Source organism: Saimiri boliviensis, chromosome 6 (genome assembly GCF_048565385.1).
Source record: "Saimiri boliviensis isolate mSaiBol1 chromosome 6, mSaiBol1.pri, whole genome shotgun sequence".
Classification (NCBI taxonomy): domain Eukaryota; kingdom Metazoa; phylum Chordata; class Mammalia; order Primates; family Cebidae; genus Saimiri; species Saimiri boliviensis.
Window position 1 is genome coordinate 58,113,297 of NC_133454.1, and position 71,569 is coordinate 58,184,865.

The 71,569-nt window shown below is 44.6% G+C and overlaps 6 non-coding genes and 2 pseudogenes across 6 annotated transcripts; 6 read left to right on the top strand and 2 right to left on the bottom strand.

The window, feature by feature from the left end:
* Nucleotides 1–9,674: 9,674 nt before the first annotated feature.
* LOC120364874 (U2 spliceosomal RNA) lies at nucleotides 9,675–9,865 on the top strand. Its single transcript, XR_005580004.1, has one exon. It is a non-coding gene; the product is annotated as a U2 spliceosomal RNA (small nuclear RNA).
* Nucleotides 9,866–12,157: 2,292 nt separating this feature from the next.
* On the top strand, nucleotides 12,158–12,788 carry LOC101035647 (prefoldin subunit 3-like; annotated as a pseudogene).
* Nucleotides 12,789–24,209: 11,421 nt separating this feature from the next.
* LOC120364882 (U2 spliceosomal RNA) lies at nucleotides 24,210–24,384 on the top strand (annotated as a pseudogene).
* A 5,387-nt stretch (nucleotides 24,385–29,771) lies between these two features.
* On the bottom strand, nucleotides 29,772–29,962 carry LOC120364877 (U2 spliceosomal RNA). The gene has a single exon (XR_005580006.2). It is a non-coding gene; the product is annotated as a U2 spliceosomal RNA (small nuclear RNA).
* Nucleotides 29,963–37,289: 7,327 nt separating this feature from the next.
* Nucleotides 37,290–37,480, top strand: LOC120364878 (U2 spliceosomal RNA). The gene has a single exon (XR_005580007.2). It is a non-coding gene; the product is annotated as a U2 spliceosomal RNA (small nuclear RNA).
* A 6,728-nt stretch (nucleotides 37,481–44,208) lies between these two features.
* LOC120364873 (U2 spliceosomal RNA) lies at nucleotides 44,209–44,399 on the top strand. Its single transcript, XR_005580003.1, has one exon. It is a non-coding gene; the product is annotated as a U2 spliceosomal RNA (small nuclear RNA).
* A 6,411-nt stretch (nucleotides 44,400–50,810) lies between these two features.
* LOC120364876 (U2 spliceosomal RNA) lies at nucleotides 50,811–51,001 on the top strand. Its single transcript, XR_005580005.2, has one exon. It is a non-coding gene; the product is annotated as a U2 spliceosomal RNA (small nuclear RNA).
* Nucleotides 51,002–65,227: 14,226 nt separating this feature from the next.
* On the bottom strand, nucleotides 65,228–65,368 carry LOC120364710 (U4 spliceosomal RNA). The gene has a single exon (XR_005579866.1). It is a non-coding gene; the product is annotated as a U4 spliceosomal RNA (small nuclear RNA).
* Nucleotides 65,369–71,569: the final 6,201 nt, after the last annotated feature.

The following is a 71,569-nucleotide window of genomic DNA, read 5'->3' on the forward strand; positions in this document are numbered from 1 at the left end:
TCCCAAAGTGCTCGGATTATAGGTCCGAGCTACCTCACCAGGCCCATGTATTATCTTTATTTATGGATTTGGGGTCCTTATCCATCAGTCCTTCTGAAGCAGGAACAGCCTCTTGAAGGAAGTGGCTTTTTATTCAGTTGGGAACTGCGGGGGGGCACAGCTTCATCCACCAAGCTCTTTAAGAAGCAGCTTCTCTCCCCTTTTATAGGCTTACAACACTAAAGGGGAAACTGAGGCAAAACTATGTCATTGTCCATTTGCTGGACATCAGACCTTACAATCTTTTGGCTTCGTTGATTTGCTAACTCATATGCAGCACTAGCGGGAACAGGCAGGGGAGAGGACTTACAGAGACAAGACAAAGGCAGTAAACTATTAGCTGGCAGAGGTGTTTCCAGGAGGGAGCCTGGGCCATGCAGACATGCGGGTATGACCCAGTGCCCAGCTCTAGCTGGTAGGGATAACAGTCATTTGCAACTCTTTCAAGGCTTACAGACAGCAGAGATGCTGGGAACCAAAAAGGGAGTCATCTTCCCAGCTCTTTGGTATTTTTTTTTCTATTTTTCACCATCCTTCCCATCAGGAGGAGAGGGAGAGGTGGAGGCCAGGAAGCAGGAGGGGAGGGGTCTCCCCTCTCACTTCGAGATAAGTGGTATGGCATATTGCCCTATCTTACAGATGATAAAACTGAGGCTCGGGGGTTTAAATATTTTACTAGTAACTATCAGCACCTCTGCTGATTCAACTCTATCTTCCAACTTCATTTCTTGTTCATTTTTAGTTCAAAGCAATAAACTTAGAGTTGAAACTGATTTGCGTTTACAATAGAAACTGATTTGGAGTTTACCACTTGATTTGGGGTCTGGGATTTGTCAGTTATGAAATAGGCTTACTTGACCCAGTGTGGTGGCTCACTACTGTAATCCCAGATCTTTGGAAGGCCGAGGTGGGCAGATTGCTTGAGGTAGCCTGGCCAACATGGTGAAACCCCATCTCTACTAAAAAAAAATACAAAAATTAGCTTGGTGTGGTGGCATGCTCCTGTAATCCCAGCCACTCAGGAAGCTGAGGCAGGAGAATCACTTGAACCTGGGAGGCAGAGGCTGCAGTAAGCCAAGATCTCACCAATGCGCTCCAGCCTGGGAGACAAAGTGAGACTCCATCTGAGATAATTAATATTAAAAAAAGAAACGGTCTTACTAGTATGAAACAAGGATCAATATTGGTTCATGGTCAAAGTTGATGTCTACAGACTATGCTGGAAGGCTCAGAATCAGAATCTGAATTGGGAAAGCAGGCTCAATGCACAAATGAGCCCTGGGCCCACAGATGCTGACCTTTATGAACCTCTAACACTTTATGAAACAACTAAACATCCCTATCAATAAAAGAAGACAGCATCATGTTGGAAGCAGTAAGTAGTGTTTGAGACTGACTGAAAATGGCATTAGCCTACATTCTTACTACCCAACTGTGATACAGCAGCATAACTGTCACCTGAGAGCTTGTTAACATGCAGAATCAAAGTCAACTGCAGTGGCTCATGCCTATAATTCTAGTACTTTGGGAGGCCAAAGCAGGAGGATCACCTGAAGCCAGGAGTTTAAGACCAGCCTGGGCAACATACTGAGACCCCTGTCTCTATAAAACAATGAAAATAAAAATTAGTCTAGCATGGTGGTGTGCACCTGCAGTCCTAGTTACTCAGGAGGCTGAGGCAGGAGGATCACCTGAGCCCAGTTCAAGGCTGCAGTGAGCTATGATGGCGCCACTGCACTCAAGCCTGGGTAATAGTGCAAGACTCTGTCTCAAATAAATAAAAACATAAATAAGTAAAATGCAGAATCTCCACTCCGTCAGATGCACTGAATCAGAATCTGCATTTTAACAAAGGCACCAGGTGGTTCATGTACACATTATGGCTGAGAAGAACTTCTCTGAACTTCCTGCATTCTTGTGGTTCCAAAGGCAATGATTTGATAAGCACAACTTCCTGTTCATGCTGGCAAGTGGGGTAGTTAGAGCAAACCCATGGCTGGCATCCTGGACACTAAGTGTTCACATATATGGGTCAACAAAAGCAATTATAACAACTGCAGAGGCTGGGCACGGTGGTTCACACCTGTAATCCCACACTTTGGGAGGCCGAGGTGGGTGGATCACTTGAGGTCAGGAGTTCAAGACCAGCCTGACCCACACAGTATAACCCCAACTCCACTAAAAATACAAAAATTGGCCAGGCACAGTGCCGGGCACCTGTAGTCCCATATATCAGGAGGCTGAGGCAGGAGAATTGCTTAAACCCAGGAGGCAGAAGTTGCAGTGAGCCACGACTGCACCACTGCACTCTAGCCTGGGCAAAAAGGGCAAAACACTGTCTCAAAAATAAAAATAAGAGGCCGGGCATGGTGGCTCACGCCTATAATCCCAGCACTTTGAGAGGCCGAGGCAGGTGGATCACCTGATGTCAGGGGTTCAAAACCAGCCTGGTCAACATGGTGAAATACCGTCTCTACTAAAAATACCAAAAATTAGCCAGGCATGGTGATGCATGCCTGTAATCAATCCCAGCTACTCAGGAGGCTAAGGCAGGAGAATTGCTTGAACCTGGGAGCTGGAGGTTGCAGTGAGCTGAGATCGTGCCATCACACTCCACCCTGGGCAACTCCATCTCAAAATAAATAAATAAAAATAAAAAATAACAATTGCAGAGCATTTAGCATCATGCAAGGTGCATAGGAGCCACTTAGAAAGTCGCTTCTTGGTCCATTTTATGGGAAGAATCATGAGATTACCAGGCCTCCTCACTTTCCTCAATTTGAGTTTAAGAAGGTAAGAGTTGAGATTTCAAAAACTGCTGTCGCTGACTTTCCCTCTCACCACCTGGTACAGAGAAGAAAGCTGGTTTTCTCCCTCTGCCCTCTCATTTGGCTTTTCTCTGGCTCTCCTCCTTGTTTCTCTTTCTTCCTCAATGCACTCACCTCCCCCAGTACCCCCCAACACACAAACAGTTATATCTTCAAAGTTGAAGAAATGTGAAGATCCATCTCTTTTGATTAGGGCCCAGGAGAGAAGTTTCTGCAAAGCCATTTGCGTTAATCGCCACATTAATTTCTTGTCCCAGGGCAAGCTCAGCAAACCCGAAAGTCTTCCTGCAGGCAAACACCAGCAAGAACCGGCAATGGGCTGGAGGTTCAGGGTTAGTGAAGTGGCAATGACAGTGCTGGAAAGGAGCCTGCTAATGGCTTCCGCACAGGTGTTCAGCATTATAGGATGTTAATTGGGTAACAGGTGGAGGCACAGAGGGTGGAGTGAGCAGCAGCGTGAATAGGGCAGAAACTGACTGCCATAGCCTAATTTCAAACAGAGTGGAATTTTCCTTCTCCTTACTGCAGGTTAGAATTAGGAAGCTCAGTCCCAATAGAATTGAACAGAACATCATCATGTACAACAGCTAATATTTATTGCTGCTTTCTAAGTGTCCAACAATGAGCTAAGTACATTGCATGTTTTATCCCTAATCTGCAAAGCAATTCTACACAACAGGTATGAGATCTTGGCTGTAAGAATGCGGAAGCCAAGGCTCACAAGATGAATAATTGCTCAAAGGCACACAGCCAGTACGTTGCAGAGCCAGCATTCTCTTCTGCTAAATCGTCTGTGTACCATCTTCTATATCTTTGTTCTTCTTATGAGAGGCAACAAGCCTGTTAGATGCATATTGGTCACCCTCATTTAGAGTGTTGTCCTCCAGATCAATCCTCTCAACTGATGAAAGCCTAGAAACCATGTGAGAACTAACTAAATCTGAGATGGTCAAACTACCACCCAAATCCAAGCCTACCCTGTTTTTGTAAATAAAGTTCTATTGAGGCTGGGCGGTGGCTCACACCTGTAATCTCAGCACTTTGGGAGGCCAAGGCAGGCAGATCATGAGGTCAGGAGTTCGAGACCTGCCTGGGCAACATGGTGAAACCATGTCTCTACTAAAATACAAAAATTTAGCCGAGCTTGGTGGTGGGCACCTGTAATCTCAGCTACTTGGAAGGCTGAGGTGGGAGCATTGCTTGAACCCAGGAGGTACAGGTTGCCGTAAGCTGAGATTGTGCCACTGCACTCCAGCCTGGGAGACAGAGCAAGATTCCATCTCCAAAAATAAATAAATAAATAAATAAATAAATAAAGCTTTATTGCAAAAACAGCTATATATTTAAATGCTGTCTGTGGTTCCTTTCATGCAACAATTGCAGAATTGAGTGGTTGCAGCACAGACTGGAAGGCCCACAAAGCCTCAAATATTTTGTATTATCTGCACATTTACAGAAGAAGACTGCCCACCCTTGGGCTACATAAATCATTGCCCTTGAGCATAATTGCAGAGACTCTGAATCACTACTATTGTGAATCACTACTCACCACTGCTGAAGAAATTGGAAGTGTTTGGCCTGAAACAATGAAAACTCAAGGGCACTTACTTGACATCATGTAGAAGTGGATTTGTTTGCAGGTCAATGGGTGGAAATTTCCAAGATGTCTTTTCTGGCCCAGTCTAAAGAATTGTGTTTCGAAGCCGGGGACGGTGGCTCAAGCCTGTAATCCCAGCACTTTGGGAGGCCGAGGCAGGTGGATCACGAGGTCGAGAGATCGAGACCATCCTGGTCAACATGGTGAAACCCCGTCTCTACTAAAAAAAAAAAAATACAAAAAAATCAGCTGGGCATGGTGGCATGTGCCTGTAATCCCAGCTACTCCGGAGGCTGAGGCAGGAGAATTGCCTGAACCCAGGAGGCGGAGGTTGCGGTGAGCCGAGATCGTGCCATTGCACTCCAGCCTGGGTAACAAGAGCGAAACTCCGTCTCAAAAAAAAAAAAAAAAAATTGTCTGTTTCTAATGTTTAGGAATTAACTTATAGGACAATGAGTTCTTCATTGCTGTAACTATTTAAATAGCCAAATGAGCATCCATCAGAAATGTCATAGAAGTTGTCTTTCATGACCTCTATGATCCTTTACAACTCCTGTGATCTTTTGATTTTGCGAAGCTCAGTATTACTAATGAGCCATGGAAACTTTTTTTTCCTGAGTCCCTGTGCCCTAGTCTACTAGATTAGCTCATCATTCCTCTCTCCCTTCACACCATAAGTATAATAACACTTAAGTCATCAAGTGTCAGTAACGACTAAGCTACTGGGCCAAGTGCGGGGGCTCACTCATGCCTGTAATCCCAACAATTTGGGAGGCCAAGGCAGAAGGATGGCTTGAGGCCAGGAATTCAAGACCAGCCTGGGCAACATAGTAAGACTTCACCTCTATAAAAATGTATTTTAAAGTAGCCAGGCATGGTGGTGCATGCCTGTAGTCACAGCTACTCGGGAGGCTGAGACAGGAGAATCACTTGAGCCCAGAAATTCAAGGCTGTATTGAGTGACTGCCTGCACACCAGCCTGGGTAACAGAGTGAAATCCTGCCTCAAAAAAAAGAAGGAGAAGAATAAGCTAGTGCACTCACCTTGGCCAGGCATGGTGGCTCTCACCTGTAATCTCAGCACTTTAGGAAGCCAAGGCAGGCAGATCATCTGAGCCCAGAGTTTTGAGACCAGCCAGGGCAACATAGGGAGGCCCAGTCCCTAGAAAAAAATTTAAAAATTAGTCAGGTGTGGTGGTATGTGTCTGTAGTCCCAGCTACTTGGGAGGCTGAAGTGGGAGGTTCACTTAAGCTTGGGAGGTTGAGTGTGCAGTGAGCCACGATTGTACCACTGCACTCGCACCTGGATGACCAGAGCGAGGCCCTGTCTCAAAAAAAAAAAAAAAAAAAAAAAAAAGTATCCACCTGTAAATGCCCCTCTTTTTTTTCCAAATTCAACAATAAAAAATTTTTTAAACCAGAAAGACACAATTGCAATCAAAAACAAGATTAATGTATTCATTCAATTAATATCTATTGAGTGCTACTATATGCAGTATGTCAAATGCAGGGGCTGAAGCCGCAGGTTTTTGACTCCTGGTCTGGAAACAGAGGTGGCTGAGAATCCAAGCCCTGTAGAATAACAAGGAGGAGGGAGAACTAGAGTCAAGCTCAGAGGGAAAGGGAGTTGGAGAAGCTGTGACCAAGAGCCAAAGCTATAGTTTACATAAAACTTATCTACGCACAGGAAAAAGAAGAGAGGCTGAGAAAGAGGCACACGTGGAACCTGGACCCAGGCATTGCTGGATCCAAGATAAATCCCCATTATCACTGACAGAGAGGAACCCTGATCTGTGAGCACAGGACCTAATGTCCAAACTGAAGGTTCTGTTATCTACCCAAAGTGAGACTCCATAATTAAAAAAAAAAAAAGAAATCATGTATTTTGCAACAACATGCATGGAACTGGAGAACACCATCTTAAGTGAAACAAATCAGACACACAAAGACAAATATTGCATGTTCTCACTCATAAAAAATGTGTACACAGGTCATAGAGAGTGGAATCATAGGATCAGATATGGTGCTTCACACTGATAATGCCAGCATTTCAGGAAGCTGAGGTAGGAGGATTACTTGAGCCCAGGAGTTTGAGACCAGCCTTGGCAATATGTCGAGATCCCGTTTCTATGAATTTTTTTTTTTCAATTAGCCAGGACTTGATGACACATGTCTGTGGTCCCAGCTACTTGGGAGGTTGAGGCAGGAGGTTGAGCCCAGGAGGTCAAGGTTGCAGGGAGCTGTAATCATGCCACCACACTCCAGCCTGGGTGACAGAATGAGACTCTATCTCAAAAAAAAAAAAAAAAAAGAGTGGAATGATAGATATTGGAAACAGGGAAAGGTCGGGAGTGGGAGGCGGTGGATGATGAGAAATTACTTAATGGGTACAGTGTACATTACTCAGGTGAACTAAAAGCCTTGACTTGACCACTGCACAATCTATGCATGTAAGAAAATTGCATTTGTACCCCATAAATTTATACAAATAAAATAAAAACTAAACTGGAGGTTTCAAGTAGAGCCCATCACGAAATGACAATCTGGGATGAATATCAGCAGAAAGGAGGGAACTCTCATTCAGAAACCTAACTTTACACTTCACATCACTCTAAGATTGTTCTGTCATTTACACTTTGTGGAACGTGAATTCAGTTTCCAAATGTTGAATTTGTTGGCTGCTTTTCAAATCATGAGAAAAAAATAAGAAGAGACAAGAAAATAAATCCTGGCCGGGCGCGGTGGCTCAAGCTTGTAATCCCAGCACTTTGGGAGGCCGAGGCGGGAGGATCACGAGGTCGAGAGATCTAGACCATCCTGGTCAGCATGGTGAAACCCCGTCTCTACTAAAAATACAAAAAATTAGCTGGGCATGGTGGCGCGTGCCTGTAATCCCAGCTACTCAGGAGGCTGAGGCAGGAGAATTGCCTGAACCCAGGAGGCGGAGGTTGCGGTGAGCCGAGATCGCGCCATTGCACTCCAGCCTGGGTAACAAGAGCGAAACTCCGTCTCAAAAAAAAAAATAAAATAAAATAAAATAAAGTAAATAAAAATAAATAAATTCTAATAAAATGTAAGTAATAGAAAAAACTTAACACGATTTTTAAGTAATTATACTTAATGCCTCAAAAAGACAATAGAGTCAGGCACGGTGGCTCACACCTGCAATCCCAGCACTTTGGGAGGCCAAGGCGGCAGATCATTCGAGGTCAGGAATTTGAAACCAGCCTGGTCAACATGGTGAAACCCTGTCTCTACTAAAAATACAAAAATTAGCTAGGCATGGTGGCATGCGCCTGTAGTCCCAGCTACTCGAGAGGCTGAAGCAGGAGAATCACTTAAATCCGGAAGGTGGAGGTTGCAGTGAGCACTCTAGCCTGGGCAACAAGAACAAAACTCTGTCTCAAAAAAAAAAAAAAAAAAAAAAAGACAATAGAAAGAATAATATTAAGAAAAAATAAACAATAAATTATGAAACAACATAAATGAATCTCATCCTGTTGTGGTAGAGAATAAAAGAGACAAAGCTCATGTCTGTTTCTTGGGTGCTTCCTTCCTTTACTTGCTGAGGTCTTTGGCTCAGTTCAGTTGCATTTCCATCTTTATAGGAGGATCGTAGCTGGCCAGACCCACTAAATATTGTTATGCCAAATCAGAACAGAGTGAATAAGGGAGAAAAGAAGAAAAGAATGAGAACGGGGCAGATGCATGGCTTATATCTATAATCCTAGCACTTTGGGAGGCCGAGGTGAGAGGATTACCTGAGGTCAGGAGTTCAAGACCAGCCTGGCCAACATGGTGAAACCCTGTCTCTAATAAAAATACAAAAAATTAGCCAAGTGCAGTGGCACACACCTGTAATCCCAGCTACTCAGGAGGCTGAGGTGAGAGAATCCCTTGAGCCCCGGAGGCAGAGGTTGCCCACTGCACTCCAGCCTGGATGACAGAGCAAGAATCCATTTAAAAAGAAAGAAAGAAAAAGGAAGGAAGGGAGGGAGAATGGTAGGGGCCAAAGCTGTGGGTGGGAAGTCTGTCTAAAGAAGGCTGTAAGGCATTTGAAGTGTTGCTACCATCTACAAATTCCCTATCACGTGCGAGTAAACTACTTTAGTTGCTGCAGTGTACAGAACTTCCCTGATACTGGAGAAAAAGGATTGTGGCATAATATGCATAACTTTAACTTAGTTATTTTTAAATTCATTTGGTGAACCTCTTTCTAAAATGTATTACATATATTTCTATTTTCTGGCCAGGCACTTTGGGAGGCCAAGGCAGGTGGATCACATGAGATCCCAGCTACTCAAGAGGCTGAGGCAGGAGAATCGCTTGAACCCGGGAGGCGAAGTTTGTGGTGAGCCCAGATGCACTCCAGTCTGGGCAACAAGAGTGAAACTCAGTCTAAAAAAAAAAAAAAAATCCAAACATAAATGTTTATAGTAGCTTTATTTATAATTGCCAAAAATTAGAAGCAACCAAGGTGTTCTTCAATAGCTGAGTGGGTAAACTGTGGTGCATTCATATAACGACATACTATTCAGTAATGAAAAGAAATGAGCCATCAAGCCACAAAGACACGGCAGATAACTAAATGCAAACTGCTACGTGAGAGAGGCCAGGATGCAAAGGCCATGTGCTGTATGATTCTAACCACATGACATTCTAGGAAAGGCAGAACTGTAAAAATTGTAGTAAGATCAACTGTTGTCAGGGATTCCGCGGAGGATCAGGAAGAGCGGGATGAATAGGTGAGCCATGGGATTACCAGGGCAGTGAAACTGCTTATTCTGTATGACATTGCAATGATAGACACATGGCAGGTATCTTCCGCAGACCCTCTCGCCTTCGCCCCCAGTCTCTTTCGGTTCCGTCTTTTCCCTCGTTAGAGACAAAGAAGGAAGTTGTCCCCAGCGGAGTCCCAGCTCTCCACGCGGAGGCGGCCCCGGGGGCGGAGTCAACCGCAGAGGCCACGCCCTCGGGGAAAGGGAGGGGCATGCAAATTTGAAAATGAAAGCCCGGGAACGCCGCAACAATCTCGGGTGTAAGATTTCCCTTTTCAACGTGGAGAATAAGAAATCAGCCCGAGTGTATAATGGCATCAATAGTGGTGTGGAAGAGATCAAGGGACTGAGACGAGGAGCGAGGCTGGAGCTCTCACCGCGACTTGAATGTGGACGACAGTGGGACCGTGACTGCGGGGGCGAAGGCCACGGCATCGCTTCTCGGCCTTTTGGCTAAGATCAAGTGTAGTATCTGTTCTTATCAGTTTAATATCTGATACGTCCTCTATTCGAGGACAATATATTAAATGTATTTTTAGAGTCGGGAGATGGAATAGGAGCTTGCTCCATCCACTCCGCGCATCGACCTGGTATTGCAGTACTTCCAGGAACGGTGCACCCCCTCGGGGGACACAATCGATTAAGAAAGTTAGAAATCAAAGCGTTTCCAAGCGGTTTGCTTGTAGTTATTATGCAGTTCCCCTTGGTTAACAGTATTTTTATGTTTGTTACTTCCTAGGATCGTAACAAATTCTGGATCCTTTGAGGTACTTAGATTTTTTTTAGTTTGACATTTCAGGTGATAAGGTTCATTAAAAACCGAGTTTACCAGTTAACTAGTTTGGTTTTAACTTTTCTCTTTCCTTAAAACATGTAATTTCTGGGAAAAATGATTTTCCCAAAGGACAGGATGAGAGGATATTTTCAGGCAGCCTCTGAATGCCATGGAGGTCCTGTCTTCCTGCTTAGAGTAGAGGAAATAAAATTTTCAGAGAAAAAAGAAATTATCTCAATTCTAACATCCCGACACAAGGGCTATAAATTGGTGGAGAACTATCCTCTCCCAGCACATTGATTCTAGCTTGAGGCCTTGGATTCAGAGAGAGAAACAGAGATCTCTGTCTACTCTCAGGATCATACCTGACCTAAGCTAATGCTATCAAGCCCAGGTAGGAAAGAATGATGTTAGTCCAGTCCTCCCAGAAGCAGGTAGGACAGGGTTAAGCCTAGAAAGGCTGTTGTTTTTGTTTTAAGGGCAATACTTGTTCAAAAAAAAAACCAGCAGTGGGGAAAGGAAGGGCAGGAGGACAAGGCTAGAAACACACTAAGATAATGATTTAAGAAACAGAGAGGGCCAAGCATGGTGGCTCACGCCTGTAATCCCAGGACTTTGAGAGGCAGAGGCAGGTGAATCACCTGAAGCCAGGAGTTCAAAACCAGGCTGGCCAACATAGTGAAACCCCATCTCTACTAAAAATACAAAAGCTCGACCAAACTCCCAACTACTCCAGGAGGCTGAGGCAGAAGAATCACTTAAATCCGGGAGGCAGAGGTTGCAGTGAGCTGAGATCACGCCATTGCACTGTAGCCTGGGCAACAGAGTAAGATTCTGTCTCAAATATAGATAGATATAAATATAGATAGAGATAGAGAGATAGAGATATATACCTCATAATCTTACAATAAATTTTCTAAATCAGATAAATTAATGAAAACCACTAGAAGTCAACAACTACAAATGTTTGAAAAACAGAAACTTCCAGGTCAGTAAACTATTTCAGAACACTAAAAAAGAAAGTTTACAATTTCTTTCCATAGAATCATTATTTATTGATACCAGATTTAATGCATATATCACAATAACATCAAAATTTATGGAATAATTTATGAACATCAATGCAGAAGAATAAATTAAAAGTATTAATAAATAGAAGTCAGGAACTTATTAAAAAATAATGTACCAGAACAAAATAGATTTGAACCTGGAAAGAACAGCTAAATATTAAGAAACCTATTTATATAATTTACTAACTTAGCCTATTAATTGATCAAAGTAAAAACATGAATAAAATTGTATATCCAGAGATGCTATAAAATCATTTGATAGGCCGGGCGCGGTGGCTCAAGCCTGTAATCCCAGCACTTTGGGAGGCCGAGGCGGGTGGATCACAAGGTCGAGAGATCAAGACCAACCTGGTCAACATGGTGAAACCCCGTCTCTACTAAAAATACAAAAAATTAGCTGGGTATGGTGGCGCGTGCCTGTAATCCCAGCTGCTCAGGAGGCTGAGGCAGGAGAATTGCCTGAACCCAGGAGGCGGAGGTTGCAGTGAGCCGAGATCGCGCCATTGCACTCCAGCCTGGGTAACAAGAGCGAAACTCCGTCTCAAAAAAAAAAAAAAAAAAAAAAAAAAAAAAAAAAAATCATTTGATAAAATTAAACATTGGCTGAGCATGGTGGCTCATGCCTATAATGCCAGCACTTTGGGAGGCCAAGACAAGCAGATCAATTGAGGTCAGGAGTTCGAGACCAGCCTGGCCAATATGGCAAAACTCATGTCTACTAAATACAAAAATTAGCTGGTGTGGTGGTGCACGCCTGTAATTCCAGTTACTCGGGAGGCTGAGACAGGAGACTTGCCTGAACCCAGAAGACAGAGGTTGCAGTCAGCCTAGATGGTGCTAACACACGCCAGCCTGGGTGACGGAGTGAGACTCTGTCTCAAAAAAAAAAAAAAAAAAAAAGGAAACGTTACTTCTTGATTTTTAAATAATTCTTTCTTCATACAAGTACATATAGCCATGCCTACCTATACTTATTTTTGTGGCTGTATAAATTCTTAAGCCAAAGCCTGGTGTCAAGATAAATGGTGAAGTGCTGTAAACAATTCAATTAGGAGAACTCGAATCACCAAGATGGTGGCTGCAAAGGACAGTTGCAGCAAAGGAGAAATGGCCACAGGGAATGGGCGACGGCTCTACCTGAGGATTCCTGAGGCCGTGTTTGTAGAAGATGTAGATTCCTTCATGAAACAGCCTGGGAATGAGACTGCAGATACAGTACTAAAGAAGCTGGATGAATAGTACCAGAAGTATAAGTTTATGGAACTCAACCTTGCTCAAAAAGAAAGAAGGCTAAAAGGTCAGCTTCCTGAAATTAAACAGACTTTGGAAATTCTAAAATATATGCAGAAGAAAAAAGAGTCCACCAACTCACTGGATACCAGATTCTTACTGGCAGATAACCTGTATTGCAAAGCTTCCATTCCTCCTACCGATAAAGTGTGTCTGTGGTTGGGGGCTAATGTAATGCTTGAATATGATATTGATGAAGCTCAGGCATTGTTGGAAAAGAATTCATCGACTGCCACAAAGAATCTTGATTCCCTTGAAGAAGACCTTGACTTTCTTCGAGATCAATTTACTACCACAGAAGTCAATATGGCCAGGGTTTATAATTGGGATGTAAAAAGAAGAAATAAGGATGATTCTGCCAAGAACAAAGTATAATACTGGCAATTAAAAATGTGGTTTAGTTTTCCAAACATGTTATCTTAAATACCCCTTTATCCTTACAGGTTGACATAACTTTTGAATGTTTCAACAGCAAGAATTTTAAGAAAGATAAACACCATTTTGCCGGGCGCGGTGGCTCAAGCCTGTAATCCCAGCACTTTGGGGAGGCCGAGGCGGGTGGATCACGAGGTCAAGAGATCAAGACCATCCTGGTCAACATGGTGAAACCCCATCTCTACTAAAAATACAAAAAATTAGCTGGGCATGGTGGCGCGTGCCTGTAATCCCAGCTACTCAGGAGGCTGAGGTAGGAGAATTGCCTGAACCCAGGAGGCAGAGGTTGCGGTGAGCCGAGATGGTACCATTGCACTCCAGCCTGGGTAACAAGAGCGAAAACTCCGTCTCAAAAAAAAAAAAAAAGAAATAAAGAAAGATAAACACCATTTTATTTATTTAAAAAAACAAAATTAGTTTCAAATATTTTTGACATTGTGCTTTTATTTTCACATTTCTCAGCAAAGCTAATGCTATTTTAATTATTATTTTTGTCTGTCATAAGAAAACTCTTAGCTGAAATGGCCGAAAACTGTGAGACATGCTACGGAAGCTGAATGCCAGACACTAGGACAGTTTGCTTTTTCCCTTTCTTATTGGCCGATGTTACTCTCACTTGATGTGGTTAAACCATTTTAGAAGTAGAGAAGACAGAGCTGGGCACGGTGGCTCACGCCTGTAATCCCAGCACTTTGGGAGGCCGAGGCGGGTGGATCACGAGGTCAAGAGATCCAGACCATCCTGGTCAACATGGTGAAACCCCATCTCTACTAAAAATAGAAAAAATTAGCTGGGCATGGTGGCACGTGCCTGTAATCCCAGCTACTCAGCAGGCTGAGGCAGGAGAATTGCCTGAACCCAGGAGGCGGAGGTTGTGGTGAGCCGAGATCGCGCCATTGCACTCCAGCCTGGGTAACAAGAGCAAAACTCCATCTCAAAAAAAAAAAAAAAGAAGAAGAAGTAGAGAAGACAGACAGTTTGAATATTTGTAAAGCTGTTTTTATTTGGTATATGTAGGATTTAGCGATCCTGTGTTGCTACTGTCTTCTATAAATGGGGTTTCATGACTTACTGCTTAACAAATAACTATCTACTATGATAGGTTGGACATTTCAGGAAATGGTAATTTGCCTTGGTACACAGTTAAGAGGGCTATTAAGACAACATTTTTTTTTTTAACCTCAGATAAGTGCATAGTGTCTTTGCAGGGCCAACATAAGGGAGATCTTGGCCAAGGGGAGGAAAGTTACTCATTCAAAACACTTGGTTAAGGTGATTTTGTAGTTCTTAACAGTTCTCCAAAGCGTCTTGAACAGAAGTATTAAGATAAATGTAAATCTGCAATGGCTGAAAAGAGTTGTGAGCTTTTTTACTCATCATAAAACCTTACAGGAATAGTTAAAAAAAAAAAAAAAAAATCCCTGTTGAAAGCTACTATTACATTGGCCAGTGCTGGGTGGTACAGATTCTTATGAAAACATAAATGTGTTAGTTCATCGCCATGTAGTAAAAAGTAAGTATACTTATACAGTGTTTTGTACTTGTATTTCGCGGTATTAAAACAATGATGATGCTAAAAAAAAAAAAAATTCAATGAAAGTCAGAAACTAGACAAGTTTTTAAATTATTGTTATTTCTATTTAGCATGTATCTGGAAGTACTGGTCAACACAGTTAGACAAAAGAAATAGATATACTGGAAAGAAAGAAGCAAAATTATTTGTTGCAGCCAATATGATGTTCAGACAGCTAACTGTAAAACTATTAGAAGCAATAACAGAATTCAGTAAGGTGATTACGTAACAATAAATAGACTTTTAATAATAAATGTCTAAAAATAGACTTTTAAAATAATAATAGTCCCATCATATGGAAACAACAACATATTTTTTCCTACTAAACAATCTGTTTTCTTCCTACTAAATAAAAATAATCTTTCCCTGCTTGCAAGCTAAAAGTTTAGTCTGCCACAGTTTCATGGATGTTGGTAGAGAGGCAAGGCTCCTTACTCAGAAACAAAAGATTTTGTTACAGTAATTACAGTAGTCAGGCTACTAGCATTTTCTGTGACAATTTCCTGAGCTCTAGGTTACGCAGGCCAGGGCAAAAGAGGGCCAGGTGACACCTGTGCCTCCAGTGATCTGCACTACAGAACAAGAGGCCTGAGTTCAGGGAATCTGAATATTTTATACTAGACCTTAAACATGCCTGCCCTTTGTCACTAAGGGAGATACTAACTCTATCTTTTAAGTCTGTTTGCTGTACTATGTCCTTGAAAAGATAGTCTAGAACAAAGGCAAAAAAACCCAAGACATGCAGAAACAGGAAAGCCCCTGGAGAATTATTTCCCAACACAGCTTAGAGAAAACTTTAAATGCTACTTGGAGCCTAGAGCAGTGGCTCATGCCTGTAATGCCAGCATATTGGGAGGCCAAGATTGGTGGATGATCTGAGGTCAGGAGTTCAAAACCAGACTGGCCAATGTGGCAAAACCCCATCTCTACCAAAAATCTAAAAAAAAAAAAAAAAAAAAAAAAAAAAATTAGCTGGGTGTGGCAGTGCACACCTGTAGTCCCAGCTACTTGGAAAGCTGAAGCAGGAGAATTGCTTGAACCAAGGAGATGGAGGTTGCAGTGAGCTCAGATCACATCACTGCACTCCAGGCTGAGCCACAGAGCAAGACTCTGTCTACGAAAGAAAAAAAAACTACCTGGAATATAAATGAAGATTTCATAAATTAGAAGATCTACCCTATTCTTGGATAATACAAATAAATATAATGAAAGTGTAATTACTCCTAAATTAATCTATAAATGTAATGCTAATCCAACTAAAATACCAATCAGTGGAGCAAGAGAAACTGTCCTTTGTTGCTAGTAGGATTAGAAAACCAAGCAGCTAGGCGGGGTGTGGTGGCTCATGCCTGTAATCCCAGCACTTTGGAAGGCCAAGGTGGGTGGATCGCTTGAGGTCAGGAATCTGAGATCAGCCTGGTCAGCGTGGTGAAACCCCATCTCTACTAGAAATACAAAAAAAATTAGCCAGGCATGGTGGTGGGCTCCTGCAATCCCAGCTACTCGGAAGGCTAAGGCAAGAGAATCGCTTGAACCTGGGAGATGGAGGTTGCAGTGAGCCAAGTTCGCGCCACTGCATTCCAGCATAACAAACAAACAAATAGGAAAACAGTGCAGCCACTTTGGAAAACAGTTTGGCAGTTTCTTAGAAAGCTAAACATTGTCTTACCGTATGATCCAATAATCATGCTTCTAGGAGTTTACTCAAATGAGCTGAAAACTATGTTCACAAAAAAATCCCAAACATAAATGTTTATAGCAGCTTTATTTATAATTGCCAAAAATTAGAAGCAACTAAGGTGTTCCTCAATAGCTGAGTGGATAAACTGTAGTTCATTCCTACAATGGAATATTATCCAGTAATGAAAAGAAATGAGCCACCAAGCCACAAAAAGACATGGCAGAAACCATAAATGCAAACTGCTAAGTGAGAGAGGCCAGGATGCAGACTATATGCTGTATGATTCTAACCACATGACATTCTAGAAAAGGCAGAACTGTAAAGATTGTAATAAGATCAACTGTTGTCAGGGATTCCATAGAGGACCAGAAAGAGTGGGGTGAATAGGTGAGCCATGGGATTACTAGGGCAGTGAAACTACTTATTCTGCATGATACTATAACGGTAGACACATGACACGATGTATTTGTCAAAATTCATAGCATGTACATCCCAAAGCGTAAACCCTAAGGTAAAGTATGGCCTTTAGTTAACAATAAAGTATCAATTTTAATTACAGGATATTAATAATAGGGAAAACTGGCCGGGAATGGTGGTCATGCCCGCAATCCTAACACTTTGGAAGGCTGAGAGAGGAGAATCACTTGAGCTCAGGGGTTCAAGTCTAGCCTGGGCTACATAGGGAGACCCCCATCTCTACAAAAAAATTCTAAAAATTAGCCAGCCATGATGGCATACACATGTGGTCCCAGCTACTCCGGAGGCTGGGGTGGGAAGATCATTTGGGCCCAGGAGGCTGGGGATGCAGTGAGCCATGATCACACCACTACACTCCAGTCTGGGCGACAGACTGAAACCCTGTCTCAAAAAAAAGAAAAAGAAAAGAAAAAAAGAGGGCCACACGCGGTGGCTCACGCCTATAATCCCAGCATGTTGGAAGGCCGAGGTGGGTGGAACACGAGGTCAAGAGATTGAGACCATCCTGGTCAACAAGGGGAAACCTCGTCTCTACTAAAAATACAAAAATTAGCTGGGCATGGTGTCGCAGCCTGTAATCCCAGCTACTTGGGAGGCTGAGGCAGGAGAATTGCTTGAACCCACGAGGTAGAGGTTTCGGTGAGCCAAGATCACACCTTTGTACTCCAGCCTGGGTAACAAGAGTGAAACTCCGTCTCAAAAAAAAAAAAGAGAAGAAAAAAGAAAACCATGCTGTGTGAAAGGGAGACATATAGCAACTCTGTATTTTCTGCTCAATTTTTCTGTAAACCAAAAACTGCTCCAAAAACTTAATCTAAAAATAAAATTTACAATACCAATAGGCATTTTTCTTAATGTAAGACAATCTGATTACAAAGCTTACATTAAAAAATAACCATAAAATCCTAAGAAAGACCAATATCACCTATTAAAATATACTATAAGACCACAATAGGGCCAGGCACCATGGTTCACTCCTGTAATCCCAGCACTTTGGGAGGCCAAGATGGGCAAATCACCTGAGGTCAGGAGTTCAAGACCAGCCCGACTAACATGGAGAAACCCCATCTCTACTAGAAATAACAAAAATTAGCCAGGCATGGTGGCGCATGCCTGTAATCCCAAATACTCAAGACGCTAAAGCATGAGAATCACTTGAACCTGGGAGGCAGAGGTTGCAGCAAGCCGAGATGGCATCATTGCACTCCAATGGGCAACAAGAGCAAAACTCTGTCTAAAAAAATAAAAATTGGGCCAGGCGCGGTGGCTCACGCCTATAATCCCAAAACGTGGGGAGGCCGAGGCGGGTGGATCACGAGATCAAGAGATCGAGACCATCCTGGTTAACAAGGTGAAACCCCGTCTCTACTAAAAATACAGAAATTAGCTGGGCATGATGGCACATGCCTGTAGTCCCAGCTACTCGGGAGGCTGAGGCAGGAGAATTGCTTGAACCCAGGAGGCGGAGGTTGCAGTGAGTCGAGATTGCGCCATTGCACTCCAGCCTGGGTAACGAGAGTGAAACTCCGTCTCAAAAAATAAATAAATAGCCGGGCGCGGTGGCTCAAGCCTGTAATCCCAGCACTTTGGGAGGCCGAGGCGGGTGGATCACGAGGTCGAGAGATCGAGACCATCCTGGTCAACATGGTGAAACCCCGTCTCTACTAAAAATACAAAAAATTAGCTGGGCATGGTGGCGCGTGCCTGTAATCCCAGCTACTCAGGAGGCTGAGGCAGGAGAATTGCCTGAGCCCAGGAGGCGGAGGTTGCGGTGAGCCGACATCACGCCATTGCACTCCAGCCTGGGTAACAAGAGCGAAACTCCGTCTCAAAAAATAAATAAATAAATAAATAAATAAATAAATAAATAAAAATTGCCGGGCGCGGTGGCTCAAACCTGTAATCCCAGCACTTTGGGAGGCCGAGGCGGGTGGATCACAAGGTCAAGAGATCGAGACCATCCTGGTCAACATGGTGAAACCCCGTCTCTACTAAAAATACAAAAAAAAATTAGCCGGGCATGGTGGTGCGTGCCTGTAATCCCAGCTACTCAGGAGGCTGAGGCAGGAGAATTGCCTGAACCCAGGAGGCGGAGGTTGCGGTGAGCCGAGATCGCGCCATTGCACTCCAGCCTGGGTAACAAGAGCGAAACTCCGTCTCAAAAAAAAAAAAAAAAAAAATTATAAATTATAAATAAATGGACCACAGTAAATGAAATAATTTGGTATTGATACCCAAATAAGGAAGTAGATCACTAGAACAGTATAAATTATAGAAACAGATTTAAATGTGTTGGGTTATCTAGAACATGAGAAAGGTGTCATTTCTAATCAGAAGAGAAATGATTTGGTTGAAAACAGCTAGCCTCTCGAAAGACAATCAAGTCAAATCTCTATCTCACACTGTACGTAAAAATAGAATCTAGATGAATCACAAAGTTATATGTAAAAATAAGACAAAAAGTAATTTGTCTCAAAAAGTAATTTACATTGGAAGTCACACCTTAATCTTTCTAAGCAAAAAACAATCCCTAGAGCTTTAATTTTTTTTACGTAATATATTTTACATTTTTAGAAATCGGCATCAAAAAAATACCATAAAGTTGAAAGACAAAATATGGCTGGGGAAAACTATTTTCAATTTTTATCATAAAAAGTTTAATTTCCTTAACAGAAAATGGACAATGGACAAGAATATAACTATGGAATTACTATAAATACCTTTTAAGTATTTTTAAGCATTTGTAATTATTCAAGTACTTTATATACAAAGTAAAAGTACTGAGAAAGTACTGTGTTTATGTAACTATTTGTTATCATATTATCATATTTCCAAATAAGCGAATTAAAACTATAAGACACCATTTTTTGTTTGTCAGCTTGGCAAATTTCAAAAATTTGTATAATACTGTATTTACAAATGAATAGGCAGATATACTCTGTTGCTGAGAGTATAAATTGATACAACTTCTTTGGAAATAAATTTATCAATATCAAAGGTTTAAAGGCATGTATCTCATCTGTAAAATGGGAATGAAAAAAAAAAATCCCTTGATCCAGCTATTTCCTTTTTTCTTCTTCTTTTTTTTTTTTTTTTGAAAGACAAAGTCAGGCTCTGTTGTCCAGACTTAGTTCAGCAGCGCAATATCAGCTCATTGCAAGGGAGAGAGATGGTCTCCTCTCTCAGCATATATGTACAAGAATACTAATTAAAGCATCTTTTGTAATATAAAAGACTGGAAATCACTATATTAACTGTGATACAACCATCTAATGAAACGTTTTACAGATTCAAGTGACTCTCCTGCCTCAGCTTCCCAAGTAGCTGGGACTGCAGGCGTACACCACCACGCCCAGCTAATTTTTGTATTTTTTAGTAGAGACAAGGTTTCACTGTATGTAGGTCAGGCTAATCTCGAACTCCTGACTTCAGGTGATCTGCCTGCCACGGCCTCCCAAAGTGCTGGGATTACAGGTGTGTGCTACCATGCCTGGCCAGCTATTTCAATTCTATGCTTTTACCCCTCACAAATATATGTGCTCACATTGCTGCAGGAAAAGCCGCTGACGTAGCCCCTCAGACACCAGAGTGAGGAAGGAAGAGACTTGTATCTAGCTAGCTGTGGAGCACTGGTTGGCTTGTGTTCAAAAAAAAAAAAAGCCAAGCTCCCCCAAAAGCAGTGTCTCTCCCTTTTTAAAGACATATAACCAAAAGGGAAGCAGAAGTAAAACTGTCATTGCCCATTGGGTGGACATCTGACGTTACAGTCTTCGGCTTTCATTGATTTGCTAATTTACGTATGGTGCAGGAGGGGAAGAGTTACAGAAGTTGAACAAAGGCAGTAAATCACTTAGTGACGGAGGCATCTCTAAGGGTGTCAGGGAAGTATGTGACTCAGGGAAGGTCCTTGGGCAGTGAGAAAAACATCTGCAACACTTTCAAGGCTGGCAGATAACACAGACACCGGTTACACAGAGAGAGGTTATTTCTCAGTCCTCGGTCCCCACTGTGGCTGGCCTGGTGGGTCAGCGTCTTGCCTGATTACAGACTTTAATTCTGTGCTATTTTATCTCCCCTCCCCTGTTTGCTAACAAAGGACAGGCAAGAGAGAGAGATGGTCTCCTCTCTCAACATATATGTACAAGAATACGAATTAAAGCATCTTTTGTGATATAAAAGACTGGAAATTGTTATATTAACTGTGCTACAACCATCTAATGAAATGTTTTACAGCTCTTAGGCCGGGTGCGGTGGCTTATGCCTGTAATCCCAATACATTGGGAGGCCAAAGCTAGCAGAGCATTCAAGGTGAGGAGTTCAAGACCAACCCGACCAACATGGTGAAACCCCATCTCTACCAAAAATACAAAAATTAGAGGGCAATGATGGCACGTACCTGTAGTCCCACTCACTACTTGAGAGCTTAAGGCAGGAGAATGGTCTGAACTCAGGAGGCAGAGGTTGCAGTGAGCTGAGACTACACTCCAACCTGTAAGCAAAAAGGGAAGGGAAGAGAAGGGAAGGGGAAGGGGAGCAGGAGGAAAGGGAAGGGAAAGGAAGGGAGGGGAAGGGAAGGGAAGCAGGGAGGGAAGAGAAGGGAAAGGAAGGGGAAGGGTGGGGAAGGGAGGGGAAGGGAAGGGAAGGGAAGGGATGGGATGAGAGGGGAGGGGAGGGGAGGGGAGCAGGAGGGAAGGGAAGGGAAGCAGGGAGGGAAGGGGAGGGAAGCAGGGAGGGGAAGGGAAGGGAAGGGAAGGGAGGGGAAGAGAGGGGAGGGGAGGGGAGGGGAGGGGAGCAGGAGGGAAGGGAAGGGAAGGGAGGGGAAGAGAGGGGAGGGGAGGGGAGGGGAGCAGGAGGGAAGGGAAGGGAAGGGAGGGGAAGAGAGGGGAGGGGAGGGGAGGGGAGCAGGAGGGAAGGGAAGGGAAAGGAAGGGAGGGGAAGGGAGGGGATGAGAGGGGAGGGGAGGGAAAAGGAAGGGGAAAGGGAGCAAGAGAGAAAGGAAGGGGAGTGGGAAGGGAAGGGAAGAAAAGGCAAGGGAAGGGAAGAGCAGGGAAGGGAAGGGAAGGGAAGGGAAGAGCAGGGAAGGGAAGGGAAGGAGGGAGAGAGAGGGGAAGGAAAGGAAAAAGAAGGGGAGGGAAAGGGAGGGGAGGGGAGGGAAGGGAAGGGAAAAGAAGGGAAAAGAAGCGAAGGGAAGGAGAGGAAATGGAAGGGGAGGGGAGGGAGACTATATAGCTCCTTGAAAGAGTAAGGTGGTATTGTAAGTATGGCCACGGAAATATTTTTTTTTTTTTTTTGAGACGGAATTTCGCTCTTGTTACCCAGGCTGGAGTGCAATGGCGCGATCTCGGCTCACTGCAACCTCCGCCTCCCGGGTTCAGGCAATTCTCCTGCCTCAGCCTCCTGAGTAGCTGGGATTACAGGCACGCACCACCATGCCCAGCTAATTTTTTGTATTTTTAGTAGAGATGGGGTTTCACCCTGTTGACCAGGATGGTCTCGATCTCTTGACTTCATGATCCACCCGCCTCGGCCTCCCAAAGTGCTGGGATTATAGGATTGAGCCACCGTGCCCGGCCGAATACATTTTAAAGCTGTAATTTCAAGGGGAAAAAAAAATAGATTGTGCAAGATGGTACCATTTATGTAAAATGGGGGGCCACATGTATGTGCTTCTCTACATGCATTAGAAATAGCTACACAATGGACATCTGAGGTTCCTTAGCTTGCAGTATCACTCCATCTGTCCTTACCTTCACATGGCATCCTCCATGTATGTTTGCCCAAATCTCGAAGGAGGATATTCTTCATATTGGACTGGAGCCTAAACAGAACTAAAAAAAAAAAGAAAAAGAAATAAATAGCTACACAAGGAATGAAAAAAGAACCAGTTATTGTGATTGACTTTAAGGTGGGGTGGTCCAAGAGTCAAGGATAAAACATTCACCTATCTTTTTACTATGTGCATTTATTGTTTGAGAGAGGGAGAAAGAGAGTAGAGATGTTTCCTAGTCTGGAGTGGTTTGGGGAGGTCCCCTGGAGGAGGTGAATTTAAACTGTTTTTAGAAGAATGGTAAAATCAGAGGAAGCATAAATGAATTTGAGTTATGCAGCCTGCGACCCAGGCATCAGCTAGCTAAGTATCAGGTAATTTCAAAACACAGACAAGGGGCCCCCAGTTCCAGGGAAAACCCTGCACACATGCCTGGCTGAGCCTCCTGGGTTCTGAGAGAGCAAGAGATCGGCCCTGCTGCTGGATAGGCAGGTAGGACTGCAGAGAGGTTACTACTCAGAGGACACAGAGCAAAAAGGAACAGAGCTTCCTTCTACTGAAGGTCCTTACTAACAGTGAGAGCTTGGTCAGGCATTCATTCAATCACTCATTAGTTTACTTCTTTCCATTCATTTCAATAAATATTGCGTGTCTACTTTGTCCAAGGGTCTGGAAAAGCAGTTATAAGGAGGAAAACAGACGTCAATAGAGCTCACAGTCTAAGTGGAAAGACCAATACTGAGCCAGCAATTTTACAGTGTGTTGTGAAAAGGGTGCTTTGGGAATAATAGATAATCCCTCTAATAGGTTTAACTCTTAGTCCACAGAATCAAGGGTACAAGAAATGCTGACCCGCCATCCTTTATCAAACCAGCACTTTGGGAGGCCGGGGCGGGTGGATCACCTTAGGTCAGGAGTTGGAGATCAGCTTGGCCAACATGGTGAAACCCGTCTCTACTTCCTGCCTGGCAGAGGAAGGCCAGTCCCTGCCCTGGGAGGCCCCTCCAGGCCTTCTGCTTCCCCGACTCGGAACGGGTCCCTGGTCTAGCACGTACGAGGCTGGTCTCCCGCCAGCTGTTGACGAACTAAAGGCCCAGCTTAGCCTCGGCTCCTCTAGTGATGAAGCCCTGGGACCTTTCCTTTCTCCAGGAAAACGTGGACCACCCTCCGCCAACAGGTGGCTTCTACAGACCCCTCTCCCCCTCGTCCCCACCCCGCCAGGGGTCTCAATTGTCTTTTCGCTGGGTTAATACAAACCAGGAAGTCCCCCTCAGCCGATCCCCGGCTCCCCAAGCGGAAGCGGGCCCCCGGGGGGGCGGAGTCAACCGCGGAGGCCACGCCCTCGGGAAAGGGCGGGGCATGCAAATTTGAAATGAAAGCCCAGCCACGCCGGAACAATCCCGAGTGTGAGATTTCCCTTTTCAAACGTGGAGAATAAGAAATCAGCCCGGCCGGGCGCGGTGGCTCAAGCCTGTAATCCCAGCACTCTGGGAGGCCGAGGCGGGTGGATCACGAGGTCAAGAGATCCAGACCATCCTGGTCAACATGGTGAAACCCCGTCTCTACTAAAAGTACAAAAAACTAGTTGGGCATGGTGGCGCGTGCCTGTAATCCCAGCTACTCAGGAGGCTGAGGCAGGAGAATTGCTTGAACCCAGGAGGCGGAGGTTGCGGTGAGCCGAGATCGCGCCATTGCACTCCAGCCTGGGTAACAAGAGCGAAACTCCGTCTCAAAAAAAAAAAAAGAAAAAAAAAGAAATCAGCCCGAGTGCGTAATGGCATCCATAGTGGTGTGAAGAGACCCTGGGAATGAGGCCAGGAGCGAGGCTGGGCTGGAGCTCTCACCGCGACATGAATGTGGAAGAGAATGGGACGGTGACGGTGGGGACAATAGTGATACCATTGTTTTTCGGCCTTTTGGTTGAGATTAGATGTAATATCTCTTCTTAACAGCTTAGTATCTGATACGTGCTCTATCCAAGAAGAACATATGAAATGCACTTGTGGAATTGAAAGATTGTGTAGGAGATTGACCTATCCACTCCATGCACTGTTTCCAAGAACGGTGGATCCCCTCACGGGGTACGATCTGTTTGTAAAGTGTGAATATAAAGTATTGTGGAGTAGCTCTCAGACCTGTTTTTAGAAGGTGATGTAAGAGTCTGGTCTGCTGTTGGCATACGATAGATTTCCCAATACTTCGATTTTCACTGTAACTATAACTGCCAACAGAGCATGTTCAAGGTTTCTAGATTTCCTTGGATCTCAACGGGATAATGAGTAATTGTGATCACTTAAAGGAATGGGGTGCACCAGTTGCCCAGCCTGGACTTGGAAGTCTTCCTTTTTTTAATTTTTGTTGCATTTTAGGTTTGGGGGTACATGTGAAGAACATACACAATTGTTGCATAGGTACATACATGGCAGTGTGATTTGCTGCCTTCCTCCCCATCACCTATATCTGGCATTTCTCCGCATGCTATCTCTCCCCACCTCCCCACCCCACCACTGTCCCTCCCCTATTTCCCCTCAGCAGACCCCAGTGTATGATGCTCCCCTTCCTGTGTCCGTGTGTTCTCATTGCTCAACATCCGCCTATGTGAGAACATGCAGTGTTTGATTTTCTGTTCTTGTGCCAGTTTGCTGAGAATGTCACTAAAAATGTCACGAACTCATCGTTTTTGATGGCTGCATAATATTCCATGGTGTATATGTGCCACATTTTCCCTTTCCAGTCTATCATCGATGGGCAATTGGGTTGGTTCTAGGTCTCTGCTATTGTAAAAAGTGCTTCAGTGAACATTTGTGTGCTTGTGTCCTCCTTTTTTTTTAATGTAAATTCTGGGATACATGTGTGGAACATGCAAGTTTGTTGCATGGGTGTGCATGTGCTATGGTGCTTTGCTGCACCTATCAACCAGTCATCTAGGTTGGAAGCCCCACATGCATTGGGTATTTGTCCTAATGCTCTCTCTCCCCTTGCCCTCCAACCTGCGTCTGGACCCGGTGTGTTATGTTCCCCTCCCTGTGTCCATATTCTCATTATTCAACTCATTGTGGGTGAGAACCCGCAGTTTTTGGTTTTCTGTTCCTGTGTCGCTTTGCTGGGAATGATGGTTTCCAGCTTCATCCATGTTCTGAAAAAGACATGAACTCATTCTTTTTTATGGCTACATAGTCATTCCATGGCGTATATGTGCCACATTTTCTTTACAGCCTATCATTGATGGGCATTCGAATTGGTTTAAAGTCTTTGCTATTCTAAATCGTGCTGCAATAAACATACGTGTCCATGTATAAAAATTTTTTAAAAGTTCAGATTTTGAAGCATTTTAGATTTCAGATTAGGCATAATAAACTTGCACTGATACATGCTACAAGGTGGATGAATGTTGGAAACATTATGCCAAGTGAAAGAAGCCAGACATTAAGGATACATATTACATAATTCAATCTATATGGAATGTCTAGAAGAGGCAAATCTATATAAACACAAGGTAAATTAGTGTTTCCCACGGGCTGGGGGTGAGAAAGAGAAGGATAGAGAGTGATTACTGATGTGTTTGGGATTTCTTTTGGAATAATGAAAGTGCTCTAGAATTTAATAGTGTTAATGGTTGCATAATAATAGAACGAAAAACTACCAAACCGTATACTTTAAAAGCATGAATTTTGGCCAGGTGTGGTGGCTCACAGCTGTAATGCCAGCACTTTGAGAAGCTGGGTAGGAGGATTGCTTGAGATCAGGAGTTCAAGCCCAGCCTGGGCACCATGGCGAGACCTCATCTCTATCAAAAATGAAAATAAATTAGCTGGGTGAGGGGGCTTACACCTGTAGTCCCAGGTACTTGGGAGGTGAGGTGGGAGGAGAGCTTGAGCCCAGGAGGTCAACACTACACTGAGCCACACTCATGCCAGTGCACTCCAGCCTGAGCAACAGAGTGAGCCCGTCTTTGAAAACAATAATAATAAAAGAATGAATTTTATAATATATGAATTCACAACACAAAAAAATGGATTAGAAAGAAATCAGGTCAAGTCTAACTCTGAATTCCCAACTCACTAGGCTGGTGGGCATTCAATGGAGTGCAATGGGGCGATTTCTGCTCCCTGCAACCTGTGCCTCCTGGATTCAAGCAATTCTCCTGCCTCAGCCTCCCAAGTAGCTGGGATTACAGGTACCCGCCACCACCATGACTTGAGTTATGATTGTATCACTGCAATTCAGCTTGGGCAACACAATGAGTGTATTTGTTTTCACACTGTTGATAAAGACATACCCCAGACTGGGAAGAAATAAAGGTTTAATTGGACTTACACTTCCACAAGGCTGGGCAGGCCTCAGAATCATAGCGGGGGGTGAAAGGCACTTCTTATATAGGAGCAGCAAGAGAAACGGAGGAAGAAGCAAAAGTGGAAACCCCTGATAAACCTGTCAGATATCTGAAACTTATTCATTATTTATCATGAGAATAGCATAGGAAAGACCGGCCCCCATGATTCAATTACCTCCCCCTGGGTCCCTCCCACAACATGTGGGAAGTTGAGATTTGAATGGGGACACAGCCAAACCACATCAGTGAGATTCTGTCTATAAAATATTTTTAATTAAAAAAAAGTATATATATGAGCTCAGAAACCAATACCCCAAAACATGATAAAATATGCTGAATTTAAGAAGCCTCAAGGTCTCTTTGATCTTCCCCTCTCCACTGTCTCTCTCAAGCTGAAGTTCCTTTTATCTGCTTAAGATTCAGACCCATCAAAGAGAATAACTTTTTTTTTCATTTTCCTCCTTGTTATTGCACCATCTATTGCTGAAAGGGAGACCAGGATGTGACCACACCTGAGCAGACCTTTTCACGAGTACAGTGACTATTATGGCAGGAATATAATGACAGTATAATGACCCCAAGAATTATCTACATTCCAAAGAAAACTATTTACAAGTTAATCTTTGTTCCCCATCCAATCATTCTCCCTACCAATCATTTATTGCCCTTCAATAGAATTCCTCGTTTTCCCTCCTATAATCTGTTCTACTAGAATTCAGGTCCCCATTCTTTCTGTTATCTCAAAATGGTATATGAGTTTCTGTAACTCATTGGAAAGTTGGGTCTTCATCCTGAAGGCTCCTGTGTATACAGATTAAATAAATTTGTATGCCTTTTCTCCTATTATCTGACCTGTCTCATGCCAGTGATTCTTCAGTCAACCTTTAGGGCCCAATGGCCATGGTCTCCACAAATACAGAACTCTCTTACTTCTCTAATTAGGCTAAGATGACCACAGTGCTCCTACAGTACTAGTCACCATATACTATGCTTAATATTGCCATGGAGGTTGACTGCACTGACTCCTTGAATATACCTACCAAACTGGTCCCTTTATCTTATCAATGTGATGAGCCTGAAATCCATAACATATGGTGAAATTTTGTTTTATAAGAACGGTATTCTATGACCAAATAGACCTTTTTTTCCTAGATGGAGCCTTTTTTTTTATTTTTCCCCAAGATGGAGTCTCGCCCTCTCACCCAGACTGGAGGACAGTGGTGCAATCTTGGCTCACTGCTACCTCCACCTCCCAGGTTCAAGCAATTCTTCTGCCTCAGCCTCCCTAGTAGCTGGGAATACCAGCCACACCACTACACCCAGCTAATCTTTGTGTGTTTTGGGTGTTTTGTTTTGTTTTGTTTTGTTTTGTTTTGTTTTGTTTTGTTTTGTTTTAGCTCTCATGGGAGGAGCGGGGGATCCAGAGTATAGCCAGACCACAACAATCCCTTAGGTGGCACTGGCTATGGGTCAGGCGCTATTCTCAACGCTGCGCACACATGCAGGTGACCAGCAGAGGTCAATAGAGTTAAGCAGGATGGAGTGGGAACATACCCCTTACAAGCAGTGAAACACCTGGAATGGAAGGTGCAAGATCCAACATCGGCAAGCAGGTGGGGGTCAGTCTCAGCCTTTGCTGAGATTGTGGCTCTGTGGGCTGCACTGGTTCATTCCTTCATATGAAGGCGGATGGCTCTTTCCAGAGTTTTCGTGTGACAGAAAAGGCAGAGGGAAGTTTCCAGTATTATGCAGTGTTTCCTCTCGTGAGGGCCCCTGCGTGGTTTACCTATGTCTACACAACTCTAGCGTTTCTCCTTCTCTGTGTACAGTCCACACAGATGGGCAGTCAAAACATAGGACACTTCTCCAGGAAAGCCAATATGTTCCATTGTCTGCAGAATCATTTCAAATTTTTTAAGATTAAATTCGGGCTCCCCCATGAGCTCACCATACCCACCAGCCACAGCTCCCCCTGCCCCTGCGTCCTTCTGCACACCACAGGCTGCAGCACCCACAGGCTGCAGCACGTGCGCTGTGGTCATGGGTGTGCCTTGCAGTTTCACAACCCAGGCTTCCCACCCTGCCACTCCCTGAGGTCACGGCCATTATTCCAAAAGAAATCCCATACACATCAGTGATCATTCTCCATTCTCTTCCCCACCCCCAGCAGCCAGCAAACACTAATTTACTTTCTGTTTCTACAGATTTGCCTATTCTAGACAATTCATATAAATTGAATTATGTAATATGTAACTTTTAGTGTCTGGCCTATTTCACTTGGCGTAATGGTTCCAAATTTCATCCACCTTGTAGCATGTATCAGTGCGAGTTTATTATGCCTAATCTGAAATCTAAAATGCTTCAAAATCTGATTTTTTTTTACACATAGACACATATGTTTATTGAGGTACTATTTAGAATAGCAAAGACTTTGAACCAATTCGAATGCCCATCAGTGATAGGCTGGACAAAGAAAATGTGGCACATATAACACCATGGAATGACCATTCAGCCATAAGAAAGAAAGAGTTTGTTTTCTGCAGGAACATGGATGAAGCTGGAAGCCACCACTCCCAGCAAAGCGACACAGGAACAGAAGACCGAACACTGCATGTTCTCATCCACAGTGTGAATTAAACAATAAGAACACGTGGACACAGGAAGTGGAACATCACACACCTAGCCCAGACGGTAAGCGGGGGGCAAGGGGAGAGAAAGCGCACATTAGGACGAATCCACGGCTTGCAGGGCCTGGAAGCTACATGACTGGTTAATAAGTGCAGCAAACTACCATGGCATATGCAAAGCCATGCAACAAACCTGCAGGTTCAACACACATATTCCAGATTTAAAAAACAAAGGAAGGAAGAAACAAGGCAAAAACATCTAAGTCCAGGATGGGTAAGTAGGACACCCCATTATTCTAAAAAAAAAAAAAAAACACAATCACTCAGCGATTAAGCTGAAATTAAAGTACTTCTAAACCATCAGAAACCACAATATACTTTCGAAAAACTGAAAACTTTACAGCACTCTCAAAAACTAAAGAAAACTGGTCTGCCTGAAACTAAAAACAAACTACATTGCAATAATGTCAGCTCTAATTTTGCAAACCAATTACACCCCCCGAGGGGGTGCACCGTTCCTGGAAGTACTGCAATACCAGGTCGATGCGCGGAGTGGATGGAGCAAGCTCCTATTCCATCTCCCGACTCCAAAAATACATTTAATATATTGTCCTCGAATAGAGGACGTATCAGATATTAAACTGATAAGAACAGATACTACACTTGATCTTAGCCAAAAGGCCGAGAAGCGATGCCGTGGCCTCCGCCCCCGCAGTCACCGCCCCCCTCTCATCCACATTCAAGTCGCGGTGAGAGCTCCAGCCTCGCTCCTCGTCTCAGTCCCTTGATCTCTTCCACACCACTCTTGATGCCATTACACACTCGGGCTGATTTCTTATTCTCCAGGTTTGAAAAAGTAAATCTTACACCCGAGATTATTCCGGCATTCCCGGGCTTTCATTTCAAATTTGCATGCCCCGCCCTTCGTCAGAGGGCGTGGCCTCCGCGGTTGACTCCGCCCCCGAGGCCGCCTCCGCAGGGATGGCCGGGGCTTCCTTGCTTGTATCAACTGAGCAAAGAGACAAAACCGAAATAGACTGGGGGGCGACGGCGAGAGGGGTCTGTAAAAGGGGTCTGTAAAGGCGGAGGGTGGTCCACGTTTTCCTGGAGAAAGACAAGGTCCCAGGGCATCATCACTAGAGGAGCCCAGGCTGCGCTGGGCCTTTAGTTCGTCCACAGCTGGCAGAGAGACCAGCTTCGTACCTGCTGGACCAGGGACCCGTTCCGAGTGGGGGAAGCGGAAGGCCTGGAGGGGCCTCCCAGGGCAGGGACTGGCCTTCCTCTGCCAGGCAAGAGGCTGACAGCAGACACCTGGCAGAGGGAGGCGGCGCGTGGACGGCGAAGGCCCAGCGAGGATCCTCCCCAGCCCTGTGCCTGCGACTCCTGTGGCTTCTGTGCACGGACCCTGTCCTGTGCTGTGTAGGGAAAGTTGCCTCTCTCTTGGGACGTGGATTCCTTCCACCTCCTCCTCTCCTGGTTACTTTTGACTCGACTCAGGTTGTCAGGACGCCGCTTGGGTATCACCCCTCCGGGAAGCAGTCCCTTAACGAAGGGCCCTCGGCACCCGCCCCATGTGTGACTAGTAGCCCTTCTACGTATTTCATCACACCCTGTTATTTGTATCAGCTACTCCACTCACCACCCTTCTGGGCAATCCTTTGTCTCCCCACCCCACGAAATCCTGTCATTGGGGGCTGGGACCCTCATCAGTACTTACCCGTTTCCCCGCGCTAGTCGGGTGCCTGGCATGTGGAAGGCACTCAGTAAACGCTTCAAAATCTGAAACTTTTTGAGTGCTGAAATGGCGCTCAAAATAAAATAAAATAAAAACAAAAATGATGATGCTCAAAGGAGATGCTCATCGGAGCATTTTGGGATTTGGGATTTGGGATTAGAGATGCTCAACCATAAGTAAATACAAATGTCCCAAAACTTGAAAAAATCTGAAATTTTAAAGTAAAATAATCAAATAATAAGTGCAAATCAAATAAAAATTTTAAATCAAATAATAAATGCACATAGCAAAAAGACATAGGTGAGTCTTTTATCCCTGACTCTTGGGACCACCCCAGCACTTCTTAAAGTCAATTACGATAACTCGTTCTGTTTTCATTCCTTCCATAGGTATTTCTTATGAACATAGATAAACACATATATGTAGTCCCCCTTTTATATAAACAGTACCATTTAGCACAGTCTGTATTTTTTTTCCTTGAAATTACAGCTTTAAAAATCTTTCCATGGCCATACTTATAGTACCACCTTATTCTCTCAAAGAGCTATATAGTCTTTTCCTTTCTTTCTTTCTTTCTTCCTTCCTTCCTTCCTTCCATCCATCCTTTCCTCCTTCCTTCCTACCTTCCTCTCTGCTTCTTTGAGTTTGATTGTTTTGGGTTCCTTATATAAGTGAGAACACATAGTATTTTTTTTCTGTGCCTGGCTCACTTCACATAGCATAAGATTCTCTAACTCTATCCATGTTGTCACAAATAACAGAATTCCCTTCTGTTAAAGTCCAAATAGCATTCCATTGTGTATACCTCCAAATTTTCTTTATCCATTTATCTATCAATGGGACACTTAGTTTGATCCCATCAGTTGGCTAATGTGAATATGTAAACGAACAGGTTTTCTTTTATTTTTGTTTTTCTTTGTGTGTGTGTGTGTGTGTGGCTTTTTGTTTGTTTGTTTGTTTCACAGAGTCTCTCTTTTATCCAGGCGGGAGCACAGTAGTGAAATCTCAGCTCACTGCAACCGCCACCTCTCAGCTACAAGCCATTCTCCCACCTCAGCCTCCCAAGTAGCTGGGACTACAGGCATATGCCACTGTGCTGGGATTATTTTTGTATTTTTTGCAGAGTGTGAGTTTTGCTATGTTGCCCAGACTGGTCTCAAACACCTGGGCTCAAGCAGTACACCTGCCTGGGCCTCCTGCAGTGTTTGGATTACAAACATGAACCACTGTACCCAGCAATACAATGACTAAGGGAGTGCAGACAAACTTATTCCAAATCTTTTGGGTAAATACTCAGAAGTGAGATTACTGGATCATTTGGTAACTCTAAGTTTTTGGAGGAATCTGCATATAACTTAACGGCTATCCTAATTTACATTCCCATCCATCTACTGCTCTTTAAATGGGAAGCTTTGTTGCAATTTTAAATATTTTATATTGTCTTTTAAATTCTTTTAAGCCACTTATACCTTGTACCATTTCATTAATATTTGGCTATCTGTTATCATACAGGCTAGGCACAGTGACTCATGCCTGTAATTCCAGCACTGTCACACTTGATGGATTCTTTCTGCCCAGAAAAATCAACGCCCTGAGGATAGCAGGTATCACAGCAAAGAAAGAGTTTCATAACTGCAGGACCAGCCACACCAAAGAATAGGAGGTATTGCCCAAATATGCCTCCCCAAAATTTTGGAGGCTAGAGTTTTTCAGGGTAGTCTGCTAAGCAGCGAGCTCAGGCACTGAAACGATTGTCTGGAGATGAAAACACAACGGTGTCTAAAGTGTCTTTGTGTAATTGCCTCAGTTCCCAGGACGGGGTCTCAGGATCAGTAGCATCTCTTGGTCTGCTAAATCTGAAAAATATCTCAAACACCAGTTCTTTTTTTTTTTTTTTTTTTTTTTTTTTTGAGACGGAGTTTCGCTCGTTACCCAGGCTGGAGTGCAATGGCGCGATCTCGACTCACCGCAACCTCCGCCTCCTGGGTTCAAGCAATTCTCCTGCCTCAGCCTCCTGAGTAGCTGGGATTACAGGCACGTGCCACCATGCCCAGCTAATTATTTGTATTTTTAATAGAGACGGGGTTTCACCATGTTGACCAGGATGGTCTCCATCTCTCAACCTCGTGATCCACCCACCTCGGCCTCCCAAAGTGCTGGGATTACAGGCTAAGCCACCGTGCCCAGCCCAAAGACCAGTTCTTTATTTCACAATAGTGATGTTATCTATAGGAGTAGTTGGAGAAGTTAAAAATCTCATGACACCCCAGTTATGTGACTCTGGAGCAGCAAACAACTTATGAGAAACAATGCTAAGAAATGATAGGTCACTGTTTAACTATACCTATTCTTTACCAAAGTTCAAGCCCCTGCCATAATTCTTTCTGATTGATTGATTGAGTCTCACTCTGTTGCCCAAGCTGGAGTGCAGAGGCGAAATCTCAGTTCACTGTAACCTCTGCCTCTCCCCTCCCAGATTCAAGCAGTTTTTCTACCACATCCAGCAAATTTTTGTATTTTTAGTAGCAACGGGGTTTTGCTATGTTGGCAAGGCTGGTCTTAAACTCCTGACCTCAGGTGATCCGCCCACCTCAGCCTCCCAAAGTGGTGGGATTAAAGGTGTGAGCCGTGACACCCACCCTACAGTTGAACTTTAAAACAAAGATGATAATAGCCTCTTCCTGAAACTAGACCCTTCCTAGCTTTGAGACTGAAACTACTATTGTAAAACTAAAAGTTAGCCACAGGGTTAGAATCTTGGCTTAAGAGTCATATAGTCAGAGTTCACAAAACTTGTTACATCCTCAATTGCTCCTGCAGATAATATCACTGTACTTATTACAGTAATTATAGATAATACCACTATTATAGATATCACATGTCTAAAAATAGACTTAAAATAATAAAAATAGTTCCATTATGGCCGGGCGCGGTGGCTCAAGCCTGTAATCCCAGCACTTTGGGAGGCCGAGGCGGGTGGATCACGAGGTCAAGAGATGGAGACCATCCTGGTCAACATGGTGAAACCCCGTCTCTACTAAAAATACAAAAAATTAGCTGGGCATGGTGGTGCATGCCTGTAATCCCAGCTACTCAGGAGGCTGAGGCAGGAGAATTGCCTGAACCCAGGAGGCGGAGGTTGCGGTGAGCCGAGATTGTGCCATTGCACTCCAGCCTGGGTAACAAGAGTGAAACTCCGTCTCAAAAAAAAAAAAAAATAGTTCCATTATATAGAAAAAACAACTTTTTTTTTTTAATTTAAAATATTTCTTTCAAAAATAAAAAAGATGGGGTTTCACCATGATGGTCAGGCTGGTCTTGAACTCCTGACCTAAGGTGATCCACCCACCTCGTCCTCCCAAAGTGTTAGGATTACAGGCCTGAGCCACCACGCCCGGCCAACATATTTTTTTCTTTTTCTTTTTTTTTTGAGACGGAGTTTCACTCTTGTTACCCAGGCTGGAGTGTAATGGCGCAATCTCGGCTCACCGCAACCTCCGCCTCCTGGGTTCAGGCAATTCTCCTGCCTCAGCCTCCTGACTAGCTGGGATTACAGGCACGCGCTACCATGCCCAGCTAATTTTTTGTATTTTTAGTAGAGACGGGGTTTCACCATGTTGACCAGGATGGTCTCGATCTCATGACCTCGTGATCCATCCCCCTCGACCTCCCAAAGTGCTGGGATTACAGGCGTGAGCCACCGCGCCTGGCCAACATATTTTTTTCTACTAGACAACATGTTTTCTTTCCTCTAAGTAAAAATCATCTTTCTCTACTTTTAAGCTAAAAGTTTAGTCTGCCACAGTTTCATGGACAGTAGCAGAGACATAAGACTCCTTACTCAGAAACAAAAGATTTTGTTACAGTAATTGCAATAGTCAGACTACTAGCATTTTCTGTGACGATTTCTGAGCTCTAGTTTATGCAGGCCGGGGCAAAAGAGAGCCAGGTGACACCTGCGCCTGCAGTGATCTGCGCTACAGAACGAGAGGCCTGAGCTCAGGAAATATGAATATTTTATATTAGACCTTAAACATGCCTGCCCTTTGCCATTAACACAGTCTTTTAAGTCTGTTTGCTATATTACGTCCTTGAAAAGATAGTCTAGAACAAAGGCAGAAAAACACAAGACATGCAGAAACAGGAAAGCCCCTGGAGAATTATTTCCCAACATAGTGTAGAGAAACCTTTAAATGCTACTTGGGACCAGTTTAGGTGGCTCATGCCTGTAATCTCAGCACTTTGGGAGGCTGAGGTGAGTGGATCATCTGAGATCATGAGTTCAAGACCAGGCTGGCCAACACGGCAAAAACCCATCTCTACCAAAAATACAAAACAATTAGTCGGGCGTGGAAGTGCACACCTGTAGTCCCAGCTACTCGGGAGGCTGAGGCAGGAGAGTTGCTTGAACCTGGGAGGTGGAGGTTGCAGTGAGCCGAGATCACATCACTACATTCCAGGCTGGGTAACAGAGCGAGACTCCTTCTCAAAAATAAAAATAAAATAAAATAAAAAATGCTACTTGCAATATAAATGAAGATTTCATAAAATTGGAAAATCTACCCTATTCTTGGATAATACCAATAAATATAGTGGAAAGTCCAATTACTCCTAATCTATAAATTTAATGCTAATCTAATTAAAATACCAATAAGTGGAGCAACAGAAACACTCCTTCATTGCTGGTAGGATTACAGAACAGTGTACTTTGAGATTCTACTCATAAAAAAAAAAAAGAAAAGAAAAGAAAAAAGAAAGAAAAAAAAGAAAACAGTGTAGCTTTAGGCCCTGCACAAGTGGCTCACTCCTGTAATCCCAGCACTTTAGGAGGCTGAGGTGAGTGGATCACTTGAGGTGAGGAGTTTGAGACCAGCCTGGTCAACATGGTGAAACCCTGTCTTTATTAAAAACAAAAAAAAAAAATAGCTGGTCGTGGTGGCTGACTCCTGCAACCCGAGCTACCTGTAAGGCTGAGGCAGAGAATATCTTGAACCCCAGAGACAGAGGTTGCCATGAGCCAAGATCACGCCACTGCACTCCAGCCTGAGTGACAGAGCAAGACTCTGTCTCAAAAACAAACAAGAAAATGGTACGGCTACTTTGGAAAACAGTTTGGCAGTTTCTTAGAAAGCTAAACATTGTCTTTCAAATCATCTAATAATTATGCTCTTAGATATTTACCCAAATGAGCTGAAAACTGTGTTCACACAAAATCCCAAACATGGGGCTGGGCACAGTGGCTCACTCGTGTAATCCCAGCAGTTTGGGAGGCCGAGGAGGACGGATCACCTGAGGTTGGGAGTTGGGAGAGCAACCTGACCAAAGCGGAGAAAGCCCGTCTCTACTAAAAATACGAAAAAGAAAAAATTAGCCGAGCATGGTGGTGCATGCCTGTAATCCCAGCTACTCGGGAGGCTGAGGCAGGAGAATCGCTTGAACCTGGGAAGCAGAGGTTGTGACGAGCTGAGACTGCACTATTGCACTCCAGCCCAGGGAACAAGAGTGAAACTTCGTCTCAAAAAAATAAAAATAAAAATCCCAAACATTTTAACCAAGATGTTCTTCAGTAGTTGAATGGATAAACTGTGATACATTCGTGTAACGAAATATTATTCAGTAATGAAAAGAGCCATCAAGCCCCAAAAAGACACGGCAGAAACCCAAATGCAAACTGCTAAGTGAGAGAGGCCAGGATGCAAAGGCCATGTGCTGTATGATTCTAACCACATGACATTCTAGGAAAGGCAGAACTGTAAAGATTGTAATGAGATCAATTGTCAGGGATTCCGTGGAGGATCAGGAAGAGCGGGATGAATAGGTGAGCCATGGGATTACCAGGGCAGTGAAACTGCTTATTCTGTATGACATTGCAATGGTAGACACATGGCAGGTATCTCCCCCAGGCCCCCTCGCCTTCGTCCCCAGTCTCTTTCGGTTCCGTCCTTTCGCTCGGTTGAGACAAAGAAGGAAGTTGCCACCAGCGGTGCCCCGGCTCTCCCTGCGGAGGCGGCCTCGGGGGCGGAGTCAATCGCGGAGGCCACGCCCTCGGATGAAGGGCGGGGCATGCAAATTTGAAATGAAAGCCCGGGAACGCCGGAACGATCTCGGGTGTAAGATTTCCCCCTTTTCAAACGTGGAGAATAAGAAATCGGCTCGAATGTGTAATGGCATCAATAGTGGTGTGAAGAGATCAAGGGACTGAGACGAGGAGCGAGGCTGGAGCTCTCACCGCGACTTGAATGTGGACGACAGTGGGACCGTGACTGCGGGGGCGAAAGCCACGGCATCGCTTCTCGGCCTTTTGGCTAAGATCAAGTGTAGTATCTGTTCTTATCAGTTTAATATCTGATACGTCCTCTATTCGAGGACAATATATTAAATGTATTTTTAGAGTCGGGAGATGGAATAGGAGCTTGCTCCATCCACTCCGCGCATCGACCTGGTATTGCAGTACTTCCAGGAACGGTGCACCCCCTCGGGGGACACAATCGGTTTACAAAGATAGAATTGAAAATACTGCAGAGTGTTTTGTTTGCATTTGGTTTGTGAGAGATGTCGGTTTCTGTGTTGTTTTTAAGATACTTTTAAGGCTTTTTCTTTGATAAAGTGTGGGCGGAAACGGTTAGATTTCTGTTTGAGGATCAAAAGGGGGTGACTCTTTTAAGAAACAGAATTCATTAGTTACCCAGTCTAGGCTTTTAACTTTTTTCTCTTCAAAAAATTTGAGTTCCTGAATGCAGGTGCGGAACCTGCAGGTTTGTTGCATGGCTGTTCCTGTCCCATGGTAGTGTGCTGCCCCCTGTCAACCAGTCATCTATATTTGAAGGCCCACATCGCAGGTATTGTGTCTTTCTGCTAATGCGCTCTCTCCCCTAACCCCCCGCTCCAGCCCTTGGTGTTCCCCCTCATTGTTGAACTCACACTGTGGGCGAGAACCTGCGGTGTTTGGTTTTCTGTTCCCGTGTCTGTTTGTTGGGAGTGATGGCTTCCAGCCTCATCCGTGTTCCTGCAGGAAACATGAACTCATTCTTTATCGCTGCATGGTCATTCCATGGTGTTATATGAGCCACATTTTCTTGGTCCAGACCATCATTGATGTGCATTCGAGTTGGTTACTAGTCTTTGCTAGCCTATTTTTTTAATATCACCGCTCCCGAAAGTCTTTGCTATTCTAAATAGTGCCTCAATAAACATACGTGTCCATGTTAAAAAAAAGTTCAGATTTTGAAACATTTTAGATTTCAGATTAGGCATAATAAACTCGTACTGATTCATGCTACGAGGTGGATGAACGTTGGAAACATTTAGCCAAGTGAAAGAAGCCAGACATTAAAGGTTACATGTTACATAATTCAATGTGTGTTAAATGTCTAGTATAGGCAAATCTATAGAAACAGAAGCTGTTATTGTTTGCCTGGGGGTGGGGAAGAGAATAATGGAGACTGATTCCTGATGTGTATGGAATTTCTTTTTGGAATAATGAACATGTTCTAGAATTTAATAGTGTTAATGGTCACACAATTCTGTGTACACATAGAACTAAAACTACCAAAACGTATACTTTAAAACCGTGAATTTTGGCCAGGTGTGGTGGCTCACAGCTGTAATGTCAGCACTTTGAGAAGCTGTGTGGAAGGATTGCTTGAGATCAGGAGTTCAAGACCAGCCTGGGCACCATGTCGAGACCTCATCCCTATCAAAAATGGAAATAAATTAGCTGGGTAAGGGGGCTCATGCCTGTAGTCCTACCTACTGCGGAGGTGAGGTGGGAGGATCGCTTGAGCCCAGAAGATCAAGGCTGCAGTGAGCCACACTCATGCCAGTGCAACAGACTGAGCCTCTGTCTTTAAAAATAATAAAGGAATAAATTTTATAATATGTGAATTTAAAGAACTGGATGAGAAAGAAATCAGATCAAATCTGGCTCTGAATTCCCATCTCAGTAACCTGGTGGGCATTCAATCTCGGGGATTCTTTTTTTTTTTTTTTTAGAGGGAGTCTTGCTCTTGTTGCCCAGGCTGGAGTGCAATGGCACAATCTCAGCTCACTACAACCTCTGCCTCCTGGAATTTCAGCAATTCTCCTGTCTCAGCTTCCCTAGTAGCTGGGATGACAGGCACCTGCCACCACACCCGGCTAATTTTTTGTATCTTTAGTAGAGACAGTGTTTCAGCATGTTGGCCAGGCTAATCTGGAACTCCAGACCTCAGATGATCCACCCGCCTTGGCTCCCAAAGTCTTGGGATCATAGAGGTGAGCCATCATGCCCAGCTCAATCTCAGGCATTCTTTTTTTTTTTTTTTTTTTTTTTGAGACGGAGTTTTCGCTCTTGTTACCCAGGCTGGAGTGCAATGGCGCGATCTCGGCTCACCGCAACCTCCTCCTCCTGGGTTCAGGCAATTCTCCTGCCTCAGCCTCCTCAGTAGCTGGGATTACAGGCACGCGCCACCATGCCCAGCTAATTTTTTGTATTTTTAGTAGAGACGGGGTTTCACCATGTTGACCAGGATGGTCTCGATCTCTTGACCTTGTGATCCACCCACCTCGGCCTCCGAAAGTGCTGGGATTACAGGCTTGAGCCACCGCGCCCGGCAATCTCAGGCATTCTTATGGCTGCTTCCTGCCCCTTAAGGTCTCCAGGAATCCAGAAAGCTGACATAGACCAAGAAAGAAACTTCTGTATTCAGTTTGCAACATGACTGTTAATATTGTCATCGTCTCAACCCCCATTATACTTTGAAGTCTTCTGGTTCTCATGTTTACATGCTGTACCTGGGGATGGGAATCTAGGACCATCTTGGGACCCAGTGCCTATGCTACAGCCCACAGTGCATCCCCACCCTGCACTGAGTCTTACAGCTCCATAACCCCTAAGATAAGAAAGTTCTCAAGACTCCGTTCTATGAGAAGCAATGGACCACTCTCTCCTCCTGGGCTGCAGATGTCTTCTGCTTGCCCTTCCCTCCTTAAAACATTGCTTCTCTCTCTCTCAGAGGCACCTAGCATCATGAGTCAAAACTTTCCCAAAGGACAGGATGAGAGGATATTTTCAGGCAGCCTCTGCATGCCACGGAGGTCCTGTCTTCCTGCTTAGAGTGGAGGAAGTGAAATTTTCTGGGAAAAAGAAGTTATTATCTCAATATTCAATTCGAACATCCCGACACAAGGGCTATAAATTGGTTGAGAATTGTCCTCTCCCCAGCACATTGGTTCTAGCCTGAGGCCTTGGATTCAGAGAGATAAACAGAGATCTCTGTCTACTCTATCAGGATCATAGCTGACCTAAGCTAATGATGTCAAGCCCAGGTAGGAAAGAATGATGTTAGTCCAATCCTCCCAGAAGCAGATGCCAGGACAGGATTAAACCTAGAAAGACTGTGGTTTTCGTTTTAAGGGCAATACTCGTAAAGAAAACAGTAGTGTGGAGAGGAAGGGCAGCAGGAGAATGCTAGAACACAGCAGATCATGATTTAAGAAACAGAGAGGGCTGGTCGAGGTGGCTCACACCTGTAATCCCAGCACTTTGGGCAGCTGAAGCTGGCGGATCACCTGAAGTCAGCAAGTCAAGACCAGTTGGCCAACATGAAAAAACCCTGTCTCTACCAGAAATACAAAAATTATACGGGAATAGTGGTGGGTGCCTGTAATTCCAGCTAGTTGGGAGCGTCGAATTGCTTGAACCACAGAGGTGGAGGTTGCTGTGAACCAAGATCGCCAAAAGAAAGGAAGAGAGAGAGAGAGAGAGAGAGAGAGAGAGAGAGAGAGAGAGAAGAGAGAGAGAGAGAGAGAGAGAGAGAAAGTGTTTGGGTAGAAATGACCTAACTGCCATGCAGTTAGGGGACGTTTCAACAAGACCATCCGGAGGCCTTGCGCCAATCAGCAGAAAAAAGTACCCCGGGTCTTCCAGAAAGGGATCTGCCTTAGTGAGTATCTCCCAACACTCACGTCAGTGGTGAGAGAGTTTCACACATATATGGAAATGGGGTTTCAAGGGCAGCAACTGAAACCGTGGGTCTCTTACGCTGCTCCCCACCAGAGGAGACCAGCGAGTGCCTGTGAAGGTTCATGAGAGTAGGACAAAGCACAGGGAAGGCTGTCGCTCTCTACACATTTCACTGAATAGGAAAATAAAGACGATCTGGGTCTTAAGGTCATTTTAAGAGGCAGCTTAGGAAAACGGAGACACTACTGGTTTGGCAGTTGACAGAGCTCCTGAGAGGGGACATGGCAGTACCATGCTAAAGTGAGAAATGTCCGTTCTTCACTTTGCTGCTCTTTACAACCAAGGGTTCCAATGCCCTTAAGTTCCAGACATTTTCAGAGTTGTTTTTCTTTTTCTTTGACAGGGAGTCTCACTCTGTACTCTGTTACCCAGGCTGGAGTGCAATGGCGCGATCTCGGCTCACCGCAACCTCTGCCTCCTGGGTTCAGGCAATTCTCCTGCCTCAGCCTCCCGAGTAGCTGGGATTACAGGCACGCGCTACCATGCCCAGCTAATTTTTTGTATTTTTAGTAGAGACGGGGTTTCACCATGTTGACCAGGATGGTCTCGATCTCATGACCTCGTGATCCATCCCCCTCGGCCTCCCAAAGTGCTGGGATTACAGGCGTGAGCCACCGCGCCTGGCCAACATATTTTTTTCTACTAGACAACATGTTTTCTTTCCTCTAAGTAAAAATCATCTTTCTCTACTTTTAAGCTAAAAGTTTAGTCTGCCACAGTTTCATGGACAGTAGCAGAGACATAAGACTCCTTACTCAGAAACAAAAGATTTTGTTACAGTAATTGCAATAGTCAGACTACTAGCATTTTCTGTGACGATTTCTGAGCTCTAGTTTATGCAGGCCGGGGCAAAAGAGAGCCAGGTGACACCTGCGCCTGCAGTGATCTGCGCTACAGAACGAGAGGCCTGAGCTCAGGAAATATGAATATTTTATACTAGACCTTAAGCATGCCTGCCCTTTGCCATTAACACAGTCTTTTAAGTCTGTTTGCTATATTACGTCCTTGAAAAGATAGTCTAGAACAAAGGCAGAAAAACACAAGACATGCAGAAACAGGAAAGCCCCTGGAGAATTATTTCCCAACATAGTGTAGAGAAACCTTTAAATGCGACTTGGGACCAGTTTAGGTGGCTCATGCCTGTAATCTCAGCACTTTGGGAGGCTGAGGTGAGTGGATCATCTGAGATCATGAGTTCAAGACCAGGCTGGCCAACACGGCAAAAACCCATCTCTACCAAAAATACAAAACAATTAGTCGGGCGTGGAAGTGCACACCTGTAGTCCCAGCTACTCGGGAGGCTGAGGCAGGAGAGTTGCTTGAACCTGGGAGGTGGAGGTTGCAGTGAGCCGAGATCACATCACTACATTCCAGGCTGGGTAACAGAGCGAGACTCCTTCTCAAAAAAAAAAAATAAAATAAAATAAAAAATGCTATTTGCAATATAAATGAAGATTTCATAAAATTGGAAAATCTACCCTATTCTTGGATAATACCAATAAATATAGTGGAAAGTCCAATTACTCCTAATCTATAAATTTAATGCTAATCTAATTAAAATACCAATAAGTGGAGCAACAGAAACACTCCTTCATTGCTGGTAGGATGACAGAACAGTGTACTTTGAGATTCTACTCATAAAAAAAAAAAAAGAAAAGAAAAGAAAAAAGAAAGAAAAAAAAGAAAACAGTGTAGCTTTAGGCCCTGCACAAGTGGCTCACTCCTGTAATCCCAGCACTTTAGGAGGCTGAGGTGAGTGGATCACTTGAGGTGAGGAGTTTGAGACCAGCCTGGTCAACATGGTGAAACCCTGTCTTTATTAAAAACAAAAAAAAAAAATAGCTGGTCGTGGTGGCTGACTCCTGCAACCCGAGCTACCTGTAAGGCTGAGGCAGAGAATATCTTGAACCCCAGAGACAGAGGTTGCCATGAGCCAAGATCACGCCACTGCACTCCAGCCTGAGTGACAGAGCAAGACTCTGTCTCAAAAACAAACAAGAAAATGGTACGGCTACTTTGGAAAACAGTTTGGCAGTTTCTTAGAAAGCTAAACATTGTCTTTCAAATCATCTAATAATTATGCTCTTAGATATTTACCCAAATGAGCTGAAAACTGTGTTCACACAAAATCCCAAACATGGGGCTGGGCACAGTGGCTCACTCGTGTAATCCCAGCAGTTTGGGAGGCCGAGGAGGACGGATCACCTGAGGTTGGGAGTTGGGAGAGCAACCTGACCAAAGCGGAGAAAGCCCGTCTCTACTAAAAATACGAAAAAGAAAAAATTAGCCAAGCATGGTGGTGCATGCCTGTAATCCCAGCTACCTGGGAGGCTGAGGCAGAGGAATCGCTTGAACCTGGGAAGCAGAGGTTGTGACGAGCTGAGACTGCACTATTGCACTCCAGCCCAGGGAACAAGAGTGAAACTTCGTCTCAAAAAAATAAAAATAAAAATCCCAAACATTTTAACCAAGATGTTCTTCAGTAGCTGAATGGATAAACTGTGATACATTCGTATAACGAAATATTATTCAGTAATGAAAAGAGCCATCAAGCCCCAAAAAGACACGGCAGAAACCCAAATGCAAACTGCTAAGTGAGAGAGGCCAGGATGCAAAGGCCATGTGCTGTATGATTCTAACCACATGACATTCTAGGAAAGGCAGAACTGTAAAGATTGTAATGAGATCAATTGTCAGGGATTCCGTGGAGGATCAGGAAGAGCGGGATGAATAGGTGAGCCATGGGATTACCAGGGCAGTGAAACTGCTTATTCTGTATGACATTGCAATGGTAGACACATGGCAGGTATCTCCCGCAGGTCCCCTCGCCTTCGTCCCCAGTCTCTTTCGGTTCCGTCCTTTCGCTCGGTTGAGACAAAGAAGGAAGTTGCCACCAGCGGTGCCCCGGCTCTCCCTGCGGAGGCGGCCTCGGGGGCGGAGTCAATCGCGGAGGCCACGCCCTCGGATGAAGGGCGGGGCATGCAAATTTGAAATGAAAGCCCGGGAACGCCGGAACGATCTCGGGTGTAAGATTTCCCCCTTTTCAAACGTGGAGAATAAGAAATCGGCTCGAATGTGTAATGGCATCAATAGTGGTGTGAAGAGATCAAGGGACTGAGACGAGGAGCGAGGCTGGAGCTCTCACCGCGACTTGAATGTGGACGACAGTGGGACCGTGACTGCGGGGGCGAAGGCCACGGCATCGCTTCTCGGCCTTTTGGCTAAGATCAAGTGTAGTATCTGTTCTTATCAGTTTAATATCTGATACGTCCTCTATTCGAGGACAATATATTAAATGTATTTTTGGAGTCGGGAGATGGAATAGGAGCTTGCTCCATCCACTCCGCGCATCGACCTGGTATTGCAGTACTTCCAGGAACGGTGCACCCCCTCGGGGGACACAATCGGTTTACAAAGATAGAATTGAAAATACTGCAGAGTGTTTTGTTTGCATTTGGTTTGTGAGAGATGTCGGTTTCTGTGTTGTTTTTAAGATACTTTTAAGGCTTTTTCTTTGATAAAGTGTGGGCGGAAACGGTTAGATTTCTGTTTGAGGATCAAAAGGGGGTGACTCTTTTAAGAAACAGAATTCATTAGTTACCCAGTCTAGGCTTTTAACTTTTTTCTCTTCAAAAAATTTGAGTTCCTGAATGCAGGTGCGGAACCTGCAGGTTTGTTGCATGGCTGTTCCTGTCCCATGGTAGTGTGCTGCCCCCTGTCAACCAGTCATCTATATTTGAAGGCCCACATCGCAGGTATTGTGTCTTTCTGCTAATGCGCTCTCTCCCCTAACCCCCCGCTCCAGCCCTTGGTGTTCCCCCTCATTGTTGAACTCACACTGTGGGCGAGAACCTGCGGTGTTTGGTTTTCTGTTCCCGTGTCTGTTTGTTGGGAGTGATGGCTTCCAGCCTCATCCGTGTTCCTGCAGGAAACATGAACTCATTCTTTATCGCTGCATGGTCATTCCATGGTGTTATATGAGCCACATTTTCTTGGTCCAGACCATCATTGATGTGCATTCGAGTTGGTTACTAGTCTTTGCTAGCCTATTTTTTTAATATCACCGCTCCCGAAAGTCTTTGCTATTCTAAATAGTGCCTCAATAAACATACGTGTCCATGTTAAAAAAAAGTTCAGATTTTGAAACATTTTAGATTTCAGATTAGGCATAATAAACTCGTACTGATTCATGCTACGAGGTGGATGAACGTTGGAAACATTTAGCCAAGTGAAAGAAGCCAGACATTAAAGGTTACATGTTACATAATTCAATGTGTGTTAAATGTCTAGTATAGGCAAATCTATAGAAACAGAAGCTGTTATTGTTTGCCTGGGGGTGGGGAAGAGAATAATGGAGAGTGATTCCTGATGTGTATGGAATTTCTTTTGGAATAATGAACATGTTCTAGAATTTAATAGTGTTAATGGTCACACAATTCTGTGTACACATAGAACTAAAACTACCAAAACGTATACTTTAATACCGTGAATTTTGACCAGGTGTGGTGGCTCACAGCTGTAATGGCAGCACTTTGAGAAGCTGTGTGGAAGGATTGCTTGAGATCAGGAGTTCAAGACCAGCCTGGGCACCATGTCGAGACCTCATCCCTATCAAAAATGGAAATAAATTAGCTGGGTAAGGGGGCTCATGCCTGTAGTCCTACCTACTGGGGAGGTGAGGTGGGAGGATCGCTTGAGCCCAGAAGATCAATGCTGCAGTGAACCACACTCATGCCAGTGCAACAGACTGAGCCTCTGTCTTTAAAAATAATAAAAGAATAAATTTTATAATATGTGAATTTTAAAAACTGGATGAGAAAGAAATCAGATCAAATCTGGCTCTGAATTCCCATCTCAGTAACCTGGTGGGCATTCAATCTCGGGGATTCTTTTTTTTTTTTTTTTTTTTTTTTTTTTTAGAGGGAGTCTTGCTCTTGTTGCCCAGGCTGGAGTGCAATGGCGCAATCTCAGCTCACTACAACCTCCGCCTCCTGGAATTTCAGCAATTCTCCTGTCTCAGCCTTCCTGGTAGCTCGGATGACAGGCACCTGCCACCACACCCGGCTAATTTTTTTGCATCTTTAGTAGAGACAGTGTTTCAGCATGTTGGCCAGGCTAATCTGGAACTCCAGACCTCAGATGATCCACCCGCCTTGGCTCCCAAAGTGTTGGGATCATAGAGGTGAGCCATCATGCCCAGCTCAGTCTCAGGCATTCTTACGGCTGCTTCCTGCCCCTTAAGGTCTCCAGGAATCCAGAAAGCTGACATAGACCAAGAAAGAAACTTCTGTATTCAGTTTGCAACATGACTGTTAATATTGTCATCGTCTCAACCCCCATTATACTTTGAAGTCTTCTGGTTCTCATGTTTACATGCTGTACCTGGGGATGGGAATCTAGGACCATCTTGGGACCCAGTGCCTATGCTACAGCCCACAGTGCATCCCCACCCTGCACTGAGTCTTACAGCTCCATAACCCCTAAGATAAGAAAGTTCTCAAGACTCCGTTCTATGAGAAGCAATGGACCACTCTCTCCTCCTGGGCTGCAGATGTCTTCTGCTTGCCCTTCCCTCCTTAAAACATTGCTTCTCTCTCTCTCAGAGGCACCTAGCATCATGAGTCAAAACTTTCCCAAAGGACAGGATGAGAGGATATTTTCAGGCAGCCTCTGCATGCCACGGAGGTCTTGTCTTCCTGCTTAGAGTGGAGGAAGTGAAATTTTCTGGGAAAAAGAAGTTATTATCTCAATATTCAATTCGAACATCCCGACACAAGGGCTATAAATTGGTTGAGAATTGTCCTCTCCCCAGCACATTGGTTCTAGCCTGAGGCCTTGGATTCAGAGAGATAAACAGAGATCTCTGTCTACTCTGTCAGGATCATAGCTGACCTAAGCTAATGATGTCAAGCCCAGGTAGGAAAGAATGATGTTAGTCCAATCCTCCCAGAAGCAGATGCCAGGACAGGATTAAACCTAGAAAGACTGTGGTTTTCGTTTTAAGGGCAATACTCGTAAAGAAAACAGTAGTGTGGAGAGGAAGGGCAGCAGGAGAATGCTAGAACACAGCAGATCATGATTTAAGAAACAGAGAGGGCTGGTCGAGGTGGCTCACACCTGTAATCCCAGCACTTTGGGCAGCTGAAGCTGGCGGATCACCTGAAGTCAGCAAGTCAAGACCAGTTGGCCAACATGAAAAAACCCTGTCTCTACCAGAAATACAAAAATTATACGGGAATAGTGGTGGGTGCCTGTAATTCCAGCTAGTTGGGAGCGTCGAATTGCTTGAACCACAGAGGTGGAGGTTGCTGTGAACCAAGATCGCCAAAAGAAAGGAAGAGAGAGAGAGAGAGAGGAGAGAGAGAGAGAAAGAGAGAGACAGAGAGAGAAAGAGAGAGAGAAAGTGTTTGGGTAGAAATGACCTAATTGCCATGCAGTTAGGGGACGTTTCAACAAGACCATCCGGAGGCCTTGCGCCAATCAGCAGAAAAAAGTACCCCGGGTCTTCCAGAAAGGGATCTGCCTTAGTGAGTATCTCCCAACACTCACGTCAGTGGTGAGAGAGTTTCACACATATATGGAAATGGGGTTTCAAGGGCAGCAACTGAAACCGTGGGTCTCTTACGCTGCTCCCCACCAGAGGAGACCAGCGAGTGCCTGTGAAGGTTCATGAGAGTAGGACAAAGCACAGGGAAGGCTGTCGCTCTCTACACATTTCACTGAATAGGAAAATAAAGACGATCTGGGTCTTAAGGTCCTTTTAAGAGGCAGCTTAGGGAAACGGAGACACTACTGGTTTGGCAGTTGACAGAGCTCCTGAGAGGGGACATGGCAGTACCATGCTAAAGTGAGAAATGTCCGTTCTTCACTTTGCTGCTCTTTACAACCAAGGGTTCCAATGCCCTTAAGTTCCAGACATTTTCAGAGTTGTTTTTCTTTTTCTTTGACAGGGAGTCTCACTCTGTACTCTGTTACCCAGGCTGGAGTGCAATGGCGCGATCTCGGCTCACCGCAACCTCTGCCTCCTGGGTTCAGGCAATTCTCCTGCCTCAGCCTCCCGAGTAGCTGGGATTACAGGCACGCGCTACCATGCCCAGCTAATTTTTTGTATTTTTAGTAGAGACGGGGTTTCACCATGTTGACCAGGATGGTCTCGATCTCATGACCTCGTGATCCATCCCCCTCGGCCTCCCAAAGTGCTGGGATTACAGGCGTGAGCCACCGCGCCTGGCCAACATATTTTTTTCTACTAGACAACATGTTTTCTTTCCTCTAAGTAAAAATCATCTTTCTCTACTTTTAAGCTAAAAGTTTAGTCTGCCACAGTTTCATGGACAGTAGCAGAGACATAAGACTCCTTACTCAGAAACAAAAGATTTTGTTACAGTAATTGCAATAGTCAGACTACTAGCATTTTCTGTGACAATTTCAGAGCTCTAGTTTATGCAGGCCGGAGCAAAAGAGAGCCAGGTGACATCTGCGCCTGCAGTGATCTGCGCTACAGAACGAGAGGCCTGAGCTCAGGAAATATGAATATTTTATACTAGACCTTAAACATGCCTGCCCTTTGCCATTAACACAATCTTTTAAGTCTGTTTGCTATATTACGTCCTTGAAAAGATAGTCTAGAACAAAGGCAGAAAAACACAAGACATGCAGAAACAGGAAAGCCCCTGGAGAATTATTTCCCAACATAGTGTAGAGAAACCTTTAAATGCTACTTGGGACCAGTTTAGGTGGCTCATGCCTGTAATCTCAGCACTTTGGGAGGCTGAGGTGAGTGGATCATCTGAGATCATGAGTTCAAGACCAGGCTGGCCAACACGGCAAAAACCCATCTCTACCAAAAATACAAAACAATTAGTCGGGCGTGGAAGTGCACACCTGTAGTCCCAGCTACTCGGGAGGCTGAGGCAGGAGAGTTGCTTGAACCTGAGAGGTGGAGGTTGCAGTGAGCCGAGATCACATCACTACATTCCAGGCTGGGTAACAGAGCGAGACTCCTTCTCAAAAAAAAAAAATAAAATAAAATAAAAAATGCTATTTGCAATATAAATGAAGATTTCATAAATTGGAAAATCTACCCTATTCTTGGATAATACCAATAAATATAGTGGAAAGTCCAATTACTCCTAATCTATAAATTTAATGCTAATCTAATTAAAATACCAATAAGTGGAGCAACAGAAACACTCCTTCATTGCTGGTAGGATTACAGAACAGTGTACTTTGAGATTCTACTCATAAAAAAAAAAAAGAAAAGAAAAGAAAAAAGAAAGAAAAAAAAGAAAACAGTGTAGCTTTAGGCCCTGCACAAGTGGCTCACTCCTGTAATCCCAGCACTTTAGGAGGCTGAGGTGAGTGGATCACTTGAGGTGAGGAGTTTGAGACCAGCCTGGTCAACATGGTGAAACCCTGTCTTTATTTAAAAAAAAAAAAATTAGCTGGTCGTGGTGGCTGACTCCTGCAACCCGAGCTACCTGTAAGGCTGAGGCAGAGAATATCTTGAACCCCAGAGACAGAGGTTGCCATGAGCCAAGATCACGCCACTGCACTCCAGCCTGAGTGACAGAGCAAGACTCTGTCTCAAAAACAAACAAGAAAATGGTACGGCTACTTTGGAAAACAGTTTGGCAGTTTCTTAGAAAGCTAAACATTGTCTTTCAAATCATCTAATAATTATGCTCTTAGATATTTACCCAAATGAGCTGAAAACTGTGTTCACACAAAATCCCAAACATGGGGCTGGGCACAGTGGCTCACTCGTGTAATCCCAGCAGTTTGGGAGGCCGAGGAGGACGGATCACCTGAGGTTGGCAGTTGGAGACCAGCCTGACCAAAGCGGAGAAAGCCCGTCTCTACTAAAAATACGAAAAAGAAAAAATTAGCCAAGCATGGTGGTACATGCCTGTAATCCCAGCTACTCGGGAGGCTGAGGCAGGAGAATCGCTTGAACCTGGAAAGCAGAGGTTGTGACGAGCTGAGACTGCACTATTGCACTCCAGCCCAGGGAACAAGAGTGAAACTTCGTCTCAAAAAAATAAAAATAAAAATCCCAAACATTTTAACCAAGATGTTCTTCAGTAGTTGAATGGATAAACTGTGATACATTCGTATAACGAAGTATTATTCAGTAATGAAAAGAGCCATCAAGCCCCAAAAAGACACGGCAGAAACCCAAATGCAAACTGCTAAGTGAGAGAGGCCAGGATGCAAAGGCCATGTGCTGTATGATTCTAACCACATGACATTCTAGGAAAGGCAGAACTGTAAAGATTGTAATGAGATCAATTGTCAGGGATTCCGTGGAGGATCAGGAAGAGCGGGATGAATAGGTGAGCCATGGGATTACCAGGGCAGTGAAACTGCTTATTCTGTATGACATTGCAATGGTAGACACATGGCAGGTATCTCCCGCAGGCCCCCTCGCCTTCGTCCCCAGTCTCTTTCGGTTCCGTCCTTTCGCTCGGTTGAGACAAAGAAGGAAGTTGCCACCAGCGGTGCCCCGGCTCTCCCTGCGGAGGCGGCCTCGGGGGCGGAGTCAATCGCGGAGGCCACGCCCTCGGATGAAGGGCGGGGCATGCAAATTTGAAATGAAAGCCCGGGAACGCCGGAACGATCTCGGGTGTAAGATTTCCCCCTTTTCAAACGTGGAGAATAAGAAATCGGCTCGAGTGTGTAATGGCATCAATAGTGGTGTGGAAGAGATCAAGGGACTGAGAAGAGGAGCGAGGCTGGAGCTCTCACCGCGACTTGAATGTGGACGACAGTGGGGCCGTGACTGCGGGGGCGAAGGCCACGGCATCGCTTCTCGGCCTTTTGGCTAAGATCAAGTGTAGTATCTGTTCTTATCAGTTTAATATCTGATACGTCCTCTATTCGAGGACAATATATTAAATGTATTTTTGGAGTCGGGAGATGGAATAGGAGCTTGCTCCATCCACTCCGCGCATCGACCTGGTATTGCAGTACTTCCAGGAACGGTGCACCCCCTCGGGGGACACAATCGGTTTACAAAGATAGAATTGAAAATACTGCAGAGTGTTTTGTTTGCATTTGGTATGTGAGGGATGCCGGATTCCGTATTGTTTTTAAGATACTTTTAAGGCTTTTTCTTTGATGAAGTGTGGGCGGAAACGCTTACATTTCTGTTTGAGGATCAAAAGGGGGTGACTCTTTTAAGAAATAGAATTCATTAGTTACCTAGTCTAGGCATTTAACTTTTTTCTCTTCAAAAAATTTGAGTTCCTGAATGCAGGTGCGGAACCTGCAGGTTTGTTGCATGGCTGTTCCTGTCCCATGGTAGTGTGCTGCCCCTATCAACCAGTCATCTATATTTGAAGGCCCACATCACAGGTATTGTGTCTTTCTGCTAATGCGCTCTCTCCCCTAACCCCCCGCTCCAGCCCTGGTGTTCCCCCTCATTGTTCAACTCACACTGTGGGCGAGAACCTGCGGTGTTTGGTTTTCTGTTCCCGTGTCTGTTTGTTGGGAGTGATGGCTTCCAGCCTCATCCGTGTTCCTGCAGGAAACATGAACTCATTCTTTATCGCTGCATGGTCATTCCATGGTGTTATATGAGCCACATTTTCTTGGTCCAGACTATCAGCATTCGAGTTGGTTACAAGTCTTTGCTATTCTATTTTTTAACATCACCGCTCCCGAAAGTCTTTGCTATTCTAAATAGTGCCTCAATAAACATACGTGTCCATGTTAAAAAAAAGTTCAGATTTTGAAACATTTTAGATTTCAGATTAGGCATAATATACTCGTACTGATTCATGCTACAAGGTGGATGAACGTTGGAAACATTTAGCCAAGTGAAAGAAGCCAGACATTAAAGGTTACATGTTACATAATTCAATGTGTGTTAAATGTCTAGTATAGGCAAATCTATAGAAACAGAAGCTGTTATTGTTTGCCTGGGGGTGGGGAAGAGAATAATGGAGAGTGATTCCTGATGTGTATGGAATTTCTTTTGGAATAATGAACATGTTCTAGAATTTAATAGTGTTAATGGTCACACAATTCTGTGTACACATAGAACTAAAACTACCAAAACGTATACTTTAATACCGTGAATTTTGACCAGGTGTGGTGGCTCACAGCTGTAATGGCAGCACTTTGAGAAGCTGTGTGGAAGGATTGCTTGAGATCAGGAGTTCAAGACCAGCCTGGGCACCATGTCGAGACCTCATCCCTATCAAAAATGGAAATAAATTAGCTGGGTAAGGGGGCTCATGCCTGTAGTCCTACCTACTGGGGAGGTGAGGTGGGAGGATCGCTTGAGCCCAGAAGATCAATGCTGCAGTGAACCACACTCATGCCAGTGCAACAGACTGAGCCTCTGTCTTGAAAAATAATAAAGGAATAAATTTTATAATATGTGAGTTTAAAAAACTGGATGAGAAAGAAATCAGATCAAATCTGGCTCTGAATTCCCATCTCAGTAACCTGGTGGGCATTCAATCTCGGGGATTCTTTTTTTTTTTTTTTTTTTTTTTTTTTTTTTAGAGGGAGTCTTGCTCTTGTTGCCCAGGCTGGAGTGCAATGGCGCAATCTTAGCTCACTACAACCTCTGCCTCCTGGAATTTCAGCAATTCTCCTGTCTCAGCCTCCCTAGTAGCTGGGATGACAGGCACCTGCCACCACACCCGGCTAATTTTTTGTATCTTTAGTAGAGACAGTGTTTCAGCATGTTGGCCAGGCTAATCTGGAACTCCAGACCTCAGATGATCCACCCGCCTTGGCTCCCAAAGTGTTGGGATCATAGAGGTGAGCCATCATGCCCAGCTCAGTCTCAGGCATTCTTACAGCTGCTTCCTGCCCCTTAAGGTCTCCAGGAATCCAGAAAGCTGACATAGACCAAGAAAGAAACTTCTGTATTCAGTTTGCAACATGACTGTTAATATTGTCATCGTCTCAACCCCCATTATACTTTGAAGTCTTCTGGTTCTCATGTTTACATGCTGTACCTGGGGATGGGAATCTAGGACCATCTTGGGACCCAGTGCCTATGCTACAGCCCACAGTGCATCCCCACCCTGCACTGAGTCTTACAGCTCCATAACCCCTAAGATAAGAAAGTTCTCAAGACTCCGTTCTATGAGAAGCAATGGACCACTCTCTCCTCCTGGGCTGCAGATGTCTTCTGCTTGCCCTTCCCTCCTTAAAACATTGCTTCTCTCTCTCTCAGAGGCACCTAGCATCATGAGTCAAAACTTTCCCAAAGGACAGGATGAGAGGATATTTTCAGGCAGCCTCTGCATGCCACGGAGGTCCTGTCTTCCTGCTTAGAGTGGAAGAAGTGAAATTTTCTGGGAAAAAGAAGTTATTATCTCAATATTCAATTCGAACATCCCGACACAAGGACTATAAATTGGTGGAGAATTGTCCTCTCCCCAGCACATTGGTTCTAGCCTGAGGCCTTGGATTCAGAGAGATAAACAGAGATCTCTGTCTACTCTGTCAGGATCATAGCTGACCTAAGCTAATGATGTCAAGCCCAGGTAGGAAAGAATGATGTTAGTCCAGTCCTCCCAGAAGCAGATGCCAGGACAGGATTAAACCTAGAAAGACTGTGGTTTTCGTTTTAAGGGCAATACTCGTAAAGAAAACAGTAGTGTGGAGAGGAAGGGCAGCAGGAGAATGCTAGAACACAGCAGATCATGATTTAAGAAACAGAGAGGGCTGGTCGAGGTGGCTCACACCTGTAATCCCAGCACTTTGGGCAGCTGAAGCTGGCGGATCACCTGAAGTCAGGAGTTCAAGACCAGTTGGCCAACATGAAAAAACCCTGTCTCTACCAGAAATACAAAAATTATACGGGAATAGTGGTGGGTGCCTGTAATTCCAGCTAGTTGGGAGCGTCGAATTGCTTGAACCACAGAGGTGGAGGTTGCTGTGAGCCAAGATCGCCAAAAGAAAGGAAGAGAGAGAGAGAGAAGTGAGAGAGAGAGAGAGAGAGAGAGAGAGAGAGAGAGAGAAGTTTTTGGGTAGAAATGACCTAATTGCCATGCAGTTAGGGGAAGTTTCAACAAGACCATCCGGAGGCCTTGCGCCAATCAGCAGAAAAAAGTACCCCGGGTCTTCCAGAAAGGGATCTGCCTTAGTGAGTATCTTCCAACACTCACGTCAGTGGTGAGAGAGTTTCACACATATATGGAAATGGGGTTTCAAGGGCAGCAACTGAAACCGTGGGTCTCTTACGCTGCTCCCCACCAGAGGAGACCAGCGAGTGCCTGTGAAGGTTCATGAGAGTAGGACAAAACACAGGGAAGGCTGTCGCTCTCTACACATTTCACTGAATAGGAAAATAAAGACGATCTAGGTCTTAAGGTCATTTTAAGAGGCAGCTTAGGGAAACGGAGACACTACTGGTTTGGCAGTTGACAGAGCTCCTGAGAGGGGACATGGCAGTACCATGCTAAAGTGAGAAATGTCCGTTCTTCACTTTGCTGCTCTTTACAACCAAGGGTTCCAATGCCCTTAAGTTCCAGACATTTTCAGAGTTGTTTTTCTTTTTCTTTGAGAGGGAGTCTCACTCTGTACCCTGTTGCCCAGGCTGGAGTGCAGTGGCGCCATCTCGGCTCACTAAGACCTCTGCCTCCGGGGTTCAAGCGATTCTCCTGCCTCAGCCTTTGCGTAGCTGAGATTACAGGTGGCCGCCACCCCGCTCGGCTAATTTTTTTTTTTTTTTTTAGTAGAGACGGGGTTTCACCATGTTGGTTGGGCTGGTCTCAAACTCCTGACCTTGTGATCTGCCCACCTTGGCCTCCCAAAGTGCTGGGATTATAGGCGTGAGCCACTGCGCCTGGCCAGTTTCAGAGTTTTTGATACAACTGTTGTTTCTGTGTTGCTTCACCTGCAGGTCCTGTCCACTCCTCTGGTCCGCTCCTAGAATATGGAATCTGTGGGGTAGGGCAAGGACAATTACAGTGGTGGCCCACTTTCCCATCTGTCTGCCTGCCACCCTGCTCCCTCAGGAGAAGTTCTTTCTCAGGAGGGTCCTCAGCCTCTCACGCAAATACGTCCCCGTGGGTCAACCTCCTAGTGCTCCAGGCATGATCCTCCATGTTAGAATCCTAGGCCAATGGCAGGTGAATATAACTCAATTGTGTATCTTCTCTACATTTCCCCCAAGAAGCAATATCTCAGTCTCTTCCAAAGATGCCCCCCTTTGCCTAAGAATCCTGTCTTCTCATGGTAAGATCCACATGCATTAATGCATTAAAGTGTGCTCTCTTGAGTGTAAAGGGAGCTACTACAGTACTGTGAGAATCCTGTTTTAGAGCAAACATGGAGGGTTCTAACTCCAGAAAACATACATGTTTTTTGTTCTTTTCCTTTGTTTTGTTTTGTTTTTTGAAACAGAGTTTCAGGCTGGGCGCGGTGTATCATGTCTGTAATCCCAGCACTTTGGGAGGCTGAGTCAGGTGGATCACAGGGTCAGGAGTTGGAGACCATTCTGGCTAGCATGGTGAAATCCTGTCTCTAAAAAAAATAATGAAAAAAATTTAGGGTCGGGCAAGGTGGCTCAAGCCTGTAATCCCAGCACTTTGGGAGGCCGAGGCGGGTGGATCACGAGGTCAAGAGATCGAGACCATCCTGGTCAACATGGTGAAACTCCATCTCTACTAAAAATATAAAAAATTAGGTGGGCATGGTGGTGTGTGCCTGTAATCCCAGCTACTCAGGAGGCTGAGGCAGGAGAATTGCCTGAACCCAGGAGGTGGAGGTTGCGGTAGGCCGAGATCACGCCATTGCACTCCAGCCTGGGTAACAAGAGCGAAACTCTGTCTCAAATAAAATAAAATAATAAAAATAAATAAATAATTAAAATTTTAAAAAAAATACTATTGGCCGGGTGTGGTGGCTCACACCTGTAATCCTAGCACTTTGGGAGGCTGAGGTGGGTGGATCACCTGAGGTCAGGAGTTCAAGACGAGACTGGCCATTATGGTGAAACCTCATCTTTATTGAAAAATAACAATAATAATAATAAAAAGAAACAGAGTTTCACTCTTGTTGCCCACACTGGAGTGCAGTGGTGTGATCTCAGCACACCGCAACCTCCACCTCCCAGGTTTAAGTGATTCTCCTGCCTCAGCCTCCCAAGTAGTTGGGATTACAGGCGTGCACCACCATGCCTGGCAAGGTTTTTAGTTTTAGTAGAGATGGGGTTTCACCGTGTGGCCAGGCTGGTCTCGAACTCCTGACCTCAGCTGATTCACCCGCCTCGGTCTCCCGAAGGGGTCGGATTATAGGCATGAGCCACTGCGCTTTCTTTCTTTCCCTTTGTTTTGTTTCCAAACTTTGGCCATCATGTACCACATGAAAATGTGAAAAAAAATCATGTGGAATTCTGCTGAGTGTCCTTAGTGGTGGGCAAGAAGTCCAAAAACCCAATTCCCCACCTCGTAGGAAGAAAAACCTTTCAGTAGGTGGAGGACCCTTCCATATCACCAGCCACTCATGGTGGCCTCTGAGGTCCCCTGAGAACTACTTGCTTCTTTCTGAAGTCAGCTGGAAGTGAATTTCCAGGCTAAGGCAATACATCACACAATTTTAAAATGAGAATGGGCCTTAGACACTTTATCATCCAGAAGTTTCTATACATTGGCCATGGCTTGGATTAGCTGTCTAAATTTCATCCTCTGTATGGAGGCAGGTGGGGGAAACATTAATATGCAAATTCCTGGGTCTTGCTTGTCAGGATTTCAGTTTCATAGATCTTAGAAGATGCCCAGAAATCCTTCCTTTAAAAAAGTTCCAGCTGGGCGCAGTGGCTCACATCTATAATCCCAGCACTTTGGGGGGCTGAGGCAGGTGGATCACGATGTCAGGAGTTTGAGACCAGCCTGACCAACATGGTGAAACCCCGCCTCTACTAAAAACACAAAAATTAGCTGTGCATGGTGGTGCGCACCTGTAAATCCCAGCTACTCAGGAGCCTGAGGCAGGAGAATCGCTTCAACCCAGGAGGTGGAGGTTATGGTGAACAGAGATCACACCACTGCACTCCAGCCTGCGTGACAGAGTGTGAGAATCCATTTCAAAAAATAAAATAAAATAAAGAAGTTCCATGGGAACTTGTGGGATTTTTTAGGGTAGTGAAATTATTCCGTATACTGTTATAATGGTGGATGCATGTCATCACACATTTGTCAAAACCTATGGAATGCGTTGGGCGTGGTGGCTCACACCTGTAATCCCAGTAATTTGGTAGGCCAAAGCAGCTGGATCACTTGAGGTCAGGAGTTTGAGACCAGCCTGACCAACATGGCAAAACCCCATCTCTACAAAAAAATACAAAAAATCAGCTGGGCATTGTGGTGCATGCCTGTCATCCCAACTACTTGGGAAGCTGAGACAGGAGAATCGCTTGAACCTGGGAGGTGGAGGTTGCAGTGAGCTGAGATTGTGTCACTGTACTCCAGTCTGAGTGACAGGTGAGATTTTGTCCTTAAAAAAAAAAAAAAAATGGAATATACAACACCAAGAGTGAACCCTAATGTAAACTATGAGCTTTGGTTGATAATGATGTGTCGATCAATGTTAGTTCACCTATTGTCATGATGTTGATGGTGGTGAAGGCTGTGTGGGTGGGTGGGGGATATGTGGGAACTCTCTGTACGTTCTGTTCAACGTTGCTGTGAATTTAAAGCTGTTCCAAAAAAATACTCTATTAGAAAAGTAAAAGCTCTATGGGCTTACGAAGTCATCAGGAAAAGAAAAGAAGAATCCTGTCTTCTAAAGTAGAGAGATGGGCAGTCTTTTAACCAGTCCCTTGTGTCACTTTATCAGGCCTTGATCCCAGAAGTGCTGACTCCCACGTGCTGAAGAGTGTTGAGCTGTGAGAGTGTTGCTCCCTCCCCCAGTGCCCTGGAGCAGTACACATTCATCTCCATGAGAGTCATATTTCTGAGCCTCATCCCCCTCCCACCTGAAGCATAGCATGCTCAGGGTAGTCTCTTCCTGACTCTGGGGAATTTCCTTTGAGACTCTGTGGCCTGAAGGTTGGTAACTTTCATGCAGTTTAGCTCAAGGTTAACAGCTGGATCTTAAGCTCCAGCCAGCTGGGCATGCTCCTTTTCCTGCCCATATCAGCAGCCACATCAGAGTCTTGCACTAGCCAGGGCCCCAGCTCCCAGCTGGAGAAAGTAGAAATTAGCCTGGTCATGGTAGTGGGACCTGTAATCCCAACTACTTGGGAGACTGAGGCAGGAGAATTGCTTGAACCCAGGAGGCAGATATTGCGGTGAGCTGAGATCACACCACTGAACTCCAGCCTGAGTAACAGAGCTAGACCCTGTCTCAAAAAATAAAAAATAAACTCAACAAAGGACCAAAAAAAAAAAAAAAAAATCAGAGCCCAATAAAACACCTCTAACTTTTCTGTATCACTTAGCGCAGTCCTTTGAATGTGATAGACAATAAATGTTTGCTATCAATTTCAACTAAATAGCTTCCACTATCACTGAACATTAGTTTATCCGGTTCATCCTCACAGCAGACTTCCTCAGTTTAAAGTCCTGAAAAACTATTAGAAAAATGTAAGCATCATTAACTTTTTTTTTTTTTTTTTTTTGAGACGGAGTTTCACTCTTGTTACCCAGGCTGGAGTGCAGTGGCGCGATCTCGGCTCACCACAACCTCTCCTGGGTTCAGGCAATTCTCCTGCCTCAGCCTCCTGAGTAGCTGGGATTACAGGCACGCGCCACCATGCCCAGCTAATTTTTCGTATTTTTAGTAGAGACGGCGTTTCACTATATTGACCAGGATGGTCTCGATCTCTTGACCTCGTGATCCACCCGCCTCGGCCTCTCAAAGTGCTGGGATTACAGGCTTGAGGCACTGCGCCCGGCACATCATTAACATTTTACTCCATGGCTTCAACTCCCCGAGGTCAACAGTGCTGGCATTTTTCACCTGCCCAAGTACAAATCAGCTCTTAGATCAGATGGCTGCTGCAGGCCTGGGCTCTTCTTTTCCAAAATAGCTGTTTTCACTGTGATTGGAATAAGCGCAGCGGCTGCTGTTGGAAGGGGAGGGATGCAGGGGAAAGCTGTGAGGAGGCTTTGTGAGTTGGCAGATGCTACGATTTCCCTCCCGGTGCAGCAATTGTGTTGAGCTATATGTTTTTGCATAGACACATTCCTTTGGCAAACAGACTGTTCTTTTTCGTTTCTGCTTCCAACAGACTGATGGCATCCTGTGCAGTAAGGGGGAGGCATGCTCCGCCAGGAGGCGGAACCCAAGGCTGACTACTCTCAACGGAGCCGGCCCCTAGTGTTGCAGGCCCCAGGGAAAGCCACAAGGGGTCGCCTCTGTGCACGGGTGAAATCTGATTTGAGAGACAAAATACCCTTGACAGTGGATGGGCAACGAGGAAGCTGGAGAAGGCGACTAGAGTCGTGAAGAGGACAGAGTACGTGTAAATCGACTGAGCCAATTCAGCAACACACAACTCCTGGGTCTTTTTGAACAGGTGAAAATTAGCTGCTCTCTTGCAGCCTTGTGACCAGACTGAAATGAAAATAAACCCCAAGTCAAATATGTACAAAAAGTTATTCAGCAAGCAGTTCTTAGCAAACTGGCAAAGAACAGTTCATATAACCAGTTGTTTTCTTTCTTTCTTTGTTGTTTTTGTTGTTGTTGTTTGTTGTTTGTTTGTTTTTGTTTTGAGACTGAGTATCATTCCATTGCCCAGGCTGGAGTTCACTGCAACCTCCATCTCCCAGGTTCTAATTCTCCTGCCTCACCCTCCCAAGTAGCTGGGCTTACCGGCATGTGCCATCACGCCCGGCTAATTTTTGTATTTTTAGTAGAGACAGGGTTTCACCATGTTGACCAGACTGGTCTCGAACTCCTGACCTCAGGTGATCCACCTGCCTTGGCCTCCCAAAGTGTTGGGATTACAGGCGTGAACCACCGCACCCAATCTTTTTTCTTTTCTTTTCTTTTTTTTTTTGGAGACAGGGCAGGCAGAGATAAAAACAGGGTCATAGCTAAGAACTGTGGGAATCACCACTCTCTGGTCACCCAGTTGGTGTCACTGACGCACAGTCTCCCAAGGAGACTGGCAGTGGGAAAGACTCACTTCCTGGTATAAGCCAGCCCTTTTTTCACACATCCCTACTCCCAAAACACACACACACACACACACACACACACACACACCACTCCCTGGACGCTACCTGAACACTTTTGCATGCACTGTGATGAAGAGCAGTGACCTCAATCCTCAGGCCCCCCTGAGATGATGGTTTCCACACATGTGGACCCAGGAGCAGACAGAAAAGTTGGAAGGCAATGCCAGGAATCCAGGACTTTGGACCTTGCATGATGCTGAATCTTTCACATTTTATTCTTCCGTGTGGTATAAATTCAGTTGGTTTATTTTTTCATGAATTAGTCAGATGATTGACAATGTGATGTATCATTTAGATTTTTCAATACCCAACTGCCCCCCAGCAGAAAGTCATTGTATCTACTCCAGGCTTTTTGAAACATTTTTTTTTTTTTTTTTTTTTTTTTTTTTTTTTTTTTTTTGCTGAGGCAAGAGAATCACTTGAACCCAGGAGGCAGAGGTTGTGGTGAGCTGAGATTGCACTCCAGCCTGGGCAGCAAGAGAGAAACTCCATCTCAAAAACAAAAAACAAAACAAAACAAAATTATATCATGTAGTGAACTGAAGTTTTTTTTGTTTTTGTTTTTTTGTTTTTGTTTTTGTTTATAAAGATGGGGTTTCACCATGATGGCCAGGCTGGTCTTGAACACCTGACCTCAGGTGATCCACCCACCTTGGCCTCCCAAAGTGCTAGGATTACAGGTGTGAGCCACCACGCCCAGCCATGAACTGAAGTTTTTATCACATAAAAATTGGATTCAAAAGTGCTTTTTCTTCTTCTTCTTTTGATATGGAGTCTCGCAGTGTTACCCAGCCTGTAGTGCAGTGGCTATTCACAAGCGTGATCATAGCTCACTGAAGCCTCAAACCCCTGTGCTCAAGCAATCCTCTTGGCTCAGCCTTCCAAGTAGCTGGGACCATAGGCGCATGCTACCATGTCTGGCTCAAAAGCTACCTTGAATCAATGAAGAGCTTGAGTATGTGATGGGCTGTTGTGTGGAAAGCAGGTTTAAAAGTGTTTTGAATTCCTCTGATGTATAGGTTTTAGATCTAAAGGGACAGGAACTATAATCCTATTCAAAGATTTCTGGGCAAGGCACAGTGGCTCATGCCTATAATCCCAGCACTTTGGAAGACCAAGGTGAGAGGATCACTTGAGGCCAGGAGTTTGAGACCAGCCTGGGCAACATAGCGAGACCCTGTCTCTGTTCAAAAAAAGAAATTAAAAAAAAGATTTCTATCTGCAATAGCTGCCTTGATAAGTGATGCGTTCCCCAGGACTACAGTTGTTCTGGTAAAGGGGGAATGACCTTGATGTTAGGGAGTTCAGTCCTGGACTGGATGCTTGCAAAGGTCCATTGCAGCATTAAAATTCTAGTCTGCTTTGTTCTATTGCTTACTGTGAATATTATCAAAGATTTACTCGCCGGGTGCGGAGGCTCATGCCTGTAATCCCAGCACTTTGGGAGGCCAAGGCGGGCGGATCACGAGGTCAGGAGATGGAGACCATCCTGGGTAACATGGTGAAACCCTGACTCTACAAAAAGGAAAAAAAAGAAGTAAAAAAGATTTACTGATCTCAAGAGCTTCATGGTAGGTTAAAAAGAGGAAGAACGGCTGGGCGCGGTGGCTCAAGCCTGTAATCCCAGCACTTTGGGAGGCCGAGGCGGGTGGATCACGAGGTCGAGAGATCGAGACCATCCTGGTCAACATGGTGAAACCCCGTCTCTACTAAAGGTGCAAAAAAAAAAATTAGCTGGGCATGGTGGCGTGTGCCTGTAATCCCAGCTACTTAGGAGGCTGAGGCAGGAGAATTGCCTGAGCCCAGGAGGCGGAGGTTGCGGTGAGCCGAGATCGTGCCATTGCACTCCAGCCTGGGTAACAAGAGCGAAACTCCGTCTCAAAAAAAAAAAAAAAAAGAGGAAAAACGGTGTACAAAGAAGTGGAGAACCAAATTTCTTTCTTTGAAATATTTCCAGTATCCTCAGGCAAACAAGATACACGATTCAACTTAACACAATAAATATTTACTAAAGCTGACTTTTGGTGAAGCTCAGGCTTGTTGGTAAAAATTCAGAGAGGAATTGAGACAGCCCCAAGAATCTTGGAGAGGTATACATTAAAACAAGTAGTATAAACAACAAGATGGTGTATGCTAAGGGTTCAAGGAATTTTTGCACTGTATGTCCTATACGAATTCAGAGGAAGGAGAAATTCTTTGTTTTGGGCAGACACATAATTATGTATATCAATAGTGCCTTAGCAAATATTTTGTACATACAACTTACACTACTAACTGCAATAAAATCTGTTTATATCTTGATCTGAGGACTTGCTACAAGCAGGGCCATGGGACAGAAGCAGCAAGCAGGCACTTGCTAGACTTCAACCACAAGAAGAAAGGCCAAGACTTTCAAAGCCTTCCTGAGTGGGGACAGCAAAGGAAGGAAGACAGGAAAACAGGATATAAGCAAAGGGGTTCTCTTCTGGGCATAATGATGGGCTAAATGATATTACTGACTAACTTGTAATTTTTTAAAATTTACTTTGTCATTATATAGGAAGCTTAACGATTTCTCAGTCCTTCGATAAATTCACAGCACATCCAGTTTGCCTCAATTACATCTTTACTCATTCTTTTCAAGAATTTCTGGGCCAGGCATGGTGGCTCATGCCTGTATTCCCAGCACTTTGGGAAGCCTAGGTGAGAAGACCACCTGAGGTCAGGGTTTCGAGACTAGCTTGGCCAACATGGAGAAATCCTGCCTCTACTAAAAATACAAAAATTAGTTGGGCGAGATGGCAGGTGCCTATAGTCCCAGCTACTAGGGAGGCTGAGGCAAAAGAATTGCTAGAACCTGGGAGGTGGAGGTTGCTATGAGCCGAGATCGTGTCACTGCACTCCAGCCTGGGCAACAGAACAAAGCTCCATCTCGAAAATAAAATAAAATAAAAATAAAAAAGAATTTCTGTCTTCCTTTGGAAAGAAGAAACGAATAGGAAAATAGTAAATTTTTTGAGACACCAGACACTTTATATACATTATCCTATTTTCTGTTGAAAATGAGTAGTATTATCACCTCTACTTAATCAATGCAGAAACTGACACACAAAAGTGTAATTAACTTGCCCAAGGTAATATGGCTGAGAAGAAACAATGCAAACTCAGATCCACCTGGCTACAAAGCACATGGTTTTAAACTACCCTACACTGATTTCCCATTGTCTCCTGTATGCACACCCAGCTATTGATGGTGATGATGTTGGTGAGGAGGAGAATATTAACTGCAATATGCTAATGAACTCAATTGTAGAATCAGGTTCTCATGGTTCTAGAACAGAAGCAAGACAATATTAACAACCAACACAAGAGGGACCTGTAACACCAGACTATAGGGAAATAGCGACCGTTTCCAAAGCGAGCCTGCCCACTCCTGAACTCCAGGAGAAAAGCAGTCCTGGGAGCACTGTTGCTACTTCCAATGCAGACAGTTCAATATTGCATTTTAATCCTTAACTGATTTAAAAGCCAACGATTATCCTTTGATTAATTTAATAATTTTTTTTTTTTTTAATTTTTTAGAGACAGGGACTTGCTGTATCACCCAGGCTTGAATACAGTGGCATGAGCATAATCACAGCTTACTGCAACCTCAAAATCCTTAACTCAAGCAATCCTCCCACCTCAGCCTCCTGAGTAGCTGGGACTACAGATGTGTCATCAAGCCTGGCTAAGTTTTTTAATTTTCTGTAGAATCAGGGTCTTGCTATTGCCCAGGCTGATCTTGAACTCCTGGCCTCAAGTGATCCTCTCCCCTCAGCCACTCAAAGTATTGAGATTACAGGCGTGAGATACCACACCCAGCCATTAAATTTAAATGAGTCTGTTAATAAAACATTAAGAGGCCAGGCGAGGTGACTCATACCTGTAATCCCAGGACTTTGGGAGGCTGAGGCAGGCAGGTCACTTGAGGCCAGGAGTTCGAGACCAGCCTGGCCAACATGACAAAACCCCGTCTCTGCTAAAAATTCAAAAATTAGCCTGGCATGGTGGTGGGCACCTCTAATTCCAGCTACTTGGGAGGCTGAGACAAGGAGAGTCACTTGAACCTGGGAGGTGGAGGTTGCAGTGAGTCGAGATCATGCCACTGAACTCCAGCCTGAGTGATAGAGTGAGACTCAGTCTCAAAAAAAAAAAGACATTAAGATGGAATTTTTGCATGAACTTCAACAAAACAATATGTGGCTTCATCATATGTGACTTTATTTTTATTTCATTAAGATTTATTTATTATCTAGATTAAATACAGAAACAATTTTCTTTTTTTAAAAAAGACAGGGTTTCACCATGTTGGCCAGGATGGTCATGAACTCCTGACCTCAGGTGATCCGCCCACCTCGGCCTCCCAAAGTGCTGAGATTACAGGCGTGAGCCACCTCGCCTGGCCCAGAAACAATTTTCATAAAAAAATATTTTTAAGTAAGCAATCTGAGGCATCTATTTTGAATGGAAACATGGAATTTTCTAATTTAATCCCAATAACAAATCCAGCATTCACATTAAAGAAAAGGTAGTCAAACAAGGTCACTGTGCTCCTGGCTGAACTGTGTGTTTTTCAGGAGTGGGAGAGAGAAAGAGAGAGGGAGAGGATCGAATATAAGAAATCCAGAGAAGAGAGGGGAAATAGAATGAGAAACAGATGGTCTCAGATTTCCAAACCGGAACTTCTGCTTTTTCTTTTGCGGGGTTGGTTATTTACCATTTGTAATCCTATCCAAAAAGAGGAGACAGTTAACAATGGCCTTCTAGTAACAACTCACACAGCTGATGGTGGCTGGAAGTCAGGCCAGCAACTTCCTGGGAGCAAGGGAAGGAGAGTTCTGGGCCCTTTGCCTTGCCCCACCCCACCCGCCGTGCAGGCTACTGCCCCTGGTGAATTCCAGTTTAGGGCTTGGTTCAGGCTGACTGAGAGAATCTCCGGTCCCACGGAGCCAGCCTTGGTTTGGGCCCAGTGTGTGTGTGTGTGTGTGTGTGTGTGTGTGTGTGTGTGTGTGTGTGTGTGTGTGTGTGTGTGTGTTTAAATTCAGTCTCCGTAGAGACTGTCAAAAATTGCCAACGCCGACTATATTGCAAGTTGTCATGGTGGGGTATTGGAAAAAGTTTTCAATTAGCAATAATCACGCTTCAGATAAACCTCTTTGGCTGCAATACTACCACTGCGCAAAGCTGTGGAGGGGGGGTTGTTGTTGTTTTGTGTTTCGTTTTTCTTTTTTGTTTTTAAGACAGAGTCTCCCTCTGCCGCCCAGGCTGGAGTGCAGTAGCAAGATCTTGGCTCGCTGCAACCTCTGCCTCCCAGGTTCAAGCAATTCTTCTGCTTCAGCCTTCCAAGTAGCTGGGATTACAGGCGCCCACCACCATGCCTGGCTAATTTTTGTATGTTTAGTAGAGAGAGGGTTTCCTCATGTTGTCCAGGCTGGTCTCGAACTCCCGACCTCAGGTGATCCGCTCACCTCGGCCTCCCAAAGTGCTGGAATTACAGGCCTTAGCCACCCACCCAGCCCTGTGTGTGGTTTTCATACTCAGCCCTATCCATGGTGTGCAGAGCAGAGGCCCCCAGTCCACAGTGCAGTAGGGTGTATGGTGTGTCTTCTAGTTCTAAAAAGAAGCGTTTATATCTGTCAAGTTCTACTTTCACATTTCCAGTTTGCTGCCATGACACTTTTTTCAACATATCCGAAATAAATTTAGCAAACCCCTCTCTTCCTGTCCTAAATAAGCTTCTCTTCTCTTCTAGACTCAAACATTTTTCCTTCACCTCCCATATCTAAGTCGTTCTCAATCCTCTAGAAGGGGTGGATTTACTTCCAAAATATCTCTTTTACCTAATTTTTTATTTTAAATAAACTGCCAACATCCTATTCAAACAATTTCTCAACATCAAAGTCAGTTCTTCTATATTCCTGAAAACATGCTGATGTTTTCCTTGAGAAATGGATATCATTTATTTTTACTTTTTTTTTTTTTTTTTTTTTTTAAAGAAAACAGGGTCTTGCTATATTGCCCAGGCAGGTCTCAAACTCCTGGACTCAAGCTGTCCTCCCACCTCTGCCTCCCTAAGAGCTGGGATTACAGGCATGAGCCACAGTGCCCAGCCAGGTGAACCTCCACCTCCCAGGTTCAAGTGATCCTCCAGCCTTAGCCTCCCAAGTAGCTGGGATTACAGGCATGTAATCATTATCATGATTTTTGTATTTTTAGTAGAGACAGGGTTTCACCATGTTGGCCAGGCTGGTCTCGACGTCCTGACCTCAAGTGATCCACCTGCCTTCGGCCTCTCGAAGTTCTGGGATTACAGATGTGAGCCACTGTGTCTGGCCAGCAGGCCTTTTAAACTCCTTCAGACTAACAGCAAAGGAAAACTATCGAGGTTTCTTGAACTGGCTTCTGTCCCCTCTGATAGGCCCAGGAGATTTGAAATTGTCAAGAATTTCACTTACAGGCAGTGCTTGACTTACGACCACGGTCGGGACCGCGGAACGGTTGTAACACGACTTGGTCATAAGTTGAGTAGGCTATATGTACAGTTGAAATGGTGCTCGCAGAGATGGTAGTGCTGCCAGAAGCTGGTCCGCACTGTCGTACGGCCAGCCGGGCAACGTTTGCGCTGCCAGAAGCGGAGCAGTCGTGGCTATCAATTGTGGTTATAAAGTCGAATGGTCGTAAATTGCATAGGTTGTAAGTTGATCAGTACCTGTATTTTCATTCCTCACAGATCATTTCTACAAAACTAGCTCCAGCTCTCATTTTATAGTTGTTACCCCTGGGATATTAGCAACAGGCAAAGAGCTGTCCTCCCCAGGTTTTAACGAGTAGAAATAGGAAAACTCAGGAATTGAGAGGTGGATGAACCTGGACTGTATTTTCACCTGTACCTATTTTGTTTTCCCTTTTTCTTTCCTCCTTCCATTCTAATCCCAGCATTACTAGTAGTAATGTTAGCTAGACCCAAGCCCATCGTAAGGATGACTTCTCCTTTAGCAAGAAAGTGCCTGCTAGGGACAGTCCAACTTTAAATACTGTGTTTTATTGTCAGGTGACATGAGCTGAGGTTTGCTTCAGAAAATATGGCGACTTTATTTATAAGTGGCCTCACACCTTCCCAGGGGTCTAGCAAGGCCTGTTTCACACCTTTTTCTTTCTTTCTTTTTTTTTTTTTTTTTTTGAGAAGGAGTTTCTCTCTTGTTGCCCAGGCTGGAGTGCAATGGTGCAATCTCGGCTCACCGCAACCTCCCCTTCCCGGGTTCAAGTGATTTTACTGCCTCAGCCTCTCAAGTAGCTGGGATTATAGGCATGCACCACCATGCCTGGCTGATTTTGTATTTTTTAGTAGAGATGGAGTTTCTCTATGTGTTTTTTGTTTTGTTTTTTTTTTTTTTTTTAGACGGAGTTTCGCTCTTGTTGCCCAGGCTGGAGTGCAATGGTGCGATCTTGGCTCACCGCAACCTCCGCGTCCTGGGTTCAGGCAATTCTCCTGCCTCAGCCTCCTGAGTAGCTGGGATGACAGGCACGTGCCACCATGCCCAGCTAATTTTTTGTATTTTTAGTAGAGATGGGGTTTCACCATGTTGACCAGGATGGTCTCGATCTCTTGACTTCGTGATCCACCCGCCTTGGCCCCCAAAGTACTGGGATTACAGGCTTGAGCCACCATGCCTGGCCCAGTTTCTCCATGTTTGCCAGGCTGATCTTGAACTCCCTGACCTCAGGTGATCTGCTCAGCTCAGCCTCCCGAAGTGCTGGGATTACAGGCATGAACCACCACACCTGGCCTGCCCGTTGTTTTTATTTTTTTCAGTGTATAGGAAAGTCTTCTGCCATACTGCCCATTGTTTTTTAAGGAAGAATGCCAGCCTGTGTCCATCTTGTCTTAATTTTCATAGTGTGTACTTCACATCCCATGAGAGCTTGTAGGGGTTCAGCAATGGAGAGGCTAATAAGATGAAAGACACCTAAACAAACATCTCCAGTCGGAGCCCTGATGGCATCCTTACCCTGAGGTGTTCTCACCTGGCAGTGGAGACAGGCAATTACCTTTTATATAGATGTTGTCATTTTAGCCGTGGTCGTTAAAAGCAATTTCCAATTTCTTCATCTATAAATGGCAACAGTACTGCCACCTGCCTGGGACTATTACTGTTATAACTGTAAAGCCCCACACACGAGAGCTGTTCCAAAGCCAATCCAGTTGCAGGCTCATCAACCCTGAATAATGAATGAGGAAATAAAGGAATGTATGCATGACTGAATGAATAAATGAATACAATGGTTTATTTTCAGTATGAATGGAGGGATGTACTAGCTCAAAGTCTGTAGGATTTTGCAGTCTGCAATGTGCTTTTTTTTTTTTTTTTTTTTTTTTTTTTTCCAAAGATGGGGTCAGCTGGGTGTGGGAGCTTACACCTGTGATCCCAGCACTCCAGCACTTTGGGAGGCAGAAACAGGAGGATCCCTTGAGCTCAGGAGTTTGAGACTAGACTGGGCAATATGGCAAGACCATCTCTGAAAAAAAATAAAATAAAGAGACAAGGTCTTGCTCTGTTGCCCAGGCTGGCCTCAAACTCCTGGCTTCAAACAATCCTCCCACTTTGGCCTCTCAAGGTGCTGGGATTTACAGGTATGAGCCATTACGCTTGATATTTATGTAGCATTTAAAAAAATCTTTTTGCAGACCGGGAATATGAGATTCAGAATTGCTTAAAGTGAACTAGGTCAGAAATAGGGGAATCAGAATTTGAACTCAGGTCTTTTCCAGCGAAGCCCGGCATCGCTGTCACTTTCATCTGGTATGTTTACCTCCTGCTGAATATTTAGATCTCAGCTTAAATATCACCTTCCTGCTGCCAGCCTTCCCTTCCAGCCCAGCTAAGGTGCCCTCTTCCCCTTCATTCTCTTTCCCATTCACCTCTTTTATTTTCTTCATTAATCACTACCATTATTTGACATCATTTTACTTTTTTTTTTTTTTGAGACGGAGTTTCGCTCTTGTTACCCAGGCTGGAGTGCAACGGCACGATCTTGGCTCACCGCAACCTCCACTTCCTGGATTCAAGCAATTCTCCTGCCTCAGCCTCCTGAGTAGCTGGGATTACAGGCACGTGCCACCATGCCCAGCTAATTTTTTGTATTTTTAGTAGAGACGGGGTTTTACCATGTTGACCAGGATGGTCTCGATCTCTTGACCTTGTGATCCACCCGCCTCGGCCTCCCAAAGTGCTGGGATTACAGGCTTGAGCCACCACGCCCGGCCCATTTTACTTTTTGAGTTGAAATCTGCAAGGTAGTCTATGTGCCGGGTTCTGTGTTGGACTTGACCTCCATTATTTAATAAAGTAATCACACGGCCTTATGAAGGCAGTCTCCGTCTTTTTTTTTTTTTTTTTTTTGAGACAGAGTCTCACTCTGTCGCCAGGCGCCAGGCTGGAGTGCAGTGGCACAATCTCGGCTCACTGCAACCTCCGCCTCCTGGATTCAAGCAATTCTTCCGCCTCAGCCTCCCAAGTAGCTGGGACTACAGGCGCACACCACCACACCCAGCTAATTTTTGTATTTTTAGTAGAGACGGGGTTTCACCATGTTGGCCAGGATGGTCTCGATCTCTTGATATCGTGATCCGCCCGCCTCGGCCTCCCAAAGTGCTGGGATTACAGGCTTGAGCCACCACCCCCGGCCAGCAGGCAGTCTCCCTCTTACCTCTACTTTACCTAAACAGAAACCAAAGTCTGTAGAGTTTAAGTTATGCTCCAGGTTTAAACAGCAGTAATGGTGTTACTCTACGTAGAAAGGTTCTGATATTGACTTGCAATGGCCACACTTTTAAATACTGTACTAGTTTTTTTGTTTTTGAGGCAAGGTCTGGTTCTGTCATCCAGGCTGGAGTGCAGTGGTGTGATTTCACTGAAACTTCTGTCTCCCAGGCTCAAGGGATCCTTCCACCTTTTCATCCTCTCACTTCAGCCTCTCAAGTAGCTGAGACTACAAACACGTGCCACCATGACTGACTGAATTTTGTATATTTTTTGGGGATGGAGTCAGAGTTTCACCATGTTGCCCAGGCTGGTCTCCAGCTTCTGGGCTTAAGCAATCCACCTGCCTTGGCCTCCCTCCCAGCCCTACGACATCTCAAGAAAACTGGTGACATCCTATTATTTATTGATTTCAGAATGATTGAGAATTATCTAAATCAATGATATAACTGATGGCTACAATAAAGGAATAATTCAAGTTTATTTTTTAGACTAATGGAGACAAGGAGCAGTATGGGCTTCATTAATATCTGGCTTGAAAATGCTTGTTCTAAGGCCGGGCTCAGTGGCTCATGCCTATAATCCCAGCACTTTGGGAGGCCAAGTCGGGTGGATCACGAGGTCAAGAGATCAAGACCATCCTGGTCAACATGGTGAAACCCCGTCTCTACTAAAAATACAAAAATTAACTGGGCATGGTGGTGCAGCCTGTAGCCCCAGCTACTCGGGAGGCTGAGGCAGGAGAATCGCTTGAACCCAGGAGGTGGAGGTTGCGGTGAGCCGAGATGGCGCCATTGCACTCCAGCCTGGGTAACAAGCGTGAAACTCCATCTCAAAAGAAAAGAAAAGAAAAGAAAATGCTTGTTCTTATTCTTCTGAACAAATTTTTTCTGAAGATCATTTCACCAAAATTATGTGCTAACTGGTCAGGAAAGGGAGATAGCCCAGACGTGTAGCTGAAGATGAAAGGACTATTGATCATCACGTATCAAGAAAGTAGTAGAGTTGACTATAAATTATGGGAGATGGCAGACCACAGTGGAAAGAGTGTGGATTTCAGCTTCTGGCACTTACTGTGTTTGGGTAAACCTCAACTGAGTTTTGCTTTTCTCATCTGTGAAAGGAGAAAAAGAAAACTTTAGTTACAGGGGTCTTATAAGAATTAAATGAAATAATTCATATAAACTACCTGATATGCAGTTGGTGATAAATTAACTTTATCTTTCTTATTTTTTATTTTTTATTTTTAAGACGGAGTGTCTCTGTGTCGCTTAGGCTGGAGTGCAGGGGCATGATCTCAGCTCACTGCAACCTCTGCCTCCTGGGTTCAAGTCATTCTTCTGCCTCAACCTGCCAGGTAGCTAGGACTACAGGTATACGCCACCACACCTGGCTATTTTTTGTATTTTTAGTAGAGATGGGGTTTCACCATGTTGGCCAGGCAAGTCTCAAACTCCTGACCTCAAGTGATCCAGCCGCCTTGACCTCCCAAAGTGCTGGGATATTACAAACATGAGCCACTGCGCCTGGCCAGTGATAAGGTAACTTTCGTCTCTTTCCACAGTCTCTTGTTCATAACGATTTACTGGTCCATATATGAGATGTGATTATTAAATAAAGAACAAG